At 38.9% G+C, this 72089-nt stretch overlaps 1 long non-coding RNA gene across 1 annotated transcript; it reads left to right on the top strand.

Moving 5' to 3' along the window:
- The first annotated feature begins 21706 nt into the window (after positions 1-21706).
- LOC116895495 lies at positions 21707-57606 on the top strand. Its single transcript, XR_004387281.1, has 3 exons — positions 21707-21798; positions 46630-46812; positions 57473-57606. It is a non-coding gene; the product is annotated as an uncharacterized LOC116895495 (long non-coding RNA).
- The last annotated feature ends 14483 nt before the right edge of the window (positions 57607-72089 follow it).

The raw sequence follows: 72089 nt of genomic DNA, 5'->3' as shown, positions 1-72089 counted from the left end.
ACTCGTTCTACATTCAAACTCGTTATTGTAAGGAGGAAGAAAGATGGGTTCCCCTATGTATCTTGTTGTATAGCTATCCCAACTTCTAAGTCGAGTAAAAGGTAGATGGTGAAGCACTTTCTAGATTCACAGGAGTCTATGCCAGTTTCAGATAAATAGAGAAGCTGGGTGTGCAAAGCATGCTCTCACACTGATTGTTAGACCATAAACACACATACCTGAGCAGATAAAGTTTATCTGAGGTGAATCGTGAGGTCAAGTAGTTTATGGCCATTTGAGAGGATCACTCTTTTCCCGAGTAGTAACCTATACAAAATATTGATAGAGTGATGACATTACACATATACTTAAGACACCTTCTAACCGTGTTGTTTTCTTGTTAGGCATTTGACAGATTTTCTTTTAGCAAGTGCACAGAAATACTCACTTGGTAAAGGACCCTCCTTCTTGGTATTCTAAAATGCTCAAACACAGAACCAACAGGTGACAAGACTGAATTATGTATAGTAATGAGTCTTAACTTCTTGAACACCCAAATTTTGTTATTACCTAAGAAAAATTTTCTAACTAAGTATGTTTTCTATGTCTTTTTTCCAGCCTTTGTATTTTCTAGACATCTTTAACTAAATATTTATGCATTCGTTGATACATGTTTTTCAGCATGGGTTCTAATGCATCAATTATAGTTCTAGGTAACACAAGGGAACATGAAGAAACCTCTGATGTCAGATGGTTTGCTCTACTGGGGAAATGTAGACAACAGACTAAGAGATTTATATGTTAAGAACATTTCTATGACAAGAACAGTTGAGGAATGTGATGGTTGATTTCACTGTCAACTTCATAAGATCTAGAGATGTACCTATGAGCATGCCAGTGGGAGGCTTCTGATTAGGTTCCCTGAAGTGGAAAAACCCACTCACTATGAGTGGCACCATTCCCTAGGCTAGAATATTGGATTGTATAAAAAGGAAAATTAAGGCTGAGAGCAAGTATTCATCATCCCGCTCCATTTGTTAATCATGGATGCAATGGGACTAGCTACCTATAGCTCCTGCTGTTATACCTTCCCCTGAAAGTGTTGGTCACAATAAAGCCTTTCTCCTCTAAGTTGCTTTTGTCAGTGTATTTTATTGCATCAACAGGAAAGGGAACCAAGATAGGATATTTCCATTAAATGATAAAATGACCATAGTTTTGGATAAAAGACTAAGGAAGACAGAACCCTACACCCTGGGGGAAGGGTTTTAAAGGAAGAATTTATAACTTATCTCTTCGGAGACAATTTTTTAAAAATTCGTATTATGTTTTACATCATTGTTTTGGTGTAATAAACATAATGACTACAAGATCTCATTTTGAAATACAAAATGTTAAAGTAAGTCAGATTCGTGCATATCTTACATTTAATCTGAATTGCTATAATTATTCTATGTAAATTTTTATAATGATTTTAATCCAGTGCAGAATGGGATAACCATCACTTCAACTAAGGTGGCAGGTTGACTCTTTCTACCTGTGAGTTTATTTTTAAATGTCTACAAAAGGTACAATCTATATATGGTATTCACTGTCTTTCTCCTTTTCCATTTTTCTTCTCTCTCTTTTTTTTAATGATAGGAAATATGAAGTACATTCTGTAACAATTTATTGTTTGGAAAGAACCAATAAAATGTCTTGGAATTAAATTGTATCCATGTAAATCAAATAATTTAATATGATAGAGTAATATCAATCAATCAATAAATCTGTCTGTCTGTCTGTGTGTATTTATATATGCATGTCTGACTATGGCCATGGAAAGATTATGATGTCTCTTCCTTCCTTCGTTCTTTCATTTCTTTGGCTTTTCAAGATAGGGTTTCTCTATGTAGCCTTGGTTGTCCTGGAACTCACTCTGTAAGGCAAGACAGCAGTGAAACCCAGAGATCTGCTTGTGTCTGCCTCCCATGTGCTGGGATTAAAGTCATGTGCCACCACTGCCTGTCAGTATGCACTATCTCAAAACATACTCAAATCTCACAGAAAATCCTTAAAAAATGCATGTCATTTGCAATAAGGCTTCAAACTCCCGGGAAAATCTGTCTGTCTGATTGCAGGGATGGTGCAATGCTAAGATAGTGCATGATAATTGATGATCATGTGGAAACTTCTATCCTCCAAGATCAGCAGAGCCTATGAATATAATGGGAGTATTGGTACCTTGATTATGTTGCTTTATATAGCAAGAATTAATGGGTGTAATTAAGAACTCTAACCTGCTCGCTTTAATAGAAACATACATTTTCCCAGGTGGGGCAAACCTTTATCCCATAAGCCACTTAAAAACATATCCAGGCTTTCCCAGAGTCAAGAGATGCCTTTAAGTAGCAAGATCTTATGAGCTCTATATGTACAAGAAAATTAATTCTGCCAACCTGGAAGTGGAGCTAGCAAATAAGTTCCCTCCCAACCTTGGTTTACATCTGACCACAATCTTTGAGAGGCTGAGGAGAGATTCCATTAAGATATGCTCTCACTCCAGAGTTAAAGAAAGTGTGATACAATAAGTGGGATATTCAAAGTCATTATATTTGTGGTAATTTGTTATATAGTTACAGGGATATTAATGCATGAATAGAAATGGAATTGTTATTGATAATCCTAATGACTTCAAAAAAATTGAACTACATATGGGGTCAAAATCCCATTTACTATTTATAATAAAGATGAGCTGTTGTTGGAATTTTAGTGAATTTTCTTCTAGGATATTTGTAAGCCTAATCACATTTTCTCAAACCAAGAATAGGCAAGCCAACTATGCTGTCCAATTATAGCATTTCCTTACCTCCATAAAGTAAGGGAGAATAGGACATGAACTTCCACAGATGTGGAACTGTGACATAAACAGCTGGACCCCATGGCTCATAGGCACATACCTTTGCTTTGAATGAATGTACTAATTCTGTCACTACCACCTATTTCCTATAGTATTTCAACTTAGGGTAGAAACAAATCTATTTCTTCAGTGATCAACACTGAATCCTAGTCACATTCATCTGTAGTTTTGCTTTTCTCTTGGAAAGCTCTAAAATATTCCTAATCTTCCAAATTAATGAATTGAGTGTCTTTCTCTCTGATTTAGGATGCCTTCTGTTTGCCAATGTGATCCTCACTGATACATAACAAAATACATAGCAATGGCCTTATTAGCATTATTTTAATTAACTAATTAGATAATTAGAGAATGGAAGTGGGAATTTCTGGTTTCGTTGGAGAATTTTTTTGTTGTGGAATTTCTTTTTCTGAAAACTGTCTTATGAAGATGTCTTGCATTGATTCACCATGCATTCTTTGCTGATCTTTATTTGTTGTGACTCTGAAGAGAGAAACACTCCAAAGAACTTCCGGTGGTATTCTGGCTACTTCTAGCTACATCTGCACGAATTTCCCATCATGCCAATTGGTGGGGCCTTGCAGCTTCTTCTGGATAGAGGGGCTATTACTGATTTGTCTTTAATGCTTTGCTAGTGGACTGGACTGTTGACAATGCAGATTGGAATCACCCGCAAAGAACTATTTCTAAACAGGTCCACAACCACTGCTTCCTATTAACCTTTCTTTCCCCCTAACTCTAGTGGGTGGTGGGCTAAAAGGCATGTTGAAACATTAAAAATACATAATTAAATTTTGAAATACCTACAGATAATAACTGTCATTGTTACATGACGCTTCTCTTGAGTAAAAGTCTGCACCTGAGAAATTTTTAACAGGGGAAGATTTAACCTGTGTTGATAGTTTGCATGATATCAGTTTAGATTTGTGGGATTTCGAACGTTGTTATTTATATATTTCATATGTGAAGGAGTGCTTCAAAAGGAAAATATTAGTTTGGTATATTGTAGGATATGTTTAAATCAAGTTAACAATCCCCAGCCTAGAGTTCCCGCTTCCTACTCAACCTTTTTTTGGGTGGATAAAGTAAGTTAAAGTAACTTACTCATGACTCAAGTACACTGTCTCATTCCCATAGCCAATTAGCATGATTAGTGCTCAAGACATATGAACTCTTGAGACCTTTCATGCCTTTCTATCCTCTGGGCTGTACAAATACCTATGACACATACTATGATATAGAAAATACCAAGACGTGAAGATACTTTACTGTTTGATAAATAGAGAAGCATGTGTCTTCTGAAATCCATTACACCACAACTTCTGGGTACCCAGTTTCTCTTCTACTCTTTACTATGTGCATGTCGGACACACAGATGTTATGCAACAACATCTTTAAACAGCAAGAATTTAAACAGGTTACCATCAAATCAAAAGTGTTTATGAACAGATTCAATATACATCAAAAATGTACCTTAGCCTAATTTTCAACCTTTGTAGGCTGTAAGAGGCCAATGTGTGTTAACAGTCTTACAGCCCTTTGTGCATTTATAGGCCATGATAAGGAGAGGTGGCTCATGGCAAAAGATATATGAAACAGAAGCCTTTGAAAGAATGTCCATCTCATGTTCTGAGTGCAGGTGAATGAAGGCAGGCAGAAGGTAAGGTGAGAGCCTGTGATTAGGCAGTGGAAAAGAAAGGAGGGCTAAGAATTTTAGAGACTAGGACAGAGAGACATACAGACAGACAGACACAGACAGACAGACAGACAGAAGAGGAGACGGAGAGGAGGAGACAAGACGGAACCTATAGGAGAGAAAGAAGAGTCAGAACCACACGGTTCTGGGAGCCATAAGTATTGGGGATCTCTTAGATGGATGATTAAACAATAGGATGTGTTCGCCCCATCAGGTGTGCAGCTTGTGTTTATATCAACTAAGTTTTGAGTTCATTGTGCTGGCATTTGTGGGTTGAGAATTTACTAATATAAATCTGACCGACAAATTGCAAGCCTCTAGAGTTTTGAATTTACCAGGTTACAGGGACTTGTGACAGCTAACCACAGCGGGTAGATGACTGGGAATGTGGGCTGGATCGCCAGCAAGAGAACCTCAAGATGGGGGTCTGAGATGGGGGTTGCTACATGGAGCTAGGCATGGAGGCAAGACTGCTGGGCCAGAGAGTAGCCGGCGTTAGTGTGGGATGGCGGTTTTTAAAAATATTTCCCACACAACAGTCTGACAGGGTTAAGCATAACCACAGCCCTTTCTTTTAAGCTCTGTCTCACTCCACAAAAGGCTTTTCTTCAGCCCTGTGGTTCATTTCACATCAGTATAATGAGAATCTTTGCTGTCTCAAGCTGGCTTAAATACAATACAGCAAAGAAAGATGAAGGCTAAGTGTCTGTGTGTATCATCATGTCAAACAATAAATTATATGTCTTGAATTAGAATCAAGAACTTTAACACAGACAGCATATTTTTGAGGCTAGAGTATAATTTATAAGAAAATATTAAAGCTTTAACAAAAACTACATGGGAAAATGAGAAATGAGTTTGTAATGATAGATTTTTATGTTTAAGTAATTTAGATAAAATAGTGTTAACTATCAATTTAGTTCAAATAGATCCTTAAGAGAATATTACAAATAATATTTTTAAGGTATCTGAATGATTATGGAGTGAACCACACTTAGCATCTCTTAAATCTTGAAAAATTGGTACAATATAGTTTCTGCCCTGAAAAAAGCAATATGACAAAATACAGCAACTGATACAACTTCAAAATATGTAGAGAATTAAATTACCAACCAGTAAATAACTTCGTTTTTTAGTGGAGTAAAGCTCACAAAAGAAGATATGTAAACAAGAAGTAGGCATTTGAAGAGATGTTATCCATCCCTTCATAATAAAAAGGCAAAGGGAAGAAGAAATCCTGCACACATGTGAGAGTGGCTGCCATCCAAACTACAGCCAACACCACATGCAGACAAGGATGTGGCGCCATGAGAACCGAGATTGTTTACCACTGGAAGTTCCCAAAGGTCAAGGCACTTTAGGGGACAGTTTGTTGGTGCTTTGGAACACTAAATGGGTCTCATTTCAGGCTTTAGCGGCCAACGTACATAGGTTGTTTATTCAAAGGAGTTTGAATAAACCCTTTACACATTATCAGGTGGGTGTTTATAGAGCTTTCCTTATAATGTCAAAACTCTGTAAGCAACCATGATGATGTCTTTTAGTGGGTGAAGGAATATATTAAGTCTGGTTATCCAACTACACACTGGGAGACTATAAAAGCAAAAAAAAGAAGAGATCGAAGCATCAAGTCCTAAGCAGATGTGGAGGAGACACAAGTGCTCGTTAACAAGTGAAAGAAGTCAATCAAGGGCCATACATCTTAGTACAACTGCATGACATTCTGAAAATTCCAAAATAGAGACAGTAAAAAGACCAGTGATTGGGAAGGGTGGATGGTAAGAATATGAGTGCACATAGCAGAGAGGTAAGTCTTCTAGGAAAATGGAAGTACTCTGTGTGAGATGCTAATTCCATTAAACGTCCGTTGGCCAAGGAACATTCTACACAAATGGGAACTACAAACTTTGGGTGTCTGTGGTATGTGGCTGATTGCAGCTTCACCAAATATGACTCTGGGGTCAAGTTGATGAGAGGGTAGGCTACCTGTGGGGGGATGCAGATAGGATATGAAAAACTTCTGCACCTTCCTCTTAAAACATCTCTGAAGCCTAAAACATCTCTGGGGGGGGGCATTGTGTACAACAATTCACATCTCACCATGTCACATAAAAAAGTCAAACATCAGTTAAGGGGTTGGAAGTTGGCTCCTTGCTTTAGAGCACTGTTTGCTCCTGTGGAACCAGCATTGAAGGAAGTTGTAAGCTGCCACGAGTGCTGAGAATCAAACCCGGGCCCCCTGGAAGAGCTAACAGTGCCTGAGCCTACCAATGTTGGTAGGCTCTCATCATGTTCATACTAAGGAGGGGAAAATGGAAAGAGGGCACGGACACATTGCTGCAGATCTCTTTTAGGTGTTCAGGGAGGTGAGCTGGCTTATCCCTAGTTAGAGCACAGAGAACACCATTTGAGGATTAGTCCAGCAATCATAACATCGATATCGCTTAGCATTTGGATCACCTGTAAAAAGCGACTTAACTTCGGAGACATATTCCTAGTGAATAAGACACAGGAAATTGAGCTTCCTTCTGAAAATAGCTTCAAAATTTATCTGTGGTCACTTTCCTGAGTTCCATTTCTGGACTGAAATTAGATTTCTTAATTTTCTTCCCTGTACGAGGGAGAAAATCATGTGTCAAGTTTTATGATGTCATTAGCAGCCCCTTTGAGTGCTGACAGGGCATCGGCATGAATTGTAGTGTCTGCAACAATGAGAACTAACCCTTAGACGTTACATATTCCTGTACACGCTGTTATCTGCAACTGCAGAGGGTGAACGAAGAATTGAGAAAAATAAGAAACTTGATAAATCAGCCTGTAGAACAACACATCTGCTAATTGAATCAAAGAGGCCTCAAATTTTCTGGACAAGGTAGAATGTTCCAATTTCTCACTTCATTTATAGGAGGGATCTCTATGAATTAGCCTGAAATATTAATTTTAATATCACAGTGCTTCTTAAAACCCACTGTAAATAACACCAAGTTCCTGAGGAGTCTTTGTTAATTTTCAAGTTGATATTGATTCAGTCAGTACCAATCCAGAGCTAGTAGTCAGCAGCCTTTCCTTAAAAACTTCCGTAATTCTGAAAACCACACCTGACCACCCACAGTATGATAAGTGCTGAAAAGAAAAGGAAGTCACATATAAAATGAACTTTAGAGGAATCAGTGTTCAGCAGGAGTTTAGTATCAAAAAATAACAGACTGAAAAATTGATCTTTAGAAACTCCAGGACAATGCAAATATTCATGCGACTTTACCCTCTGGTCATCTTGCAAGCTCCAGTGTGACATTTTCTATATGTGGAATCCTGGGAAACTAACAATATTTCAGATTTTAGAGAATTCTGAGTCTTTTGTTTTTACTTACTCGATCTTATATTAATTTTTCTCACAAACTATATAGCTATGTGTTACAATGCATATCTATCACAATAGAATAAATTTATCTTTAAGAATTGATTGGACTAAACCAATGTTTTCTTTCAAAGATGTTACTTGTTTTTTTCAACAGATCTTCTTAATGAGTTTCATCTAAGATTTCTACTGGGATTTCTGAAGTGTGGGTATTCCCTGCTTATAATCCGGAGGTCTGCCTGCGACCTGTGTGGTTTATACTCTGTTTATAAAGACCTACAGAATTCTCTTGGTACATGTCTGGATTTCTTTTTAAAACTCTCTGCAGCTTTCAAGTACCACAATCTTTCCTTGCAATCCAAACGCCCTGTTTAATGGAGAGGTTTTCTTATAAACAATTTGAGTATGGTTGTTCCAAATCTATGCCAGCTGCTTCAGCTTCCTCCCTCGCATCGTGGCAATTAACATCTGTAGCAGGGAGGGAGGAAAGGCCACCTTGCTCAGTGTCCCTTCCTCTCTCCTCAAGGGCTTCCAGACCTCCTGCCTGGCTTCACTTTAGCTTAATGAAAAGTACAATTTCAAGAAAAATCTTTGTCTTTAGCCTTCCGGTGGTTAAAGCTACTTTTTTAAAAATACAGAATAGACTTAGACATAAAAGTGTAGACGTGACTGAAGATTCGGGTTTCTGTATGGCGGGCCTAAGGCTTGGGTTGTTTGCATTGTATGGAAGAAGAAAAAACAATCAAATAGTACAATACCAAGGGCAGGAGGAAGACAATCCCGTGCTAAAGGAGGAAAACTCGCTCCACTCCCATTACTTAGAACCGTGCAGAACCATGTATCTCTTCACTACATGCACGGCAGGAGAGAGAATATTTTATTCCTAATACTAGTTTTCCCTAGCTAGTGGGGATATCAATTCCTGTAAATAAGTGTTTTTTTTAATTAAAGATGTGGACTGCAGAGATTCCACAGTTTGTGAAACATTTGCTACCCAAGCCCGGGGACCCGAGTTTGCTCCTCATAACTCATTTATCTCCCATAAAAAGCCAGGTGTGGTGGCACACATATGTGATCACAGCACTCCCATGGTGAGACTGGAAGCAGAGACAGGAGAATAAGCAGGGAGTACAAGGGCCAGCCACCCAGGAGAATGCTGCACAGCAGAAGCAAGAGACCCTCATTCAACAAGGAGCACAAGAGGAGAATTGGCCCCCAAAGCTGAACGTATTGTGACCTTCTTCACTTGCGCTTGGTGGCACTCATGTGTCTGAACCAACATTCGTGCTCTATAAGTGATCAGAAATTTAAAAATAAACATTATTTATTCCTTTAGTATTTGATTTATAGGCTTCTGATTCATCTACTCATATGTAACAATGTCACAGTATTGCGGCTGTCACTTATGGGGGTCAGGAGTTAAGATGCCTGCATTTCAGTGTTAAAATGGTACTTTCTGTTTTGTCTGTTCATTCTTGGTTTTAGCAATTAGTTAGAAAATTCTGATAAGGAAACTGAGCTTATTGGACAAACCAAAAACCAAAAGAATACTCATTTAAGGGGTCCAGAATTTGAAAGGCAGACAGACATTCTTGGTGTCAGATGTAGGTGCATTCTGACTGTAAGAAATTCAGAATAAACAGCAATGAAATTCATGCAAGATCCTCCTGAGAGAAATTGAACAGGACTCCCCTGTTTGGCAAACAAAATGTAGGAAACTCTTTTTAGCATAAAAATACCCTATAAAATATTTAGAGCATACTTGTCTTGAAGTTATTTGCTGTGTGTTTGAAATTCATCTACAACTGACTCTTCTCTCTTTCTCTGATAACTGTAATATTGATATTAAAAAATAGATCCAGGAGTAACTCTGAAATTACAAACACTATTACAGAAGAGTTATACTTGAAGTTTGTCCTCAGTCTGTAGAGGATGAATGTATTAGCCAGTGTTGAGTATCTTAGGTTATCAATTTAAAAAGTGGAAAATAATATTTAGAAACAGCATTTTAGTTGTTTCCTTGCTGGTCAGTCTATTTTCTGCCTTGAACCTGAGGGCAGGGAGAACATTATGAGGAAAGACCAGGACAGGTGTTTGCTCATCTCACTGGGTGGGGACAGAAAAGGTGCAGAAAGGGAATGGGTGACCCTTTCAAGGACATGCTCCCAGCAATCTAGCTTCCTGTTTAAAGGCCCCATCACTTACTATGTAGGAGGGGCAACACAGGCTCACTCATGACCAAGTCATGGCCTTTGTGAGATGCTGCACAATGGAGAAGTGTTTGAGGATAAGGATCTGAGGATTTCATTGGCCCAGTGAACAGCCAAGGGAATGAAGAGAATAGACTGAATGAATTTGTAAGAAAAATAGAGAAACACAATTTTATAAAGAGATTCCAGGCCACAGGATAGGTTTGCTATTGGTTTAAAATCAACTTGGTTGATGAGAAGTAGAGAATCATTATATGACTCTTCTCTTGGTGTGTTATATGTATGGTACGGGGGCATGGGTGTATACTTGAAACCCAAAGGATGCTGGGTACCATGGTCTATCATTCTGTCCCATATTTCTTTATGATAGGGCCTCTCACTGAGTCCTATTCTTGGCATCTAAGAGCAGTTTAGAGATAACAGAAACCTTCAGAGGCACCTACAGTATTTGCCTTCCACTCCTCGTCTACGAAACCTGCTCAGCTGCCCCATTATGAACATCCCCTACCAAAATTTCACTAATTATGACCATCACTCACAAGACTACAATTTCCTTTCTGCTTTAACCCAAACACTGCCAACCTGAAGTGAAGAAAACCATTCTCTTATAACTGTAATAACATGCCATCCCACCCCACTAAACAGGAAGAAGCTAGGCATATAGTCTCAGTTCACTATGTAAACACACGTTGACTTGGACAACAGGAGTCCTGCCTAGTGGTCCCCTTAGTAAGACTCTCTCACATCACAGTAATCCCCTTCCCCCTCAGATCAGAGACCTCTCCTTACCCAAAGCCACTGTCTGATACTCCATAAATGCAATCAGAACACATCAGGTTGTACAAAACTCTCTAGTCACTTGCTGCCATCACCCTTAGAATAGAACTGGAAGTGCCATTAAACCTAAGGATTCGGAATTATCTTCTCTCTCCCTGCCACCTCACTCCATCTTTTCAGCAGGTCAAGGCTTTGGTTTGTCTGTTTTTGTTTTCTTTAGTCCCTGTAACATTTTTCTTTAACTCATTTCTGACTTTACTTAAGTAGAGTCAGTTGTATCTCTGCTGAGGGGATCCTTCCCTAGCTCTACAACTAATGGCCACCCCACACCAAATATACTTTAATTTCACCTTCCTATCTCCCTTTATTTTTTCCTTGAAATACCCTAAAATATAAAAAACTGACAACTTATATTTTTGTTGCAAACCATTGCAGAATAAGATGATATGCCCTTAACAACAAAGTTTATCTCTCCTGATACCTGCTCCAACTCTACTGCACAGAAATAAATAGGTCTACTATGCTTGCTTACTGAATTAATACATAGACTGAATATCCCTGGGCATATGAGATAGGCCTCAGTCTCTTAAGAATATCGACCAGAAGACAATGAGCTATAAAAGAATACTCACAAGGAGGTAGGCAAAAGGGGTGTTAGGGCTTGCCTCTTTTCAGCCAAATTTCAGGGTTTGTGAGAACTTCTGTCTCAAGGAATAAAGAGACAAGTGACTGAATAGGATAAAGTATATCTTTCTCTGGCCTTGGGTACACAAACACACACACACACACACACACACACACACACACACACACACACACCTGCATAGACACATGTACTCACACATGTACTTGTACACACACCATACACTCAGACATTTACATTCACACAAAAGGAGGTAGAATAATAGTACATTCAAAACTATTCTTTCCTTATACTTTAAACTCTGTTTAATATGGAGGGCAGGACGAGACTGTGCTATGCTTATTTTCAATAGTAAAGTTCAGTTAGTTAAACGTTTAGTAAAAGTAAGATAAACAAGGGAAAGAGAAAATTTCACAAGGTTTTGAAGTAAAAAAAAAATCCAAACAAAATTAAAAAAATTTTTCTAAGCAGAAAATTAAATTGTAAATAATATAACAAAGCTAATTCAATTGGGTGAAAATTAAACTCCACTTTTTATCCATTTGCTTATAGTGGAACATCCTAAATTGAGAATTTCCTGATGGTTCAGGAAAGCTGTTTACAGAGGGCTGTACTCAAGGGTAGAGTGTGTGGATATTCATGAAGGTCCAGCTTCTTCTTGACCTGCAACTGGCCTATATTTTGCTGAGCCAAGTAAGAAATGAGACAAAAATAATCATTCTGCAATTATCACTATTAAATTATACAAAAAAGGAAAATCTCTCATAGGAAGCCATAATAATTTTTCCTTCAATGTAATTAACAAATTCAGTAAAGAGCCTGATTATTATTTTTAGCATGTGACCAAGGCACAGTCCAAAAGAGAGAGATCTAAGGTCACACCATCTGAGTGCTTCCTGTGCTGAGTGATATGTGCCACTGTCAAGGAACACGTCACACATGCAAACATTCTAGAAACCCCAGGAAAACAACTTTGCTCTTTCGAAAGGCTGGGCACAAATGTCAGAAAAAGCATCATGAGAGTATGTCTACATACAGCTTCCCCCTTAAATAGTTTTGGAGAAATGAATAAAAAAGGTAAACAAGAACTAGTTCATTTTCTCTCTTTCAAATTACCTCAAAAGAAATTTACAAAACAATTTGGAAGCTCATATGATTTTCCTTACAGATTGGAATCTTTATTGTATTTAATTCTATGTTATTTATTTTCTGTGTATGGTGATGGTGGTGGTTGTGTCTGTGTACGTGTACATGGAGCTGTGCATGTATGTATGCGTATGTGGCTGTGAAGGTCAGAGGTTGATGTTGGTTTTCTCCTTTCAATTCTATTATTTTTGAGAAGCAGTCTCCCATTGAAACCAGAGCTCATTGATTTAGATAGACTGTCTGACCCCTAAGTTTCAGGGATCTGCTGGCCTCAAACTCCTATTGTCTTAATGCTGTGTTTCCCAAGGCATGAGGCCTCTCCGGGCTTCTACATGGGACCTAGAGATGTACACCTCAGTTTGTGAAATAGGCACTCCACCAACTGACAGCATCCTCACCCCAGCTTCAAAGGGCCATCTCTTTCAGTTCTTCATCAGTTTCCCTAATGGTAATGTATGTCTCCTTCCAATTGACTCTCCATTCCTGTTATACTGTACATGAATGAGTGTGACCTTTGTTCCTTCCTTCCTACTCCATCCTTTTGGGTTTCTACTCTTCTTCCTTCTTGCCCTTATGTTCAAGTTTCTCCTTGGCTGGGCATTCATCCACTATTCTGTAAGTCCCCAATGAGAGCTCATAAATATTCACGGTTTGAATATTCCCTGTATGCTGTGGACTCAAATAACATTTCCAGTTATCAAAGCTCAGTGACGTTGCAGTTTCCAGATGCATCTTGTTCACTGCCAAAGCTGATGCCCAACAGCTGGAAGGACCTGCAGTGACTCCACAATTCCACCTTCCCTCCTAAGTCATGGTGTTTTGAATGTAAAGCGGGTTTCTCCAACTGCTTCTGTTTTAAATTCTGACTGAAGTCACTGTGGCTTGCCATCTTCCTGGAGTGCCCCAAACCACCTCGAAGCTGTTATTTCCTCTGAAAATCCCTACTTCACTGAATCCCTAGGTCCAGCTGGACTCTGGAGATGAATTCTTCACTTTATAGTGGGAAATCCAAAGGCCAAAAACTGCTTTTCTGTCTAACTGGTGGCCCCGAAAGGGAGTTCTCCCTAGTTTTTATCTTTGCCAGTACAAGATTTGAGAGTTCACTCTGTGCCTTTACTAAGTTCCATTTTTTTTTTTTTTTTTTTTTTTGGTGTGGAATACAAATTTCAGATACAAATACAAAACTGGGCCTTTTGCTTTAAACCTCAATATTGTTTATGGTTACTATTTTCCAAGCTTAGCATCCTAGATTTCAAGTATATTTTTTTGCAAGACTGCAATATTCACAATAGAAGTGTACATTGCAGACCTGGTTAGGTTTTTGTTAACTTGATACAATTGAGAGTCATCTTAGAGAAGGAACTTCATGATGACAGAAGATGCCTGCATCTGTCGGACTCCTCTTGTGGAAGAGTTTTCTTAATTAGCAGTTCATGTAAGAAGGCCCAGCCCACTGTGGGCAAACTGTCTCTGTGTAGGTAGGCCTGAAGGGTTACAAGAAAGGCAGTGAATTTGGGCCTGGAGAGCAAGCCAGCAAACAGCACTTCTCCATGGTATCTGCTTTAGTTCTTTCCTTGTCTTTCCTTCATGACAGAATACAGGATAGAAGATGAAATAAATCTTTTCCTCAATTGGATCTTACTTGACCATGATGTTTATCCCAGCGATGGTAAGCAAGCTAGGATATGAACTATAAAACTTTTACCTATGATAACTCGAAACAAACTAGATTAAAAGAAGGGAAGAAGATACATGATAGATGATAGATAAATGATATATAGCTATTTGGTGGATTAATAGATAGATAGATAGATAGATAGATAGACAGATAGACAGATGTCAAGAGAAGAAAAGTTTCACTTTAGTGAAATTATATACTTCATTCAATCATATGGAAAATCTAGAGTATGTTAAGATAAACCATATAATTTATAGTATCTAGAATTGAATTTTCAATTATTTTTCTATTTTTCTATTCATGAAAATACTTAAAATTAATAAAAGACTATTTTTCCAGTTTTTCTTTTCCCTTTTTCATTTAAATCAAAACAAACATCAAGTTTGTCCTGCATCCTTAGTGATTACTTTGAGTAACCCAGACACTCTTTCGGGACAGATCAGTATCTGACAGTCTCTCTACCTGCTGGCTCTGACCATAGACTTTTTAGGTCAATACTCAATCCTAAATATTCTAATTGTATGAAAAATTCTTAAAGTACAAAAGATACACAGAGATGCAACTTTTAATAACTTCTCTCTGGAATGTTCCCTGGATGGTCCTGTGTTAAATGATTGACCTTTAATGAGTCAGAGCCACAAGCATTGAAAAACAAGTAGAACACAGGGCCAATGACAATGTTCACAGCCATATGCATCATCCAGAGACAGAGGAGGCAGGTCACTGTGGAAATTACTCTAAAGTTTATACTTTCCCTCTGGCCTCTTTTTCTGTGCTTCCTTTCCACCATGAATGAATAATTCTGTTCTTTCATGCCTTCTGTACTAAGGTATTCTGTCTGACCATAAATCTACATCACCAAGGCTGGCAGAGCATTCATTACATTCTTCAAAACGCAGAGCTAAACTCAGTTTCTCTTCTGAATTGTGTCCTCATGTATATTTTCATAGTAACAGCAGTCTGATTAACTAACTCAGGCCTCTCCTCAATGAGTAACAATGTCTCCCTGTCTTACAATAATAATAGCATCAACCTCTTGGCAAGGCCAGTATTTGTTGTGATTTAGGTGTAGGATATTCTGACCCTTTATTTCAAAAATAAGCAAACAAAAATCCCATACATAGCATTTGTATGGGAGCTGGAATTAAAACTATGCATGTGTATATAAGATCCACAGAGACGTGGTATCCTTATGCATTCACAAACACAAAGTTCACATGAGTAAACTAATAGAGGGCCATTCCATGACAGTAAAATAGCAGGTCATGGCAGTCAATAAACCCAGTGGCTTGAGTAATTTTTGATTTGTTAGCCGCAAGAAGTGCGCTATAGTTTTTCCAAAACAATTCAGTTAATGTACAAACATAGAAATATATTTGAATAAAGAACTCACAATGCCCTGCCAAACAGGATGAGGAAAAGTCCAAGAAGCCTCAACCCTATACAAAGAACTCTAGGTAACAGAGGAAAGCTAGAATGGGACAGGTCACCTTCGGCAGGAAACATCACTCAACTGTTTGTTCCGTGCCAAATAGTAAGACCTTAAAATACCCAAGCAACATTACATGGGCTCATCATGTTAGACTCAGGAATATGTATATAAAGTACATATATGCATGCATGCAATAGCAATTTTAAAAAAGAGGCCACTAATTTCAAAGAGAAGGGAAAGGTGTATATGGGAGGGCTTGGAGGGAGAATAATAAAGTAAGAAATACTGTAATTAAATTAAAATTTCTAAAATAAGCAAACAAAAAATAAAAAACTCACAATGTTCAATGTCAATAAACATGAAACATAAAAATTTGATTTCACAGTAGTTCAGTCATAGTAGATACTCCAAAATTAAGCTGTCATGACAGGATCAACATGGAGACATGGTCACTCACTCTGGACAGCACCCTGCAATCTACAGTTCCTTAAGACTGCCTCTGAATTCCTAGCAACCTACAGAGCCAGTAGCTGGAGCCATGGTTAATCATGATTATCAAGTGATAAGGTTTAGAATTATCTTGGAAACAGACCACTGGGCATGGCTGTGTTGGGCTTTATAGATTAGGATGAGGGGGGAAGGGAGGATCTAGCTGAAATGTGAGCAGCACCAATCCGTGGAATGAGCTTCTGTTCTAAACAAAAAAGGAGAAAGAGAGTTGAGAACCCACCTTCATCATAGAATTCCGAGTAGTGACCATAATGTGACCAACACCACACTCTTTGGCCACAGTGCCTCCCTCATGCAACTGCGCTCTTGAAATAAACCTTTCGTTTCTTAGCCTGCTTTTGTCAAATATTAGCAGCAATCACAAAGGGAGGTGATGCATCGAGCAATGCATGAACTGCAAGTCCAATCCATGACACCCCTTGAAAAGGAGCCCCAAGTAGGTGTTCACAAACAACCTTCTCTTGGCCACAGTCTCTACAGAAACGGGCACTTCCATTACATCTTTCTTTAGACCACTTCTATGACGTGTGTGTGTGTGTGTGTGTGTGTGTGTGTGTGTGTGTGTGTGTGTGTGTGTGTGTGTGTGTGTGTGTGTGTGTCTCAGATCCATATATTAAACTATTTAGGAAAGAGGAACTGCTGGTGGTGGAATATGGCAGCGTTTGACCCAGTCTCCTCGACTGGGCCTTTCCTGACATGCTCTCCCACATTTTATTTCTGTTCTTCTATTAGACGACATGCTAGATTCTAGGACTACAACAGAAGCTTAACTTTTTATTTTTTTTTATTTTTTTTGGAAGCCACCCCCCACATCCCTGCTCTGTTCTTGTTTTGGGTAAAACAAAGAAACTCAGTTTCCAGCAGGATTTGGATGTTTGTGTTAGCCAGCCTTAGAAGAATCTGGGACATTTTTGCTTTCACCCGTGAAGGCTGGGGTTCAGAGACTGACAAAAAAGCTTTGTATTTTTCTTTATCTATCATAACCTATAAAGTTCCCAAGACTTTATGTAAGACAATTTGTAGCCCTTGGCATCTTAGCATTTTTACAGCAGAGAATGGCAGTGCTCTGTATGGCTGGTGGGACAATAGGTTTGGAAGCTCAGCAGGCATGCGGTTGTATAATAATGTCAAAGGACCAAACAGCCGTAGCTTCTAACCCTTTGTGTTTACAGTGATGATTTCAGGCAGTTGTGGTACTCGAGTTTTCAATCTCTCTTTTAAAAGTTCACTCTTGAAGTTTGATTCCTGGGGGAGAAAATACACTCCGTACATCTTGTAGAAAGGCGGCATTAGATTTTTTCACTTCCTTCTCCTTGTTTGGTTTAGCCGCTCCACACTCAGAACTGCCCGAGAAGGCCTTGGGAGCTTTGGCGAGGTTAACTATTGGGTTTCGTCTCTGCTGCACAGAAAGCATCTGAAAATAATCAAGATACAGAGCGAAGCTTGGAGTGGGGGCGGGAAGCCTTCAGGATTTGATTTAGAGGAACTTTTGCTGCGAGCCACATTTCTTTGTTTACATACATTCCTGTTCTGAAGGCCAACTTCCTGTCGTAAAGCTGCTTACAGAATTTGAGTACTCAGAAAACAGCATGGCTCAATCCATCAGAACTCTGGAAGGAGACTTGAATAACGATTACTCTCAAAGGGCATGTTATAAAACCCTGCACCTCACCCTCGATTCTCACCATTCCTATGCTTTCTGACAATCACACATTAGCCTCTGTGGCTTCCAGGGAATGGGAAACGAGAGCATCTTGCTCACAGAGAAAATGGCTAGTATAGGCTTTGCCTGGAATAACAAAGGGATAGAGTAGAAATGCAGAAAAGAAACAGAAGCTTTCTTGACGTGATAAAACCAAGAGAAGACCCTATGTGTGGCCAATCACACAGAGTGTATGTAGATCAACCCTTGGAGTGTAGTGACCAATCACACAGAGGGTAGATCAGCCTGGAGTACAGTGACCAATCACACAGAGGGTAGATCAGCCTGGAGTACACTGACCAATCACACAGAGTGTAGATCACCCTGAAGTGCAGTAACCAATCACACAGAGTGTAGATCAGTCCCATGGAGTGCAGTGACCAATAATCACACAGAGTGTAGATCAGTCCCATGGAGTGCAATGACCAATAATCACACAGAGTGTAGATCAGCCCTTAAAGTATAGTGAACAGTCAGAGTGTAGATCAGTCTGGAGTGCAGTGACTAATCAAACAGAGGGGAGATCACCCTGAAGTGCAGTGACCAATCACGCAGAGTATAGATCAGTCCCCTGGAGTGCAGTGACCAATCACACAGAGGATAGATCAGCCTAGAGTGCAGTGACCAATCACACAGAGTGTAGATCAACACCTGTAGTCTGCTGCCCTTCTGTCAATTATCTTCTACTGATTAGGAATTCCATATCACTTACTCCCTTTCAAAAGTATTGCTCAGTATTTTCAGTCTTACCCCATCTTGATAATTCCTCCACAAATATCAGAGTTTGTATTCTGAAGTCATACCTGTTTTTATCATAGACTCTAAAAATGCTGTTACAGCCTCCATATCTAGCCCTCTGCTCCTCACAATGTACCTCACAGCATTCAGTTTCAAGTCTCCAGATCTACCTAATTAAGCTTAAGTAAAGGTGAAACTATTACTCAGAGGTCGCTCTTTGCAAGGCATTGTTCGTAAGTCAAAAATAAGGGCGGTTTTCAGCATCCTTTTTTTTTTTTTTTATTAACTTGAGTATTTCTTATATACATTTCTCGAGTGTTATTCCTTTTCCCTGCTTCCGGCAAACATCCCTTCCCCCTCCCCCCCTTCCCTTATGGGTGTGTTCCCTCCCCATCCTCCCCCATTGCCATCCCCCAACAGTCTAGTTCACTGGGGTTCAGTCTTAGCAGGACCCAGGGCTTCCCTTCCACTGGTGTGCTCTTACTAGGATATTCATTGTTACCTATGAGGTCAGAGTCCAGGGTCAGTCCATGTATAGTCTTTAGGTAGTGGCTTAGTCCCTGGAAGCTCTGGTTGCTTGGCATTGTTGTAATATATGGGGTCTCTGTTCTCAAGCTCTTCCAGTTCTTTTCTCTGATTCCTTCAACGGGGTCCTATTCTCAATTCAGTGGTTTGCTGCTGCATTCACCTTTGTGTTTATTTCAGCATCCTCTTACTCTCTTTCTGCTGTCAGTGGGCACCTCCTACCATGCTTCTTGGAAGCCCTGATTTGGTGGGCATTACTGAGCCCGAGCCCGTGGAGTTATCTTCAGGGTCATGTCTTTCTCCACCTGAGATTATATGTTGATGCTTTGCAGTACACCATTTCTATTGCACCTCTTTCTGCATGCTCTCCCTGTTTGTTAGAGCCTTGGCTGCACAAGAAATATTGGTAAATCCCAAACCTACACCTCCATGTTTCTTGTTCATGTTCTGCATTAACTCAGGGACCAAGGCCTACCAATCCTATCAATAATTCATGTAATCCACTTGTCTTATGATTTATCACTGCTGCTAATCTCAAGAAAAATACACTAAGACTCCCTATATGCAAGTGTTGTCTCTGCTTTCTCTTGCCTGCACCATCAGGGGAGAGTTAGTTAGACCCCTCCACAGTTCACTTTCCTCCTCAGCAAACCGAGTCTGGAAAGAGTCACTTGTGTGAAATAGAGATGCCATTACTTTTACTACTGTTGTTCCATCAGCCGTCTTTTGACTCTTCATAAGTGGAATCACTGCCTGATAAGTTTCCTCCCCCATTTTGTCTTACTTATAATTCTGTAACACAGTCAAATAGCTCATCCTATCAAACTTCGCCATGACATCATTTTTGATGCACAGAATTCTGAGCATAATTCTGCTCCCCTTTACTTTTACAATATAACTTATGACTCAAGGCTCAACCATCCTTGCTAACTCCACAACACAAACAGCTAAAGACAGAAGTGCATTGTGGGAGGTGGAGGGGCACAACAGAGCCTCCCTCAGCTTTCAACCAGCAATTACAATTTCATATATCCAACTTCTCAGTGATACATTTTCCCTGAGACAAATATATGCTAAATGCTTATATCCTCATTCAAACTTGTCTATAAACTGCATTCAAGACACATACTCAAGTTTAAAATAGGGTTTAATAATTTTCATGGGGAGGGCAGTCAGGTCATATATTAAGCAGGAAACCAAACACATAACCGACATTACACAGCATCTGTTTAGCCGGCTCTCATCTACATTCTTTCTTTGTCTGACCTCCTTACATTGTGTCGCTGGTGTTTCATTTCACTCTGTCATGCTTCACTGTGCTGCGAGCAATAACCAGGGGGACGAAGTAAATTGATTGTGTTCAGTGGAGATAGAGGGGATGGTGGAGGCAATTAGGTGGGGACGTAAATCTTTCTACAGAGGCCAAACTGAGACCTTTTCTATAGTCATGCAACTTCGAGATGATGCTTCACTTGAAAATATTTGCCTAAGGCAAGGAAAAGATACCAGAATGCAAATTAATTAAAGAAATTAATTAAAGCATTTTTGGAGGGCCACAGAATAATCAGACCTACATGAAAAGGATTCTGAGAATTCTAGATAATATACAAAAGCATCATAGCCAGGAAAGATAATTGATGCATGTATAGGTAGAGGGTATGTAAATATGCATACACACATATGTATGTAAAATTTTAATCTGAAGTAATGTTTTTGAACTTCGGATTCAGAATGATGTTGTGTGTCTCTATCCTTATATCAGTGATCAAGAGAAACCAAGTGACTTCAAAGGAACAAAACCAATATTTAAAAATTAGACCAGTTCTCTGTGGCTTTGAAAATGAAAACACTGATTTCTTTCTTGTTAGTAAAGTTGACATAAAATGCTTAGGGAAACTGCATCACACAAATTAATATTTAACAATAATTCTATCATTTTCAGTCTAATTAACATAGTATGGTCTATGTTAGTTTTGTAACATACTGAAACAAAATTGCCAACCCTCCTCTTTAGTTTTAAGTTACGCATTTAATTTAAAATGTCACTTGAAGACGATTCTCAACAAATCATCTCTTCTAACGTGATGGTTCACTCTATGCTTTAATTTTCCTAGGGCTGATGTGGACTGATTATATTAAATCCTACATTATTACAATTTATGTTGTGTATAAATTATTTACTCTAAAGCTTCTCATATCACCAATATTTCTGCAGATATCCTTTGATAGACTTATCTTGTGCCTGCAATCACAGATAAATATAAAAGAGTCTTTTCACCCCAGTTCTGAAATCACAACCTGAGCGTTGCTGGCTTCTTTGTTTGCAAATGTTATTTGATCAGGAGGGCTGTGTCTCACAACTGAGGACATGAATTGGGGCTGAGGGCAGGTAACAGAAGCCCCAGGACCCAAGAAACTTGCCATGAGTGATAGTGCCACATCAGCACCTCCAAGGAGAGGCAGCAACTAGCAGCAGAACTGCTTCCCAGGCTTCTCTGAGGAATGCAGGTAAGTGGTCCCTCAGGTAAGCAGGACTCAGACAATAAAACTTTACAGACTGCAAGTTGCACCTTAATGGTGTTTAAATGTGAGCAGGAAGTTGATGCAGCTCTCTGTGGTGAGATGAAGTTTAGAGTATTAAGCAAACATGTGCTTTATTTCGGTGCCTTGGAAACTGCAGAGTAGATGCCAAGAGCGTGTTAATATTTGATCATCTTTAATATTTCAGAAGTCTTAATTTTAAACAATCAAGATGCACATGAAAAATACAATCTTCCTGAGGTTTCATTACATTTGTATTATAACTGGTCTTGCATCTGGTCAGATGGAAAGAAATAATTGTGTGTGTGTGTGTGTGTGTGTGTCTATCTATCTATCTATCTATCTATATATATATATATCTTCACATTGAAATGGTCCATCTTGCTATGACACAAACACAGTCCTTTCTCTCCTTTTGTGTATTTTCTACTACTTGTTACAATGTTTTTAACTTTTCTTCCACATGCAATTTTTAATTTAATTTTTGATAACTTCATATGTGCTATATGTTTTTATCATATTCATCTCCATTTTCTTGTCTCCCTCCATTTCCTGATGAACCCTCTGCTACCTGAGAGTTTAACTAGGAGTTCTTGCATTAGCGATGGTGGGCCCTTATTTGATAGAGGATAGACAATTGTGAGCAATGGCTACATCACTAAAGGAAATGTCCTTTCTGCCCCTTATATGTCTTTATTTCATTTAGAGAATAAGTTCTCTAAAGTCCATGCTCATGCCCGCTTCAGCTTATTATACATACAATCAGTTGAGTGTATCAATTTAATGTTCTTTTAACATCATTTTAAAGAGAAGAAGAAGGTCTCAGTAGATGTTTCAGTTAGTAGCACGCTTGTCACCTAAGCATGAGTACCAGAATCTGATTCCTATCATTCATGTAAAAAAAAGATAAAAGCAACATTCCCAATACAGGGTAGGAAGAGATAGGAAGATGCCTACAGTTTGCTGGCCAACAAGTTTACCTGAATTAGCAACCTTCAATTTCAGTGAGAAACCCTGTCTCAAAAATAAGACAGAGTGATAAGGGAGATATTCTGTCAACCTCTGGCATCCACATGCTTGCAAACACATACACATTTGTACACACACATCCACATGAAGTTAAAATACCAGTGACTAATCTGTTAGTATTCAAGACAACCACAAAACTCAAGTGCATGATTGCTTTGCAAAGTCAAAAAATTAGACCTAAGGTTACTCCATAGAAATTCTCGTATTGTTAGACTGGTGGAGTAATTGGGCTAAAATGTTTTCCCAGTACTCATGAGGATTGAGGACATGAACAGCTCTTGAAATACAAAAAACCATAGGAAACAAAGCAATGTGTTGCACATAAAATTGGACACTTAATTACAAAACTATTTGTACATGGAATTTAAAGTTTTAGTAGGTATTAGTAGCAATTATCCCAAATCTACCCTAATGTTGAACAATTAAGGAAAGAAACAAATGAATAAAACCAAGAGATGGCTTGTGATGTAGAGGTCTAGCTAAGACTGAATGCCTGGGATCCAATCTCAGAATCCACAGAAAGGTAGGAGGACAGAACAAACTCCACAACTGATTTCTACGTGCAACACACACACACACACACACACACACACACACAATCAATACAACTTTAGGAAAAATATATGGTTATGAAATACCATTAACTATGAGTTACATAGTTAACTATGTAATGAGTACAAAATACTAAAGAACTAAGACATCTTTCTCATATATTTGTGTCCTTTCCCTTGTCTGACAATTCCCATTTTGACACATATAAGGGCTTGTAAAATGATTATCTGGGGAAAGAGCTGGAATGCGCAGAGCACAGCTGGCATTACAGCCTGCCTTTGATTGTGTTAGCTCAAGGCTTTCCCAGTGGAGCTTAGCACCACAGCCTGGGTGCCTGCTTCCTTTCCCACGTAACATCCAACTCAGCTCATCTTTGCACGCAGCTCCTCTTTGAGACTGCCACTTGGAAATCCCAAAACTTTCCGGTTGTACAACTAATGTAAAGGCTAAAGCATACAGGATTCCTTGGTGTAAGCACACACTTGAAACCACTTCTTAATAGAGAAGAGCCCTGGTTCTCCTTTGCTTACACTGTCTCCTTTGCTTATTTCTCTTCGGACCACCCTAGATCTCAGTGCGGATAGCACTAAAATATTTACATGAGAATATAAATGAGAATTACAACTTATTTCTTTTATAAATCAATGACTGTTAGCATGACCTTTTCTGCTGTTCCTCTTTGCTTTTCTTATTTGATTGCAACTAATAATTTTTATGTTGAAGTGGAATGTTTTCCCCCTCATGCATATAGCACCCAATGTGAAAGTGTTTCCATAAAATAAGTTCTCTAATGCCACTCATGTGGGTTTTTTTTTGCTTGCACTCAGACTCCCAAGCAACACATCGTAGTTGTTAAAGAGTTGTCCTGTATGAGGTTGGAGAGATAGTGCTGTGGTTAGGAGTCCTTACTGCTCCTCGAAAGGGCTAGAGTTTGGTTTCCAGCACCCAAACCAGGAAGCTCCCCATCATCCTTAGATCTAGCTCCAGGACATCCAACATGTTCTTCTGACCACATGAGGAACTGCACACATATACACAAGCCTATACTTAGACAGTGGCATGCATGCAATCAAAATCAAAATCTTAAGAAACTATGTACCATGTATATTAGTTCAGCCCGTACGTGTGTTAGCCAAGAAAGCCTGATGATATGAGCCCAGAACCTGTGCTCAAGCAATCGTAATCGCAGGATCCTTATGGTATAGGTGAGGTGGACCTGTAACAATTCCTCAACCACAGTTCATAGTGCAGCAGCAGAAGAGACCCTGCTGCAACAATGTAGGATGCAAGAACTAATTCACCAAATCTGTTCTCTGATTTACACACATGCACAGTGGCATGCACATGTCCATATTCACACACACACACACACACACACACACACACACACACACACACTCACAAATTCACACACTAAGTATAGAAAGAAATAATAGTTATTATGTATGTTAAATAGTGAGCCTTCTGTAGGGCAGTCTGGCCTTTACTCAACATATAGATGAAGATGACCTTGAACATACAATCCACCTGACTCCATCTTGTAAGTGCTTCAGTAACATATATGTACCACCATGCCAAGTGCTGAGATAAAATAAATGTACACCATGTCCAGGTTTGTTAGTGCTGGAGATTGGCATGAGCACATTGTAAATGCTAGAGAAGAATTTCTAAACTAAGCGATGTCCCTAGCTTCAGTAAATAACCTTCATTTATAAGTTTACTTACTTTCTGAAAAAGTATAATGTTTTACACACATTAAATAATCATATATATGTCTATGGAGTGTGGAAAGGATATGGCAAAATATAAGTGCATTTTTAAAATTGTATATCCAATATTGGAATATATATGTTTTCCTTTTGTCTGTGGAAAGGTCACTGCTTTGGGGAAAGTAGCCCTTTAAATCACCATAGTTAGAAATGCTATAGAAATCAGGGAGATGGCAGTTTGTTTATATATAGCACTTTTGAGAACCAAGAAACAGATCCCTCATTGTCTTATGGATGCCAGAAGTTATTACATTGTTTTTGAAAATGGTCAATAAATAACATTAAACTCAGACCAGCGCAGGGCTGATGTAGGGCTGTTGAAATCCACTAGCTCTCTACTTTCACGGAAAACATTAGCAGGTCACAACCAAGCAGAATACTTAGCTACAGAATCTGATGCCTTAAGCTTAGACGTACTCTGACGTGTTTAAGGGTGTATTGAGTCAAATGTGAAGACAGGAGGGGGAACAAATAAAGTTTTTCACAGAAAATTTAATTTTACTTCTCACCTTTATTGATCTCTTCAAATTCGTTGTCTTAAAAGTAGATATGTATACATCAAAAGAAAAGAAAATCTGGTCTAGTTGCAAAAAATCATTAGTCTCCTACACGTTTTCTTTCTCTTCTTATGCTAAATGCATTCATAAACATAGAACACCTTATTTTATTTTATAACGGCAAGTGAAATATTTTTGGCCGTCATATTTTGTTTAAATGAAGAAAAAGAACATTTTAAAACTCCCGTTACAAACTAGGATGTTTCGTTCTTTCTTTATTGGTCCTAGGTACAAATAACAGCTGCTCAGTTGAGATGACCTTTGCAAGGAAAACTCAGTGATTTTATTTACAGTTTTCTCTCCTTAGGCTCATGGTGCTCAGCTGTCTCCAAATTCTGCTGGAGATGTACTTCTTTTTTCAGTTTTCAAACTAAAACTGGGTAAAGATTTAATTGGAGAAGTTTACCCTCTGTGGGTAAGCTTGTTCCAGAGAGTGGCATTATTTGGAAGTATGGCCTTGTTAGGGGAAGTGTGGCACTGTGGGCATGACCTTTAAAACCCTTCTCCTAAGGACATGAGAGTCAGTCTTTTCCTAGAGGCCTTCACATGTAGATGCAGAACTCTTAGCTCCTACTGCACCATGCCTGAATGCATGCTGCCATGCTCCCACCTTGATGATAATGGACTGAACCTCTCAACCTGTAAGCCAACCCCAGTTAAATGTTGTCCTTATAAGAGTTGCTATGGTCATGGTGTCTGTTCACAGCAGTAAAACTAAGACGCCCTCCAAAAAAATGATTTTTTTTCTCCAAGTCTCCTAAAAGTCAATTTGTTCTCCAAAGAGGAAAATATTCTCTTTCCTTCATATAGGAGAATATTTTATTTAAAAGGAGGACAAACTTAAAATATCATGAGCACCACAGCGAAAGGCAAGTTATTAGATATCAAATTCCACAAGTATTATTTCTTCGGTCTCACTCAATGAGCCATCTCCACGCGTGGTTATTACACAGTTGCTGAGTGTAATTAAACAAACAAACAAACAAAAAACAACAAAACAAAACAAAAACCATACTACCACATTCCCAGGAGCTCAGCTTGTTCTCCTCCTGGCTTAGCTCCGAGATCGGCCAAAACCAATCCCCAACTTGGGAAAGCCAAAAGCTGCTGTCCATACTCCACCGATTCCACCAGCTACTGCCCACGGAGGAAAACAGTTCAGACAGCTTTATTATTTTAGAACTTAGCAGAGGACACAATTGCCAGGCCATGAATCTCTTGCCCTAACATTATCAGCTAGCCTATACCAGCCATCCACCGGTACGAAGGCCGCAGATTCTTACATGGTTGTTGTGTCCTTTTTGCTCCAAAGCCTGCCAGGAAGAAAGTTCTCTTTTCTTCCTCCTCTATCTCTTCCTCCTAGGACCCGGAAGTCCCACCTTTACCCTTCACCCAGCAATTGGCTTCTGCCTTATTTATAGACCAAATCAAGAACCAATTAGGGATCCAGATTTTCGTATCAGCTCCTCCCCCTACACACAGTGACACTTGTTTCAAGATAAACATGGAATGGTGTCTGAGTGAGGCCGAATTGCTGTCTCCACTATTGCCCAGCTATGTAGACCCCATTTGTATTATGAATCTGTTTGAGCCTCAATTTCCTAGATTATAAATGGAGACAATTAATACCTACCTCATTGTGTTAGTTCAAGTAATGCCCAAATGATATATGCAAAGTCATTTAGAGAGTACCTGGCATGTCATTAGTGCTAGATAAATTGTAAAAAAGAAAAGTCGGCATTATACTACGCTCTTTGTAATTGCCTCGCCGTGTACCAATCAGCCTAAATCATATCACAGTTTTCTCAATACCAGCCACGGGGTACCAATCAACCTTAAATCATCTAATAGATTCCAGGGGTCAGAAGCCACACATGATGCTGTATCTTTCCTTACTGCCTCAGTTTTGAGCTACTTTCAATTTCTGTATCTCTCTGATCCCCTTTTCGAAATATTCCCTTTATTCCTATAACACCCCACGCTTGCATCAACATTATGGAATTTCTCCTTGGCCTTCTTATTTTCCAGAATTCTGTTCTGCAAAATCTATATTTGATGAAAGTCTGTTGGGTATATGTTCAGAAAATTTTAAATATCCAATTATTTATTTTAATATTTTTGTGATGTTTCCAGCAGGTTAAAGCTTCTTGCATTTGGGGGTGTGGGGTGAAGGTTGAACTGTTTGCTGTTAATCTTCGCACTAGGAAGGTAACAATTTTCTGTTCTGTTCAGCATCTCAGCATCATGCTTAAGTGCTTAGTACACAGTTTGGCATGTAGGAAAAGTTCAAATACTTTCCATACAATGAAATCAATGGTATGCATTCCTGCCTTGGTGAGTCATTCTGATATGGGTTCCCCAAAAAAGAAGTTGTGAATGTTCTTGTATCTGATGATACCAGAGGAAGTTTCCAGACATCACAGACACGGGAGGTTCTTCTTTAGTACTCTTAACCTTCCATTCTTCTAATCATCTTCAACTTTGTAACCCATGCCGTGGAGAAGAAAGGGAAAATGGTGATGTTGAAGCAAGATACACATTTTACATCAGCATAGACTCATGCCAAGCTGTGTTGTGAGATAACAAGTAATCATCCTATCTATCTGTGGCATACAGTGTTGGGCTGGACATAGAAATATCCATCTGAGCGAGCCTCGTGGACATTAATAATGATGTGTATGTGGTGTTCAAAGAGTTCAGAGACGTCAATAATCTAAGATGGGCTTGAATATTAAAAGTACCCTAAAATACCTAGGATCTAGGTCTGCATTTTCTGGTATCAGCCCCTAGTAAAATAAACCATGGCTGCTGGAAGCTACAGGGGAATATAGGATTAAGAGAGATATTGGGTAAGAACATCTTACAATGCCCCCCAAAAGGAAGGTCTAAATTAACAAAGCTCCTACAAAGATGGAAGGATGTCAGAAATACAAAGGCATCAAGGGAAAGAAATGCCCAAGCCCAAAGAATAAATGTAAAAACAAACTAAATTCTGAAATGTAATACAATATGAGTAATCACAAATTCGCACTAGTAGAAATAATTGAGTGCATAGAAATGAGAACAAAATGTAAAAGTTGCTTTGTAGAATTCCAAATGTTTGTAGACACGCTTTCCTTGCATAGCTGAGCCAGAAATCCTATTTAAATGTTGACCTCTCCTAGTGACTTCCTTCTAACACCTATGGTGTAGAAAAAGAGAGAGAGTATTCATGATGAGGATGTAAGACAGTGATATGCAGATGACCAGAAACCATGAGGCATTAAAATGCACTTCTTGATATCATCTAATAAACGAGAAGCTGTAAGTTTGTGGATTTGTCACTTCAAAGCTGTCTCAGCCAAAAGAAGCCCATAGAAATCAGGCGACGAAAAATATGCTGGTAACTTGATCATCTTGAAGCAGATAACCCTACAAGCAAACTCAGTGAATCTGAAGTATGAACATTAATAGTGTATCAATGTTGATTTGTTGGTTATAGGTGGAGCATACTAATACAAATGATTAATGAGAGAAACTGAGTTTAGCACATACAGAACTCTCCATGTTGCATTTTTGTGACATAAAATTATTATAAAATTAAAAGTCAATTGGAAGAAGAAGAAGGGGCAGGAGAAGGAAGAAGAGATGAGGAGAAAGAGAAAAAGGAAGAGGAAGTGGACAGGAGGAAGAAGAAGAGGAGGAGGGTGCAGGAGGAGGAAGCAGACGCCTCTTCCTCTTTCTCCCACGCTCTGGGTCCTTCAGGACAGCAGTCAGTGTTTGAGATATAAGCAACTGATAAGTATCTTCTAAGAAGGTAGATAACAATTCAGAAACATTTGCTCAATACCTGACAGAGTTGAATAAACAAAGTCATTTAGTGTTTTGGTTGTGGAATAAATGGTTTATATATAAATAACTGAATTGACAAGAAAAGTATTTTTTTTTTAGTTTGCTCTGTTTTACTAAGTCAGAAATTACTCTTTAAGTTTTATTAAGTGAGATTTGGAGAGAATCATAAACAAAACAGATTGGCTGCAAACAAGGAGAAGCACTAATCCTTGGGTATTCATTTCATTTGAACTAAAATTAAAACACCACTATAATAGCAATTTTATGTGAGATTTTTCCATAATAAATCAAAAGATTTTCTTAGGAGACATTATCTCATTCTTTCCAATATATTGTGCAGATTAATGGGGAAAACTAAACACATCTTTTCTCTATTAACATAGTTATTTGAAAAATCAGGCTGGAACCAACATTATTTAATTTAGTCATTTTGAAGCCTGACTAGCTGACTTCCTTTGGGATACATTACTATTTTTAGCTTAGGGCAGATATTTATATAAAATCCCCCAAGGAAAGCATCTATCTACTCTGGTTTCTGGTCCCAGAATCCTGGTTAAAAACCAAATACTGAACTAAAAACAAAAAGCATGAATTGATGTAATACATGGTTGTGTGAAAAACAATGACATTTGCCATAGTAAGTAAACCACCCAGAATGGTGTTACTGCTCTAATAAGACTTAACAAATGTTATACTATCTTATGTCACTGGTGATCATATTAACTAATTATATTTAAAAGTTGTGAAATATTTTTCCCTTATTTTACTTTTAGAGATAACCTAATGTCTTAAAATATAAAAACTATATGAAAGGGCTAGGAGACAAAGTCAATAGTAAGAGTACAAAAGCATAGACATATATATGAATATGTATTTTATATATGTAAATCATGTATATATACTCTCAATGAACATAAAACAAGAGTTTACATAAAATTATAGTATATAAAAATATGAATCCTCATATTGATTATTTAGTACTAAACCTGAAATTATTTCCTAAAGTCAATCAATAACATAGTATTGATCTCTGGTTGTATTATTGATGCTATTCGGTAGCAGAGTCAGTTTGCTATGATTATAGAAATACACACAACTGCAATTTGATTGTATTACTTTCCATTGACAGAATCCAAACCCATGGCATGCTACGTGAGTGCCCTACCGCCAATGCAAATCCCCTGCCCGCAAGGTTACCATTCTGAAAGCATTATTAAGCCATTAGAAGAACGGTGTTTAACCAGTTCATATGATTAAAATAGGCTCACTCTTCCAGTCTTACACCATTGACTAAAATTTGAAGAATTGAAGCAGTTGAATTGGACAGGAACAGTTGCAAGAACCAAGGGCCAGAGTTTAGATTGGCCCCATCCATGTAAAACATAAACGGTGGGTATGACTGCACATCTGTAATCCTAGCACTGGGATCAGAGACCAGAGAATCCCCGGAGCATTCTGAATAGCCAGTCTAGGCAATCTATGAGTGTCAACTTCAGTGAGAGACCCTGTTTTAAAAAATAATGTAGAGAGTGAAACAAGGAAACCATCTAAAGTTGACCTTTATAGAATTCCTCATGTCATTAATAACACACACACACACACACACACACACACACACACACACACACACACACACACACACACACACACACACACACCACACCCCACATCTTTGCATTGTAGCCCAAATTTTGATCATCCTGATTTTTTTTTCTAGTATGATATATTTGTCTGTTAGGATTACCAGGAGCTTGGCTTCAGAACACACCATATACATCAAAATGAGTGGACTCAAGTGCCTCATCTAAAACAGTCCAGTTATTTGTCTAGAATCCCCCACCCAGCCTCCTTTGCATCTTAAATTACTTATAGATTACTTGTACAATCCAGCACAATGTAAGTGATGTGAAAATAGTTTCATTGTTCAGAAGATAAAAGAGAAAGAGAATGTCTGCATTATGAAAAAATGAAAAAAATGTTAGCAGGATTGGGTAAAATGCAGAGAGACAGGAACTGTGAGTATTAGAGGCAGTGCCACTCACAGTTCCAACTGTGGCCAATGGGGTCTATGTATTATTGGAAGTCAATTGCTAATAAGTATTTGAAGTTGGAGAGATTGTCTGGAACTGCCATGGAACTAACGATATCCTATGTGTGTTTATAAGTGGAAAGTATTCATTAACAGTCATCATAAGGAAGTGATATTTCATGCTACAGATTTCCCTTTTTCACCTCCAGTTCTACTTTGGTTATATTACACTGAGATTTAAGATAAAACTACAAGAGGAAACTGGAAGTGTCGAGGCCAATGTGACCAAGAAGACGTAGGAAATAAGCGTGCAAAGGACTCACCTATTATTGCTGTGTTAAAAGACAAAGAAGACCATGGGGCAAAGGTCACAGTTCTCGAGGTTGAACTGAAGCCATGCAGCATAGTCTCATAGCAGCACAGAGCTGAATTTTTCATTAACTGCACAGACTAGGAAATGGAATCTTGCACAGAGCTTCCAAAAGTCCAGTCCTGTTTATTTTCACCTTCAGGATTAGACAGGGACAATCTCAATTTATCTGAAGTTGTGGTGCCTAAATTTACCAATCCACGCGTCCTACAGAACTTAGGAAACAGCGAGTCCACTTGTTTCAAGTTATTAAATTAGCAGTAATGTATTATAGCTGTCCCAGAAAGTGAATGCATCAGAATCCTACAACAGTACGGGGGAGATGGCTCAGTTTGTAAGGCGCTTGCTGAACAAGTGTGAACACCTGAGTTTGGATTCCCAGCACACAGGTTTTAAAAACCCTAACGTAGTAGTAACACAAGCCTGTGATTCCCAGAGCTAAAAAGGCAAACAGGAGGGTCTCTGGCCAAAAAGATGAACTCGGGGTTCCATGAGACTTGCTGTTTCAGAAAGTAATGTGAAGAAACGATTGAGGAAGACATCAACAACATCTGGCTCAATACAGATAAGCACATATATGTGGATACCCATACCATGTCATGTGGACAAGCATGAGCATGCACACATGCAAAGATCAAAGTACCTTTACACGTGAGTTATAAAGATAGAAAGCATGTATTCTCATCCAGACAGTTAAATTTAGCTGGAGTAAGTATAAAGGACTAAGAAACCTGGTTTCCCTGCTCAGAGTCATCTTGGAACAGCTGGGCATTAAATCTTCACTTTTAGACTTTAAACATCTTTCATAAAGATGTGGTAGGAAAGCCTGCCTATGAAAACCAGCACTTGTTCATTCTTAATATATTGTTCCAAGCTTCCTTTGGCTGCTACACATATGATCTGCCTCATATTAGTTTCTCCGTTTAGTATGGATTGCAGAGAAACAAGAAAGATAAGGGGGAGGGAGAGGAAGGACAGCAAGAGGCTTAGGAAGAAGAGAGGGAGAAGCCAAAAGAAACTGCAATATACAAACAAGAACTCGAGAGAGCACAGGGACAGTCTCTTCTGTTAGCTACTGGCTCCAGGTAAAAAAGATTATCTTCTTTCCATTTATAAATTAAGGAGCTCTAATGATCAGAAGTAGAATATACTGTGTTTGCACTTTACTATCTAAGAAGTGTTTCCTGAGAGCAAACAAAGAAGCCCAGCCACATAATAGCTGGCGTAGAATCATATCTGTGACCCACCTGTCTGACATCTGTTCCTTTTGACGGACTTGATCATGGGTTCCTATATAATGGAAATGTCACATACCAAGTTTGCTCAAATTCAAACCAGCCAAACTGCCTTTAATTATAGTCTTATATTTAATTGGAAGCATAATTACCCCATCTCCATTTCTTCTGAGAACTTCATTATCACAACTAGCTGTGGGCTTCAGGGCAATGGAAAAGATTCCCCCAAACCTAAAATCCTACGTTGGATCCAAGGACATTTTCTTGTATTAAAATGAGGCAATTTATTCTGACATTGGCTCTGAAGCAAGTTAATTCCTATTAATGGATTTTTTTTCCATTATGGGGAACCCCCCCACCTTTAAAAGCATCCCTAGTGTGGCTTTCTATTAGTACTGGCCCAAAGACAGGAATTTCTCAGAATAAGATACTTTTCCCCCCAATGGAGAAATGTTGAAATACAGCCATTGATTTTGAGATCAAGGTTGAAAAACAGTTCTTTTGTGGAGCTTAAAAATATCAATGCAACTTTCCTGCACCAGAGTCATTAATACACAATATTATTCTCAATGTCTATTCCAATGTTGTGCTTTTCCACTCCAGCCCACTCTATCTGCCTTTCATACTTGCATATTTTCACATGTGCCCCAAGAAACTCTTTTCCCCAACATGTACCCTACAGAAAATTGCATGAAGTAGTGTGTAAAGGAGAATATGGTATGTTAAACACATAAAAGGTTCAGTTGCATGTTATTAGAAGACCAGAACTCTAACGCATGCAAATGCTCATTTCTGCACAAAGATATTACTCATGCTGCTTTGTAAGATGGGACATAGACTATCGTGATTAACACTGTGAATTCTAGAATAAAGCCTGAAAATCTAATAGATTCTATATCAACCTTGTTTACCGTAAATGGAGAAATTATTGACATGAAAAATAGCCTAGTCTAAATGCAAGTGAATGACTCGGATAGAACTAAAATGTTCACAAAGGGAAATGGAGGGAGCATGCATTGTTCTCGGGTACAGTCTGAACTTCTGCTATGTGGTGTGTGCGTTTGTGTGCGCGTATGTGTGTGTGTGTGAGTGTTTGCGTACGTGTGTGAGGTGATATTTACACATGTGAGGAGACAGCAGTATGTACCAGAGTATGTTGTATGTTGTATATGTGCTTGTGTGCAGATCACAGAGGAGAGTATTGTCTATCGTGTTCCAGTTCTTCCTGCCTTATTCTCCTGAGACAATCTCACTGAAATCAAAGATTGCTGTTTTGGATAGACTGGCTACAATCAAGCCTTAGCAATCACCCTATCTCCTCTGCCTCCTGCCAGTCCCATCTAGTTAGTGTTCACTTACAGGCAGGCACAGGGTCCTGACTGACTTATTTCACATTTTTGTTGGAAACTGAACTCAGATTCTCATGCTTTGCAAGGAGTGTGCTTACCCATTGAGCTACCTGCCCAGTCCAGTGTGCTTTTCTGTATTGTTCATTTTAAAATTAATTCCAGAGATTTATAGACATGCATTTAAGGAATTTATTCCCCTACAAGATTTATATGAAATACTAAACTTTTTTTAAAATTGGATATTTTTTATTTATATTTCAAATGTTATCCCCTTTCCTGTTTTCCCATCCCATCCTCCCACCCCCTTCCCCCATGAGGGTGCTCTCGCCACAACCCATGCCCTCCCGCCTCCCTGCACTGGCATTCCCCTATACTCTGCCATCGAGTCTTCACAGGACCAAGGACCTCTCCTCCTATTGTTACCCAACAAGGATCATATTCTGCTACATATGTGGCTGGAGCCATGGGTCCCTCCATGTGCACTCTTTGGTTGGTGGTTTAGTCTCTGAGAGCTCTGGGGGAGAATGGTCTGGTTGTTCATCCTATGGGATTGCAACCCCTCTCAGTTACCTCAGTCCTCTCTCTAACTCCTCCCTTGGGGACCCTGTTTTCAGTTCAGTGGTTGGCTGCGAGCATCCACCTCTGTATTTGTCAGGCTCTGGCAGAGCCTCTCAGGAGACAGCTATTAGGCTCCTGTCAGCATGCACTTCTTGGCATTCCCAATAGTGACTTGGTTTGGTGACTGTATATGGGATGGATCCCCATACGTGGCAGTCTCTGGATGGCCTTTCCTTCAGTCTCTCCTCCATACTTTGTCTCCTTTATTTCCTCCTGTGAGCATTTTGTTCCCCCTTCTAAGAAGTACTGAATTATCCACACTTTTATCTTTCTTCTTTTTGAGCTTTATGTGGTCTATAAATTGAATCTTGGTTATTCCCAGGTTTTGGGCTACTATCCACTTATTAGTGAGTCCATACCGTGTGGGTTCTTTTGTGATTGGGTTACCTCACTTAGGATGAAATTTTCCATCCATTTGCCTAAGAATTTAATGAAGTCATTGTTTTTAAAAGCTGAATAGTATTCCATTGTATAGATGTACCACATTTTCTCTATCCATTCCTCTGTTGAAGGGCATCTGGGTTCTTTCCAGCTTCTGGCTATTATAAACAAGGCTGCTATGAACATAGTGGAGCATATGTCTTTGTTGTATGTTGAGCATCTTTTGGGTGTATGCCCAAGAGAGGTATAGCTGGGTCCTCAGATAGTACTATATTTAATTTTCTGAGAACCCTCCAGACTGATTTCCAGAGTGGTTGTACCAGCTTGCAATCCCACCAACAATGGGGGAGTGATCCTCTTTCTCCACATCCTCGTCACCATCTGCTGTCACCTGAGATTTTAATCTTAGCCATTCTGACTGGTGTGAGGTAGAATCTCAGGGTTCTTTTAATTTGCATTTCCCTGATGACTAAGTATGTTGAACATTTCTTTAGGTGCTTCTCGGTCATTTCATATTCCTCAGTTGAGAATGCTTTGTTTAGCTTTGTACCCTATTTTTAATAGGGTTATTTGATTCTCTGGACTCTAACTTCTTAAGTTTTTTGTATTTGTTAATATGGCTACCTTTCCTTTCCTAACATTAACATTTTACCTCATTATCTTCACCCATTAATGTTGTAAAAATCATACATTAAGAATATCCTAATGTTTCCTAAGATATATTCACAAAGGAATCTCTTAGACCCTTATACACAAAGAATGTGATCAAGCCTCATTTGGGTAAAGGTGCTTTAAAAGTGAATTCTCTATTTACCTTGTAAAATAATAAAATCTCATCAATATTCAGCAAATTATGTGAAGTTCTTGATTGTTAATTAATGATGTTTATTTCTATTTTTATAAACATAATTTAAATATGAATATTATTTAATGCCTTAATTATTCATATATTTGTAAACTTCTAAGACCACAGGACACAATCTTTTATTTCATTGGTGAATGCTTTCTCTGGCTCAGTCTTAATAGTATGATAGTGATGTAAAGAAAAGTAATGAGCCTCAAATGCTATAAAAATTGGACAGCTTTTTTTCTCCATCTTTATTAAATTGGGTATTTCTTATTTACATTTCAATTGTTATTCCCTCTCCTGGTTTCCAGGCCAACATCCCCCTAGCTCCTCCCCCTCCCTTTCTATATGGGTGTTCCCCTCCCCATCCTCCCCTCAATACCACCCTCCCCCCACCAATCCCGTTCACTGGGGGTTCAGTCTTGGCAGGACCAAGGGCTTCCCCTTCCACTAGTGCCCTTACTAGGCTATTCATTGCTACCTATGCAGTTGGAGTCCAGGATCAGTTCATGTATAGACTTTGGGTATTGGCTTAGTCTCTGGAAGCTCTGGTTGGTTGGTATTGTTGTTCATATGGGGTCTCAAGCCCCTTCAAGCTCTTTCAGTCCTTTCTCTGAATCCTTCAATGGGGATCCCGTTCTCAGTTCAGTGGTTTGCTGCTGGCATTCACCTATGTATTTGCTGTATTCTGGCTGTGTCTCTCAGGAGAGATCTACATCCGGTTCCTGTCAACCTGTACTTCTTTGCTTCATCTATCTTATCTAGTTTCGTGGCTGTATATGTATGGACCACATGTGGGGCAGGCTCTGAATGGGCGTTCCTTCTGCCTCTGTTCTAAACTTTGCCTCCCTATTCCATCCCAAGGGTATTCTTGTTCCCCCTTTAAAGAAGGAGTGAAGCATTCTCATTTTGGTAATCCTTCTTGAGTTTCATGTGTTCTGTACATCTAGGGTAATTCAAGCATTTGGGCTAATATTCACTTATCAATGAGTGCATACCATGTGTGTTTTTCTGTGATTGGGTTACCTCACTCAGGATGATATTTTCCAGTTCCATCCATTTGCCTAAGAATTTCATAAAGTCGCTGTTTTTGATAGCTGAGTAGTATTCCATTGTGTAGATGTACCACATTTTCTCTATCCATTCCTCTGTTGAAGGGCATCTGGGTTCTTTCCAGCTTCTGGATATTATAAATAAGGCTGCTATGAACTTAGTGGAGCATGTGTCTTTGTTATATGTTGGGACATCTTTTGGGTGTATGCCCAAGAGACGTATAGTTGGGTCCTCAGGTAGTTCAATGATTGGACAGCTTTTAACTATTTATTCCGACATCATCTGTTATGGAAGATAGTATATTTAGTGTTTTCTTTAGAACTGCATGCAACAGTACCCTCTGGCTCCCAATATAATATGATTATGGCCCAGAAACACAGAGAAAAGTTGAGGCTGTCTAAGGGGTTCTGTCCTCATCATCTTATGAAGGCAGACAACTGTGCTTAACATCCAAGAAGAGAAAAGGACTCAAAAGATATTTCCCCCATGTGACCAACACTGATAACCATGGTATTCTGAAGGTTTGGGGCATAAATTATTTAAGTCTCCATATGACTCAAAGGGCCCGTTAGACAGCTCATGAAAAGACACCGTTAGCAAAACTGATGAACAAAAACTCTATTTCCATGACCCACACAGTAGAAAGAGAGCGCTGACTCCTTTAAATAATCTTTTGACCTACACACACACACACACACACACATACACACACACACATACACACACACACAAACACGCGCACCCCAAGTGCAAGAAACAAATGAAATTTAAAATTATATAAAGAGGAAACGAAATCTTTTATAGCAAGATCATCAAGGAGCAGAGGGACTTCTGGCAAGCAGATACTGAGTGCACTGTTCCAATGCTTATTGATCATGGGGAGAGACTTCTAAGCATGAGCAGATTTGAAAACAGCAGAAACAAATGTGCAAGTCACTCCATCATCAATATTTGACTTCTGAATAGAAAAACCATTCATTAATGCATGACAGATATTTACCATTTTTCTAGAGAAGTGCTATTATTTATTTGAATTTTGATTTATAATTTGAAACCATCTTCCCAGAAGAATATTAAATATTGTTCTTGACATATTAGCTGAAGCATCTATTGCAGAAACATACAAATATGAAATATTACATGCTTTTCTGCAGATTTGAACTATATTTTTAACGGTGAATTTTAAATAGATCATTAGTGTTTTCAAGTCTGCTGCATGATGAAAGGTTCCCAGGATGATTGAAGGTTCTTTCAGGTCTCTGGTTTTGTAGTTCATAACACCATGCAGGAGGAATTCTGGTTAAGCTTTAGATTTAGGAAGGCTCAAAGTGGTGAGGTGGTTAATTTACAGTATGAAATCTATATTGGGCCAGATTGTCCATTATCTACGAAAGCTACACAAATATACAATTAAAAGGGGCAATATACAGAGAATAGTGGTAGCCTGTGGCTGGCAACATGGCTGACTCTTTCAAGTGAATCAGCACTGTGATGAATGAAAGATTTGGAGAGAGATGTTCCATCAGAATACCAAAATGAGGTAAAACTCAATGGTTGAAACTCTTTGAAACAATTCCTGGAACATGTGAGTGCCATTTCAACACACACTTTTCTTAAAGAAAGAAATGTTGTATTCATCTATATTGTTCGGGCTGAGGAGCATGCCGGCCAAGGTCTAATTGCAGAAGTCGAGATACTTTAAGAGCCAGCTTTCACAATGTGGTTGGGTCCCTGGGGTCAGACAGAGGTGTTTAGTTAGAAGTAAGCACCTTTACCTACAGAGTCATCTCATTTGCCTGACATTTTTCATGTGGAAAGTTATGAAATCTTCTAGTAAGGTTTAGCTAATGGGACTCTGATAAATATTCATTCATCTAGCTTAGCAAAAGAGCGAGTCTATTAATACGTTCTATTATGCTGGTGGAAAGTACATACACAGCTACAGCACAAAGCATACAGGTGGGAAGGCATTTGCCTTCCAGTAATTTATTTTCACTCCCTGGTCTACAAATTAATAGTAAACAAAATGTGTCTAGAAAGAATATCTGGTTAATGCTGTCCTCCTTTGACAGACCCTGAATAATAATAAATCATAATTAACAGGGATATTTTAAACAGTAACTACCTACCACCTTTTTGTGATATAATTAGTTGCATTTCATGTCTCAGACTACTCATTTAAATGGTTTTGTTTAGAAAAGCATATATTTATTAAAAACATTACCTACTCTAATTGTGGGACTTCTAACCTACACAAGCCTATACTGTTCTCATTCACATCCAATTCAACACTTAAATATAGCAGGCATTCTATTCTTAATGGTGATCATGCTTTTCCTTCAGTAAGAGTCACATCGCTTCGGTTATTAAATGATCAGAGCATCCCCTGGGTAGAAGATGATTAGGTTATTGTTTTGTCATTGAAAGAATTAAGAAAGATCACTAAATTGAACAGGCTGATGTATTGTGACTTAAAAACAAATGGTGTATTAGAAAGACCTATCTGTTAGTATTTGAGTTCCAATGTCTGTAAATGCCTCCTTTCTGTGATAGCTGTACCTTACTGTTGGCTATAGATAATACAAACGAGTCTTAAATTCATTGGTCTGAAATGTTAAGAATTCAAATTAACAGAGACAACTGAAGTATTAAAACCTTTGAACTTCAAGTAAAGAAAAGGAAAAAGTATAATTTTCAACCTCAGATCTCTATTACAAAGGTCAGTTCAGCGTGTAAGTTTGTTATCTCTCCTTCACTGCAGTGTATTTAAGAGACAACTTCTGATTTTGGTAAAGGTCACAGGAGTCACACATGTCAAACCTCATTAGTCTTACTTGGCTGATACAAAAGTTACCTGCATAACTGTATGCTTAACACAAGATTGCTTGATTTCCTTGTTAAACAGATCTCTTAAATTCTACAATTCTTGGAAAAATGTTTTGTTCCAAGCAATGGACTTTTGTGAAGCTCTCGTATTATGTGTTTCAAGCTGAACTGATTTCTGTTCTGCCAGCTTAGTCAGCCTATCTCATTGTAACTGCATTGTATATACAGTGGGGCATAACTAGAAGGCTGAGAGAGAAGCATATGCACAGACCGTAGCATTTCTCAAATTTTTATGAGGAACTTATTTTTCTCTCTTTTATGAAACCAAAAGTTTGTGAATGCGGTCACACTGTCCTAGGGTAATTGGGACCAGCTGTTACACTTTGTGGTTTCTGAAAGCCCATGTCTTGCCTTCTGGCTATACCGGCTCTGGGCAGGCCTTAATAAACAAAATTAAGGAATGTGCAAGCTTGAGCGACTGCCACATCCTTCTTCAGAGGGCTTTAATTCAGAGCAGACATCAGAGGCACTGCGTTTCCATTGCCGTTCGTCTATGATCCACACGCAGATAAAATAATGACTTTTTTTGTTCATTATTTAGTGGCTTTCAAATTTTAACCATCCTCCTTTCTCTGTCTAAATGTGCCATCTACTGACCTTACAAACAACAAGGTCAACAATTTGCAAATGTACACAACACTATTATAGTTTATGTTATTCCCTTAAAGTTTTTGCTCTTTTTTTTTTTTTTTCATGGTATAACATGTGAGAAAGCAGCACATATTACTTCAGACAAAACTTGCTACATCATGGAGACAAGATAGCATTCTAACATTTAAAGCTCTTTCAGGAGGACAAACTTGTGTCCATATTTGGTTAAGATAAGAAAACTTGTAAGAGGTCAGATAAGGACTCAGAAAATGGAAGTGACAAGTACTTTTAATCTCACTGAATACTCACAGTGGGAGTAATGTGTCCCATAATTAAATACCCTATATCTGTGAGAACTGGACCTTCCATAGGAAAGAGATCTTGCAGGTGTGAATAAACAAGGGCTGAAATGGGCTTTTCTGGGCTGTCTAAAGGGCTTAGTGCAATGTCAAGAGAGACAGAAGCATAAAGAGATGGGAAAGGCATCTCCTGCTTGGACTGAAGATAGAGGAAAAGGAAGACAGAAATGCATTTTCCCCTGAAGCCCTTACAGGGAAAACAGCCCCCTGTAACCCAATAATGTAATGGTAGGATTGTGCATCCCCTCTCATCTTCTCCTTCCTCCCCTCCTATCTCCCCTTTCCTCCTCTTTCCTCACCTTCCTCCCCTCTCTTCTCCTCCCCTCTTCCTTTATCCTCCCCCTTTCTTTCTTTCTTTCTTCCTTTCTTTCTTTCTTTCTTTCTTTCTTTCTTTCTTTCTTTCTTTCTTTCTCTTCCCTTCTTTTTCCTCCTCAAATCTGTGTTGTTATAAATTGCTGAATATTTTTAGCATTTTAAAGTTTCCAGAATCTCTTAGTGATAATATTACTATTTCCTTGTTTCAGATTTACATAGCACAGGGATCATCCAAGAAAGCATTTGTGTCCCTGAATACAGAGTTACTGCTATGAAAGTAAAGACCTTACATGATGCATAGACACCACCCAGAAGAGGTGAAAAATTCTCGCAGTCCTTATATTTGAAATAAATATGAACAGTATAATCTCATCCGTCTCTATCATCTATCTCTCATCTCTCATCTTTTTACTTGTTTCCCTAAAACCAATACTAAAATAAAATATACCATAAAAATAAATGTCTCTTAGATCCCGGTCCATGAGCTTAGAATAATATTTCTCACTGAAAGTAAATGGAATGTCCTGGGCTAATAGTCTACCCTGATCAGTACATGCCTAGTCTCAAGCCATTTGTTACACTAGATAGAAAAGAAGTGGTGGCGAAGGGTTGCCTGCATTACAGCAAAAAGTAACTCAGAAGACAAGTGCCAGAGAGGTGTGTTGAGTGATGGTGAGACACTGTGGACTGCCATGTTGTTACATGACAAAAGGTTTGAGGTTCACAATAGGTTAAGGCCGAGGTGGGTCTCTATATCTTCAGTGAGTTAACCACATTTGCATCGGTGACTACTAGGATCACTATGTATCATAGCTGGCTACTAATGCTTTCTGTAAGTTGGGCTGGACAGCATATACAATTTTCCTAAAAGAATCAATTCTCAGACCAGGAAGATAGCTCATTTGGTAATGGTTCTTTCTTCACAGCCTGATAACTTGAGTCATATCTCTAGGATCCTAGGAATGTCCTACTCACACTAGTATGCACTCTGTTCAAAAAGAGAGAAGGGCATAGGCTGGAAACCTTTGCATATGCAGTTGGCTGATCTGGTTTCATTTCTGTTGCTATTATAAAATACCCTAACAAAAAGCAGCTTAGTAGAATATGATGGTTTGAAAAAGAATGGCCTCCCATGAGGTAATATATTTGTATGTTTGATTTCCCTTTGGTAGACCAAGGATTATGAAGTGTGGCCTTGTTTAAGGAGGTGTGTCACTAATTGTAGGTTTTGAGATTTCCAAAGCTCCTGCTAGGCCTAGTCTTGCTTGCTCTCTGCCTTTATCTTGAGGATCATAAGTAAACTCTCAGCGACTTCTCCAGTGCTATGCCTGTCTGCTTGCCACTATGTTTCCTACCATGATGACCATGAACTAGCCCTCTGATACCATAAGCAAGCCCCAAATCAAGAACTCTTTTATTTCTGCAAGTTGCCTCAGTCACAGGGTCTCTTCACAGCAATACAAGAACAACTAAAACATAGAGAAATAGTTTATTTGACTTACAATACCTACGTACAGTCCATCATCACCAGGAAGTCAAGGCAAGAACTTGAAACAACTAGTCATATTATATTCAAAGACAGAAAGAAAATGGTAAGAGTATAAGTTTGCTTGTAGTCATCCTTCTCCACTTATATTTCAGACCCAAATCCAGGAATTGGTGCTACCAAGAGTGGACTAAGCCTTCTACATCAGTTAGTCTATAATCAATCCAATCGGCTCCCACTAACAGTTCCATAGGATAGTACAAGCTAGACACTTCCTCATTGACACGTTCTTCCCAAGTGATTTCAGTTTCTGCCATGTTGATAATTAAAACTAACAAAACAGTACAATAACAGAAACAACAAGGAAAGTCTCTGCCTCAAAAGAAATGTAAAAGGGGAAGCAAACCTATGTGAAAAAGCCCTTGACTTCCACACATGCTACGGTACCAATATACCTCCTAGCCCTCACAATAGATGCATAAATATTTTTTAAAATGACTCTTCAGATCTAGCACACATTTTTATGCCCCCCTCAAAGAGAGCCATTTCCCCAGGGAAAGGAGCCATATTGACTGGATCACATGGAGAACAAAGTCTTAACTTCTCCAATAGGTAAATTATCAAGAAATCAAAAGATTGAAGATGATATTCATCAAATAATAGATGGTGCTACAAACTGATAGACATAACATGAAGAAAGCTATTATCTTATTAGATACAGCAGGACTGAGGCATATGAAGTCATTGAGACTGCGATAGCATGTAAATGCCTACACAAGTTCAAACCAGACAAAATTCCAACCCTGAGAAGGGAAAGTGGACCTCCCCAAGCCAAGAAGCTATTGGCACTGACTGAGAAAGGAAGAATCAGTTTTCTCCAAGAGTGTCATTGGGTTTTCAACCATACTCTAAGATAGACCCCATGTTCAAGAGTAGTTGACCAACACAAAACAGATGCCACAGTGTGTGTGTGTGTGTGTGTGTGTGTGTGTGTGTGTGTGTGTGTGTGTGTGTGTGATTTATGTTTCTTTTGGTATTTTTTTCTTTTTTGATTTTCCTCTTTAAATTTTGTTTGTTTTTGTTGTTTTCCATTTTTGAGAGTGAAAGACAGCAAGGAAGAACTTAAAAAAGCTAGATGTGTAATTACAATTACCTGGGTGGAGTTAGAGGAGGGAAAATCTAGTCAGAATATATCATATAAAACTAAATAAGGAACATTTTAAAATATTAAGTTTATACTACTTAATCAATATTCCATGATAGATTTAAACTTTTCTTATTCTTTACAACAATCTCTTAAGAAGAGTTTATTTTAATTAATTTAAACGGAAAAAATTGAAGTATATGAAGCTTATGCATTTGATATAAGCAAAATTAAAACATGCTAGTTATGGCTCTAAGATGGTAAAGTATATGAATTGGAACAAAGCTTAAATTTTCTATATATAATACCACTAAATTGGGGAGGTACACAAAAATGTAAAGGAATTCCAGGAAGCACTGAGCATGGGATGAGGTCAGTAGCAGGTCCCTTTCTTATCAGAAAGGGATCTTTTTTCCAAATAAGGTAGATTCCTGATGATATCAGTTCACATCCATTTGAAAGGATGCTACTAATTATTGTAGAAAGGAAAATGAATCACTTTTAAGCCAGAGGGGAATGGCAAATCAAAGCAGGGCTATTTATATGTGAGATGAGCCCCAGATCTCCTGCTTGGGAAATGAAGATTGTTATGTCACATGTGAAAGCATCACAAAGAGAATGGAGATCCAAGGGTGAACAAATATGTTGCATTTATCCAGGACATGAAGGTTGCTTCTTATTCCCAAAGGAAAAATGCCCTAGATGCAATGGAAAATATGCCAATCTATTCCAATGCTGGGATGGTTTAAAACAAATATGGAATGGAAACAACAGTCAGATATGTGAGCTCCCATCTGTGAAAAGTCTTTAGAAATGAGTCACTTCTGGAGGCTGAATGGTCTCATTGGACAGTTCAGAAGGCCATCTAGGCTGCAGAGAAGTCAAGATCTGTAGTTGATTCTAATGCTTTGAATTAATCCAGCCTCCAAAATCTGTACGACCAACACTGAAGGTCCTTGTCTCAAATTGGTTTTTGATCAATCAATAAAGAGCCAATGGACGATGGCTGGGCAGGTAGACTGAGGAGGGACTTAGAGATTTACATGAGCAAGGAACCAGGAGAGAGGAAGAAGGCAGAGATCACCATGATGGGGAAGAAGAAAAACCAGACCTAAAGTGAATGTGAGAATCAGGGAGGGTTTGCTAGCAGTGGGACGGGTTAGAAATGCCCAGTCATTAAGCTAGTTATGGCATTTCAAAATTAACTGACATGTTAATGCGAGAGTGCATGCATGCACAGGACACACACACACACACACACACACACACACACACACACACAGGTTTTTTCATTCGTGAATTCAGAAAGCTCTGGCAGGTGGCTGGACTAATTAACACTGTAAAGATCCACTTAGGAGAGGAAACATAGCCCCAAAACATGAAAACAGTCCAAAAGCCTCAAGTGAAATAGCTGAAACAATTGTGGGCTCCTAATAGGGAATTCTTTTCAAAGTTAAAAAAATCATGGTTCATTTGCCAAAGGAAGAGAATCCTGGAAAAGGGAAACGATAGAGAAAAAAGCAAATTATATTGTAATATTAAAAAATAAAAATAATTTTAGAACATCGCCAGAAAAAATAAGCAGGCAAAAGACATTAGATGAGCAATATGCAAGAGAATACAGAGGGGTGAGGGTCTTCTTAACGAATACAGGACTTCAAGCATCTTAATCTCCCAGAGAACCAGGGAACCATTAAGAAACAGCAGAGTCAAGAAATGGGATGAGGTCAGTAGCAGGTCCCTTTCTTATCAGGAAGTAGTGGGAGAAATCACTAGCTTATGGCGAAGTTGCTGATGCCATGACGAGTGTGGTGACAGTTCCTAAGAGCCACTAAGGATCGCCAAATGCATCACAGAGAACAGCAGCAGACATGAGAAAAACCTGCTATTTAGAAGCTCAGGACTCTCCCAGGGATCCCCCTAATCACTCGGGGTGAGGACATTCCCTATTGTAGTTCTGGAGGAGTGCTGAGAGACTCTTTGCGGTCATTTACTTCTGAGTTGGCTAATGACATTGTCCTCAGTGCTTATCTACACAGAAAAGCAGATTGTGTGGGTCATTATTTTTGAAGACTGTTGGAAATTTATTCAGAAATCAGCTTCATAAGAGCTAAAAGATTGTATTTATGCCCTGCTTACATCAGGTAATTTGTAAGACTAAATAGAAAATTCATGCTTGGAGAAAGGGTCATAATACTTCTCTGTAGCTATTACCTAAGTAAAGTGAAACATATTAAAGAAACTTACCATACAGCAGGGCTTGAAAATAAACTCTCAGACTTGCTAACTACTTGGAGATGTGAATAGTTTTGCAGAGTGGCACTTGGGCTTAATGTCAACCTGTAACAATACAAGAACATGGATTTTAAACCAATTTATCTTCCTACTCCTCTACAGAATACTCCATCAGGGAACTGGAGGGAAATCAAGAGGCTAGACACCAGAGCCAAAATGCTGAGAGGATGTTTGCTCCAAGAACCTCTCCAACCTGCTACAAACTACTTAATCTTTTTATGCCTCAACTTTACCATCTGGAAGAAGAAAAACACAGAAGTTAATGCATGATTATTAAATATATAGGTAAAGTAAATTTTATGACCATATAGGAATTAGTTAAAAACAATAAATAAGACGTTCTCTATAATTATGCTAATATGAAGAAGTTTAATTTATCATATTTAATTGTATGCCAATTGCATATGCTCTGTAATACAGAGACTTCAAAGAAAGTCTAGATTTCATGGGAGATTAAATAAGTTTACCTATTTACATATCTTTACATATATATATATAAACAACTCTATTATAGTTATAGAGTTGGAGATTAATATCAATTTAAGGTCAGTTGTATAATACAACATGAGCACAAAAAAGGATGAGTCAGATTAACTGACAGTTTTGCGAATATGTATATGAATATGTTTATGAACAATTAATTGTTCATAAACAATTAATTTTTTTAATTAAAAAAATTAACTCCAGAGTTTATTTTACTATGGAAATAATAGATACATATATCACATATTAAGTACTTTTGTCTGCCTGTGTCCTAAATGTCCACATTAAGGCTATATTTTTAGTATTCACATGATTTTGTTTTCAACATATGCATATAAAATTACCCATTACAAAACTTCCATGACTAGTTGCTATCATTTCTGAGTCTATGACTATTTAAATAAAATCTGTAGAGATACTAACCAAGTGAACGTCATTATGTGCTGTTTATATAGGGAATTAAAATCACACATTTTTCTTACTGACTCTTTGTGTAACCTGAAAAATTCTCTAACAGTTTCCCAAACCTTTATTATATCTAAGATGATGCTTTTGATGCCCTGTCCACTCTGCCTGTTTCACACTGTATTTTCTGCAGATTACACTAGATGAGCATCACTAAAGCACAGATATGTAAATGAACTGAAAACATTTGGAGTTAACATTATAAACAGGTAATTAGTGAATACCATTATCTTATGGGTATTTACACCTTTGTTTGAAGATTCACAACTTTGGAGATCGAGATAATAAACTCTTGCTAATTCATATACATGAGAGTTCCTAGCATTCACTGGACGATAGACTGATCTGAGAATGATAATTATGTAAATGTGTGCATCTATTAAGGAAAAGGATATGCCGATATGTCAAGATTTAACATTGCTGCCAAACAGTAAAAGCTCCCAAGCCTTACAAATTAATATGCTGAAGCCTCATGTAATTTAAAACTAGTATAATTCTCTATAATTGATCTGATCATTGCTCTTTTATACTTAAGAGATATTCCTCAATAAATTTGCCTGGGGTTCTGAACAAGAACACCTAATGACTTCTCATAGAACAGTCTTTCCTCTCAATGTCTCGATGGCCTCTATTTATTTGAAATATAACATGCATTCTATCTGCTTCTCTACACCTCAGATCCATCGACCTGTCTCCTAAATGTGCACTTTAGTACTCTACTTTTCGTAGCTCTAGGGTAGTTTTGTTTTCAGTTAGCCACACGCCGACTTGTGTTCTTATTTGCAAATACACTCCTTCTCCTTCTGAAGCACATTATGTACTTTACAGACAGCTTGGGTGGACCATAGGGTTGTCAGAGACAGTGAAGCGAAATGCACTTGGAGAATCAAAATGAACACAACTCAGGTTCAGCAAATGCATTGTGTAGGTTTCATTTGATCTCTGTCTTCCATTCTGTCCAGAATAACTCAGGTTGTTGTTGCTTTGCCTGTGACAGGCAGTGTGGTGAGTGTTATCTATGCCATTGATAGTATATGACAGACTGGTGGCAGCAAAAGGAAACAGTATTTCTGACCTACGGTGAGATGCTCTTTATAGATACTTACATACAAGAAAAGTTATTAGTTCACAAAGAAAGAGAGCTGCCCTGCAGAAGACCAAGCATGGAGCTTTGACTCTAGTTGGAGTTTTTTAATACCGGCTGTACTGCTAAATTGCAGTGCAATTAAGAACAGAACTGTGCAAACATTCCTGAACCTCATTTATTATGCATGAGAAAACTTTGGTCCAAAGGATTTTGCTTTAAATAATAGATTTGGCCACAGTGACAAAAGTGTTTTTTAAGTTGTATAAAGTTAGGACTTTTACAATTATTTTTACATTAAAATACAGATATCTTACAGTGGGGATGACATTACCAACAGCAGGGAGATACCCAACAGCAGGGAGATAGAACCTGAAAAGACCACCAGTAGATATTCATGGCCCTCAGTGGAAGGTTCGGGACACCCACCCATCTAAAAATTTTTAACCCAGGATTGTCCATGTCTAAAGAAAATAAAGGAACAAAAATGGAACAGAGGCTGAAGGAAAGGCCACCCAGAGACCACCCCACCATTTGGTCCATTCCATCTCTAGACACCCAAACCTGGATCTTGGCTGATGCCAAGATGTACTTGCAGACAGGAGCCTGGTATGGCTGTCTCTGAGAGGCTCTGCCAGCATCTGACTAATACAGATGCAGATACTCACAGCCAACCATCGGACTGAGCCTGAGGCAACCCCTATGGAAGAGTTAGGGGAAGAGCTGAGAACAACAGTATCAATTAACCAGACCCCTCAGAGCTTCCAGAGACTGAATCACCAACCAAAGAGTATACATGTGTAGGTTGATGTCTTTATGCAGGTGAGGGCTGGCACAGGATGGGTCAAGGCCCATGATTGGATGGTAAAAAGTAAGGCGGGGACAAAGTTTTTTTTAAGGTGAGATAGAAGAGTAAAAAAGGTAGTTATAAATATCTCTTAAGGGATGAATTTCTATAGATCAATTTGGGTGGAAAGTTTATGTCTTTATCAATTGGTTATGAGTTTATTGTGTGAACATATTGTGGGTTGATAATTTTAACCTATAAATCTGATTGCTGAATTACTGCTTATTGAGTCTTGGTTTTAATGGGTAACTGGGAGTTTATGTTGGAAGTTACCAGGGGGCAATTCCTGGGAGTGTGGGCAGAGTCAGCTGATAGGCCAGTAACTGCTGGACCTCTTTTGTCCTGATTTTACCTGGTAGCTGGGGCCAGAGAGTTCTTGGATGGCTAGCTGGGAGAGGGAGGCTAGCAATGGAGGCCAATAGACTGTTGAGGCTAAAGGATAGCTAGAGGTAACAAGGTGTGGTGCCACACTAGAACCAACTACCGCTGAGATGAAGGTGCCCCATAGATGCCATGTGACCCTATGGTGCCTGCACTAGCACGGGACAGAAGTTCCATTTTATCTAATAATTACTGCAACATGCATGGGCAGTCCATGACTCCCACTACATACATAGCAGAGGACTGCCACATCTGGCATCAGCATGAGGGGAGGTGCTTGATCTTGTGGAGGCTCGGTGACCCAGAAAAGGTAATGCTAGAGGGGAGAGGTAGGAGTGCGTGGGTGGGTGACAGAGAACCCTCTTTGAGGCAAAGGGGAGGGAATGGGGAGTTTGTGGATGAGAGACCAGGAAGGGGGACAACATTTGAAATACAAACAAAATAATTAATTTTAAAAAGTGAAAAAGAAACAAGACATCATTTGCTATCTGAGGGACAGTTCCCAAGTCTTCCAGGGTTTCCAAATCTTTAAATATTTCTCTAATATGTAATAGCTCTAAAACAGACACTGGAGTCAATACCTGGAATCTTAGCATTCATGAGATGAAGGCTAAGATCTGTCTAACCTGGATTATATATAACTAGATCTTCAAAATAAAAGCAGAGAAACAAACAAAACCCACTTTAGACCACTAATAAATAATACACAATATAAATATAATCTAAATAGTTGTCATGAAATACTGTTTACTATAAAACAACAAAAAGTAGGTCTTGAGGGCTGGAGAGAGAGCTCAGTGGTTAAGACCTAGCTGCTCCCCTGGAGGATCTGGACTCCATTCCTACACCTAGATAGTAGCTGACAACTGCCTGTAACTCCAGTTTCCAGGGATCTGACCACCCTCACAAAGACAGACATGGAGGCAAAACACCAATGCACATAAAATAACATCCTAATTAAAAATGATCTTTACATATTTAGTAAATGAGAATTTGGCAATCTCTTCTTCTATCCCCTTAAAGAAGAAGTTTAATAAATTTTGCTTTTTATTTATTTTTATTTTGTGTGCCTTGCTAGGACCTATATTTATGCACCATGTGTGCACAGTGTTCACAGAAAGAGCACTGCATATCCTGGAACAGGAGCTATAGAGAGTTGTGGTGCTGGACACCAAACCCAGGTTCTCGGCAAGTGCAGCCAGAACTCTTTTTTTTTTTCTTTCTTTATTAACTTGAGTATTTCTTATTTACATTTCGATTGTCATTCCCTTTCCCGGTTTCTGGGCCAACATCCCCCTAACCCCTCCCCTTCCCCAACATCCCCCTAATCCCTCCTTCTATATGGGTGTTCCCCTCCCCATCCTCCCCCCATTACCACCCTCCCCCCAACAATCACGTTTACATGGGGTTTCCTCCTGGCAGGGCCAAGGGCTTCCCCTTCCACTGGACCCCTTCCCTGGCTAATCATTTCACCCTAGGAGGTTTGAGCCCAGGGTCAGTCCATGTATAGACTTTGGGAAGTGGCTTAGTCCCTGGAAGCTCTGGTTGGTTCAGCCAGAACTCTTAACCACTGAGGATGTCCTCCAGCTTCTCAGTAAATTTTTGTAGAAACAAGATAGTAAGGTATTTTTCATTGTCCACTTATGTGTACACACCTGCATGCTTGCATCTTATGAGCATACATATAATTAATATATATTAATATATGTAATATAGTATATTATATATACTATACACATATAAATGTATGTATATATACATACACACACAAACATATATATAAATGTGTGTGTCTGTGTGTGTGTGAATTGGCAATACAATCTAGGTCATTGACTTAAAATTCATTAAAGGCTTCATTCCCTGTAGCTTAATGAAGAATCACCCCAGGTATACACACATGATTTAACATAGATGCAGCTTATGATGAGTGAAAAAGGGCAAAATCATCCTGATTTATAATCACCACTTTCCCAAATATTTTACAGTAGAAATGTGAGAATCTGCATTGAGTGACTTCTAATTGGAGTTGAGAATAAGAAGAAACCAGTGACAGGTAGAACAAAGTGTCTGCTGAGTCCCTGTAGAAGGAAATGTCTCAGTGCACTCAGACCGAGAACTGTGGTTAGAACAGGGACCTGAGGCAGGGACTTGACAAGAGGAGAATGGGAAGACCCATCAGACAAGGCTCTGTGACCCATGCAGAGAAAGTTTGAGTTTTATTTGAAACAAAAATAATAAAGACACATAAACAGATAAACACAGAGGAAATAACCAATATGTGCTTCTACACAGATTAGCTTTTGTTGTTTTTGTTGCTACTCTTCTTGTTAAAAGGGTTGGATAAGAGGGCCATTGGAAAAGAGCAAAGCCCATAGTAGAAGCACGTGTTGCCTAGGCGACAGGTGACACTGTGTTGGACAAGTGCGGCAACATGGTAAGAGCATCTGCACACAACGCATTTTCTTTTAAAAAACCTGAAAATGGCAGCGCGGGACAATGAACGAAAGGTCATTTACAAGCCGTGACTTACTTTTCGTAGAGGAAAGAAGAGAGGTTTTGATTAACTTCTCTGCCACCAGCACAATATATTCATAGGACACGTCTCTCTGTAGCACCCAGCCCTAAAACTGCTCAGCAGGGAGCTTTCGATTTCTCTATAGAATGAATGTACGCTCTCCAGTTTGTCAAACGTTATTCCCACAGATATGTTTTGAGCTTGCTAGGTGCCAGGCACCCTGATGGAAGTGTTCCCCACACCACTCCCATCCAATCTCTGTAACTACAATGCCGGCTCCATGCTTTGAGCTAGGGAATAAAGAGAAGGAAATAACAAACTTCTCCAAGGTGATGTTATTCATTAGATTTGGAATCTACAGCTTGCTTTTCCTGACTCCCAATTTCATGCTATGTAGCTTCAGCCTCCCGGTCTTTCCCTTTCCTTATACCCTCTCATTTCACCAAGTTTTAATTTCCTTCTTTTCAGTCTGTCCTCCTGTGTCTTATCCCGCCTTCTTACTTATCACCCATTTTTCTAAAAACAACAGCAACAACAACAACAACAGCAAACAATACTGGTTTACTCTGATTTCAGTGCTTAACATGAGTAAAACAACAACAAAAAATTGTTCATAAAATCACTTCTCATGTTTTATAAGAAATGCCTTAGCTTGCTTTTACTGTTTGAAACTCTAAAGCAGTGCTTCTCCATCTGTCTAACGCCGTGTCCTTTTAATACAGTTCCTCCCTCGTGTGGTGGTGCCACCTAGACACAAAATTATCTCCATTGCTATTTCATAACTATAATTTTGCTACTGTTATGAATTGTATTGTAAGTACTTTTTTTTTTAACATAGGCGTTTGCCAAAGGGGTCAGGACCCACAGGTTGAGAACCACTGCTCTGAAGCAGAGTGGGGAGAGAGAAACTGGTAATTCAGCTAAGAATAATTTTCTGTTTGCATTTGTATCCCCAATTTCTGGGTCTCCAGAGAGACCTGCTGGCTCTGTCTAAGCATTGTGCTCAGGACTTGGATGGACTTGTTCCCTATCTGCTGGTAGTCTTTCAACTTACAGATCATTGGCAAATATCTTCATTCTGCTCTTCAAATAGTTCATAGTCTGGAGTAAAAGGAAGCCTTTTATGTGTTGTTGCTATAATTTTATCAGGGTATTTTTGTCATAAAGTCAGTATGAAAACAATTGAATAAGAGAGGCAATCTGCACAGAGACCAAGTGGATTTTCTTAGAGCAGCAGAGAATCCCCTGAAAGAGTAGTTAGGGGACAGTTCACTGAAAGGGAAGGATACCTAGCCAGTCTATGACACATGGTGATGCTGATATTTTGAGTGTGATCCTTTGACACTGGGGTGGTCCAGGTGAGAATGGTTAGTAACCTTCTTGGGCTATACGTATTTGATAAGGCGCCCATTTATGATGATCTATACCTTACGCTATTGACTCATTTTATGACGAGGCATGATTACCTCTGTCTGAGACACAAGGCTCCAGACACAGAAAACACTGCTCCAAGAGGCTGTCATATTCTCAGGCTGCTATATTCTCAGGCTGCTAACTACTGGTTTATAATATAGAAATGCCTGGCATCCCAAATTCCAAGGAAATGTATGTTGATGATCAGGGAAAAAAAGAAAAAAGAAAGTTTTGGAATTCGTATATAGTTCTCAATTTGAAAATGTAGATTCAGTTGACTTTTCGTTTAATACACATTTAAAATATAGTTTAAGACAAAATATCTTTTCTTATCTCCTGAGACAGTTTTCATTCGACCTTTTCTGGCATTAATAAAAGTTAACTAGAAAATTAGCAAATATTCAGGTATCTTATTTTCATGTTTTATGAAGGGACATTATAAAAATACAGGATATTTTGAAGAAAAGAAATAATAAAGTGAGTTAGTTTAAAAGAAATATGTTTACATCAACCAAAGAAGTTCTCTGGTTAGGAGGGACCGGAACAGCATTTCTGCAATTCAGCAACCTGGACCTGTTTCCTTGGCAGCAACTAAAGGTCAATGTAAGACAGGAGGAGCATGGCTTCCTCAGGGGTACATACATTATCCATGGATGTACTATTATTTCCTAGTGAGCCAAAGCCGGTTTTGAGTGCTGGAAAAAGCATAGATATTGCCACACTCTCTAAAGGAAAATAGCAATGTAGGATCAGCATAACTGCAGAGAGGGGACAATTAGGAAACAATTTAAGGAGGTGTGGCAGTCCAGCACACCCCACTCACACACTTTCAGAATAACTGCACCACATAAATGGCATAGTAGTATTTAATCATGTTAATATACAAAAGAATGTTTCTACAGCAAATTATAACAGATGACCATATGCCTCACACACCTCATATGTGCATGAGAGCCCTCCAGATGCTTGTCATCAATTCTGAGACAAAAGCATCCTTAACAGTAATACCATCTGATCCCCTTACCAGCACAAGGGCTCTAGCTGAAAGCGTTCAATCATGGTCTTCTCCCAATGGTTGTAGAAGGAGATCTAGGAATGCTGCCATGGAAACATGAAGACGAAATGCCAGCTCAATAAACAAGATAGAAGTCCAGAGTCATGAAAGCTAAGAAAACTAAGACATAATGCCTGAGGAGACTTGAACAAATGTCTATTTATCTCAGATAGAGCACTGAAGACTGATCCAAAGAAAGGCTTCCACCTTTGCAGTGAGCCAATGTGTTTATTGTAGTTACTCATAGGAACAAGGATGATACAATGACATCTGCATCATCAAAAGTACACACTGACATGGCTAGCACATCACAAAATCTCCATCACTGGCATTGACTAGGCTCCTTAGTGGGCTGCAGATATCTCCACTAAGATTTTCTCCTGCTCACCAGCAACTCTTACTTCTTAATGTATAAATGTTGGAGAGAGGCCTGTGAGTCTTGTAAGATTCATGTGTTTCCTGATCTTTGTGAGCTTCCTCACACTCTAATTCATAAGATAGTCACTGTATTTAAAGTTATAGAACACACACACATACACACACACACACACACACACACACACACGTTCAACAATGGCAACTGTAAATGCAAAGTGTAAGACTCTAGAGCTCAGTTTCACAAGGCTGGATGTCAGCTAGTTTTTTGAATATGCTGGAGTCCTGAAGAAGCAGCCTCCAATGCCAGTGAAGAAATGGATGTAGTAGCAAGGCGAAAACAAGCAGGTAACGAGAAAACCCTTCCTTTTCCTGTCATTATATAGACTCCCAGCAAAGGTAAAGCAATGGTAGGTCTTCCTGACTCAAGATTGGGATTAAAGTCATGTATCTTCCAGTCTTAAGATCTAGATCAAAGGGAAACTCAATGTCCATACTAATAGTGGACTCATCCACTTCACACCAGGCAGAAATTCAGGAGTGTACCCTCCACTCCTGAAATATAGTTCATTCCACATATAGTCAAGTGGTCAACCAAGAATAGCTGTCACATAGATATTACTGAAAAGGAACAGTGGGTGAGCTACCCATGAATGTTGAGATCCACAGTGACATGCATCAGTGGAAACTGAGTGATTGAAACCCTATTTAGGTTTATGGGTGAGGTTAGTCTACTGACTAATTCCAAGGAGAGAGTAGCAGTGAAGGAGCTAATGATGTCAACTTCTATGGAGCACATGCCTGGGAGAAGACCATATCACCAGAAATAAACCAGAAACCCACATTATTGTGTCATGGCAAACACAATAAGCCAGTGTTGTTTGCTGGGTATGCTGTTTATTTTCCAATACTTGTTTTTTGTTGTTATTCATCTTTTTCTTGTTTTATTTTGTTTTGTTTTGGTTGCTGTTTTTTTCCTGTGCTAGAAATCCAATCAGAGCTTTGTATATGCCAAGTTTGTTAAACACTGCCTAGTTCCCTATACCTCAACCTTATTTTGGCATTACTTTAAAAAGAGGTATTCTTTGAAAATCATAAGTATAATCTTGTTCCCAGTTCAAAGCCATAGGGTATATTTGTATCATAATGGTCAAGATGTCTACATTACTGTGTAAAAGCAGTAAGTTCAATTCCAGCCTAGCATAGGATACTTCATCCTTTCGATGGGGGCATGGTTCTCAGTACACTGAAATCCTCACTCTCTGGGATCTTTTTCTCTACTTCCTTTATTATCCTACCTGATCCACAGGGCTCTAAAGAAGCCCATGACTATAGAAATTGAACTGTATCCTCTGTCATAGAAGAAAGTGTGGTTCTTCAAACTTGAGGAGGAAAGGGATGAAAAAAAGAAATGGAATTTTCACTGAACCCTCCCTTTGCATATAACTTCAGAAAAGCTATACCTCAAGAAACAAGTTACCAGTAGTTAGGACTCACAAACAGACAATATAAAAATAAAATAAGGAAGTCAGCATCAGGAAGAAAAGCTCGTGTGAGAGCCAAGGTGAGGTTGGATATGTAGTCCTTCACAATTTTGATTCAGTTTGACTTTTACTTAAGGATTTAGAAGTTAATTTCAAACTAATTATTATTATCAGTTACATATAACTCAAGTTTTAGAAACCATATTATTGGGCCATTTGCTTCTTTGGAAATTTTTTTCTTTTCTGATCACCAATTTTGCCACATCCTCACTCATTTAAAGGCTAGTTTCTCTCCTAGGCTGATTTCCTCCATGATTGAGGGAAACATGCTAAAGGGCAAGTTCATTTTATCACTGAGAGTTCAACAGGGTGACATTCTTCTCTTATTTCTGAAAACCCAGAGCTGCCTTGCACCCAGCTTGACCCAACAGCTGAAGCTCTTCTGCTCTCACTCCCAAATCTGTTTGCGTTTGGCTGCTGTTCCTAGCTCTTTGGAGTGCTGGTAATTATATTTGTCTGGGAGGCTTAGGAGCTGTAAAAAATCTGGACCTCCTTGCATTTCAGAGCAAGGAGATAAGGCTTGGGCTCCAATTTGGAACTGCACAAACTCAAATGGTGCATGTGAGCCCAGAGTCAGCAACAGCAACCTGCCAGCTTGAATCCACTTCTGCAAAGCTACATACCATATGGTCAGCTACAAATTGAAACCCAAGCAGGCCAAGATGTTTCACAGAGCTCAATCAGACTTCTGTTAACATATGTGCTTGGCACCCAGAAGGTGAAATATTGGTAGTTGGAACTTCACAATCTCAATTGTAATCTAACTAGAATATTTCTCTCTTAGAAAGAACTTATCCTTGAGAAGAATATAGCTCACTGGTAGAATGCTTGCCCACTACACGTGAGGACCTGAAATTGACAGGAGAAGAAGATGAAGAGGAGGGGAGGAGGAGGAAAATGAGGAAGAAGAGGAGGAATAAAACGGTTTAACAATCTGAAAGATCAAATTCAAAGGATTATAAAATATCATTGTAATATGGTTTATTTTAAATGGAAGGAAAAGTAAAAAGTTGTGAAAGAGTTTTAATTAAATTTGTTTTAAGCAGTTGTAGGAAAAATCCATTTAAATAAGGGAATGGCTGCTGTTGAAACTGCTAAAGGCACAGTTTATTAGCTATATCTGGAAAACTAGTAATTATCTGACAATAATTTAGTAATAACCAATAGTAAACTTAGTCCTGACTTGGAGCATGGGGACACTGTAAAAAAATGGTCTTCACTAGACTGCCATAAACTCCCAGCTGTGGTGTGCTTTAAGACGATTATGAGTATTCAGATGTGTTTTCACATCCAAGGATACATGATTTGAAAGCTTGACTTCTTGCAGCCATGTTAAGAGATGAGGTGCTTAAGAATTAGTGCTTAGTGGCAGGTACTAAGGCCACAGAGACACTCTGTCCATGGGAAACATCAATATGATTTTCATGGGACTCTCATTATTTCTCATAAGAGAATAATTATGCAAAATAAGAATGGCCCTTCCCGCTCTTTGACCCCATGTCTGAAGATGTAATTGTTCTGTTCACCAGGATCTTCTATCACGATGTGCATGGTATGAGGCCCTTGTCAGAATCTAAATAGATGGGCATTCGTTGCCTCAGATTACCTAACCTCCATAGTTGCAAAAAACACATCTCTGTTGTATATGGAGTATTTCTAGTGTCATGCTGCAGCAGTTCAAATGAACTAAGATGGCGGGTAATCCATTGTTGAGAGTTGAGATTGTATTTGAAAACATTTAAAGGCATTGTTTTACATGGACTTAGTAACATAATCAATGGCAGCCCACAACAGTAATTTTGTGACCGGCATTATAGGTAATACACAATTTCTGGGTAGTTTTAGAGAAGAAGCTGTCTTGCTGGAGATAAAGTTATTCTTTTAAAAGTACTCCACACTTTAAAAAAAGTCAACTGAAAATATTTGATCTTAAAATAACAAGAAAAAGGAGCTTCATTTTATTGACTAAGCCCCGAAGACACTGCTTTTCTTATTATTTTCTAACTCCTGCTGGAAATCAAGCTTTTCTATACATCTTGAAGAGGTCGATTCCTCAAAATGCTGTTATATTTGCCTTTTCCAAAAGGGGGTGGTGGTGGGTCTTTCCCAATGACCGTAGCAATAAGACACAAACAACCACAAAGAGTGGTAAATTGCAGTTATACATGGAGCGAAGACCTTAGTTTGTCCTGGAAGTCACACCAGGGTTCCCAGGAAGAAAGGGCACAGGGATCCATGAGCAGGAAACAAGTGTTTTGAAAACTGGTTTGAGTCGCAGGATTGATCTTCAGCCTGGGAGCTTAGAAGAAAATTTGTTTAGTTTAGCATTTAATGAGATAAAAGTTGATGTTTTTGCAATGTGTCTGCCCTGGAAAATAGCAATTGGAAAGCGGGTACGAATGTATGAAAAGGAATGGATCCAGAAGGAGCTTCTCAGCTTGACCGGAGCTGGTAGAGGGCCAGGGCTTCTTTTTCTTTTACATTCTTGAATCACTACCAAAGATGAAAAACTGACACCCATAGCTTTGACCCGCCCCCTCTTCCAGAGGAAGAGCCAGCTTAAAACAGCAGGAATCACTCAACATTCTTCACTGAAAGCAGCAGAGCCTCAGAATCTGCCTGCACCACTGTTTGCAGCTTTCCCAGTCGACACTGTGCAAAGCAAGCGTCTGGTAATAGGACTTACCAAGGCGGCCTCCATCTACCGTGTGCACAAACTCAAATCTCTTCGGATAACAAACAGTCTTACTGGAATTTCAGCTTTTAAAGCATCTACAGAGAAGAGAGCAGTGTCTGTTTCCACCTCAATAAACACAAAACACCAATACCAAGAAAAACCATAAGTAACCCTGTTTGAAAAGCCAAATACCCATTACAAGAAGAGGATGGACGTGCAGTTAGAGTCTGAATACAGATCCCAATCTTGTCATTTTCTGTGACATAGTTGAAAAAAGTTATCCCACGAGACATAGGATTTCATTTTATGTTTTCAAAAGTAGAACTGAATGAATCTCTAATTAGAAGAGAAAATTGTCATGTCTTTAACCGGGAAAAATTATAGAGCAAAGAAGGTGTTTCTTAGGAAATGAGCTAAAGAAAGAAGGATAGGAGAATGGAATGTATGCGACTTCCGGAAGTATCTCATGAACACAGGGCTAACAGTGGGTGTGTGAAGTCAGGAGTGATCGGATGCAGTGTGTGGGAAGAGAATAAACAGTCTGGAAGCTATGGGAAATCAAGTGCTCTCGCCTTCACAGACACTCAAGTATCCCCGGAAGATAGATGGAAAAAATATATTAAGAAGCAGCTATTACCCAAGTAAAATAAAACAGCTGGGGGTAAGAGAGATCAATGCGCTGCTCCCAGTTGGTGAGAAGGCAAATCTCAGAGAAGTAAGAATAAAACCAGAGAACACAATGACTATAAAAAGAAATCTTTGTTAATTTGATTTTTATTAAAATTGAAGAAATGATGAAAAGAAATTTCCTAATAGAAATTATGAAGCATATATTTTGCCTACAGAATTTTTTAAAGTGATGTTTTGAAAGCTAACTAGAAAAATTATGGTCTGATATGGTATCATCTTCAGGATGAAACTCATTATTATCTATCCTATTATTAATATGCATGTCACATAACTAAGGAAATAAGATCGTATTTAGAAACTAGTAAGTATCTTTAGTTTAATGTGCTATACGATTGTTTGTTTTAATGAGACATACTATTGTTTTAATAGGCTTACTCGCTTGCATTTCCCTACCAATTCTCCTATCTCTACTGCATATGAAGAATGCAGTTTTAACAAAAGAAGTGTGAATTTGTAGGAAACCATTTAAATGTAAAATAAGATGCCAAGATGGTTACATTGAACCATGAGTGACAATTTTTAAGTCCATAAAATGATGCTATTCTCAGATGCATGATAAATATTTTGAAAGCAAAAGAAAAGATCATGAAAATCCATAAAGAAGAATTTAAATATTTGGCAATCCTTTTTTCAGTTATAGTCACCTGACATGGGATGATGGCTTCTATCTGCGCTAGCTCTGAACTAGTTAATAGCCAGACATTCGGCTGGCTCCTTCAAACTTCATCTTGTCAGCTAATGACAGACACAGCCTGGTGGTGGGCAACTATTTAAACAAGGATTTTGAGCATATATCATCTTCTTAACATTATGAAAAATGTAAATATGAATAAAGGAAAATAAAGCGTATACCCCCCAAACTCACTAGTATACAAACCAAGCTCAGAAATGTAAAAGCACACATGAAGTCATTGGCCAAAGTAACAGCATGTTGTTAAAGGGTCATTTATTCAAATGGACTGACATGCTGCTGTACAATAGACAAAAGAAAAGGAAGGAATATACCTCACAATGATCAGGGGCACTATCGATGGCTCTAAAAGAATATTAGATACATAAACGGTGTAGGATATAGTCATGAAATGCAAATCCTAATCATGGGAGACGAGGAGGAACCAATGGTGGCTACAGACCCATGAGTCAGAACAAAGCAAGATTAATGCTAACGTAGCGTAGAATGTACACTTCGAGCCTTGAATACCAGGCAGGGTTTGAATCTGATGTAATACAAGTCGGAGTCTGCAGTAGTTTCCACTGAAGAGTTAGTGTAAGCCGAGAGTGAGCGCAACAGAACATGCAGATGAAATGATAAGAAAGGCAGTTAAGACTGTGGCCATCTGAATGTGGATCTGATGGGTGGCACCAGTACAGAAAGTAAGATAATTTGCTATATTCTAAGTAATCCTGGTTACAAGACTCACCCAATGGGATAAGCCATTAACCAAGATTTGGAGAGATCCTTAGCAGCTAAGAACACTTCTGTCTCCAAAACGACCTAATTTGGGAACCAATATTCACAGGGAAGTACCTCAACCCTGTCACTCCAGTGTCAGAGGCTTAAGATATTCTGGCCTCTGTGAACACTTGAAATATATTGCCTGTGCGCTCTCTCTCTCTCTCTCTCTCCTCCCTCCCTCCTCTCCCTCCTCCTCCTCCTCCTCCCTCCCTCTCCTCTCTCTCACACACACACACACACACACACACACACACCATAGTTAAAAAGAAAAATCATTTTTTAAACAAGTGTAAGATTCAAATTTAATTTAAGGACAAAGGCTGCCTTAGGGAAGCAAGAGGTGGCTTGGACTTTGTACACTGTCCAAAGAATGTGCATCATCAAGGACAAACTCACGCTGCTCCACTAGTGTATAAAAAGTGTGTGTTTTTTGCTCTTCGGGGTCACCTCTGTCCTTATTACAGGGCCACCCCAGTGCACAGCACCATTAGACTTCTTGCTTGATTGCATTGCTCTCTGTCTTTGTGTTTTCATGAGTGGAACCTCCAGGATGTAGGGCTGATCGGGTCCTACACAAGAAGAAAAAATGAATCAATTGACTTTGTGACCTTACCTCAGAGGATGCTGATAAAACACTGTTCATGGAACAGTGAGGAAGTAAAAGCAGTGTGGGGCCACAGCAACACTCAAATTTCAGGGAATCTCTCTGCTCTCAGGACCCTTTTCTGTGTGTGCTTCATGTGCATGTTGGGTGTTTTACCTCTCTACACCCAGTGTACAAAGAATTACACTCTCCGATCTGAATAGCAATTCCTTTCTTTGTAAGCAGAAGTTTACTCTTTGCTGTGAAAATATGGGATATATTTTAAATGGTATTACATTAGATAATGATTTTAATTTTGTTAGTCTTTTATTAGAACACATATCAAAGACATTGTTACTTTGGGAACAGATTTTCTGGAATAATCATGTCATTGTTTTACTGTTTTTGCCTTTGTGTTTGTGTAGATGTCCCTTTCTGATTAAGACATGCAAAGTGACCATTACAAAGAACTTCTATGTATGTTCCCATTATAGGGATTATGTAATAAACAACACTCAAAGCATTCACCTTACATAGTCCTTTAAGTATGGGAAGGATCACTGGGAATCAGTTTACACTAAAACAGACCAGAATATTATTAGTTCAGTTAAATTCCATCAGTGTCAATTAACAGTTTGTCATGTAGCCTTAATAAAAAATGGATCGTCAATTGGAGACTTTTTCTCAATAGATAACTAGTTGACTAATTATATAACTAATAGATCACATATTTTCCTATGAAGTGGTAACATACACTTTATTTAAAAGCATTTTGCTGTCATATATCACGATCATACTGACATGTTAACCTAAGATTATACAACCTAAATACTAAAATTGAGTATCAAAACATGTCAAGATAAAATTTGATAAGCATACATTTTCAAAGAATACAGTAGCAGCAATGACAAGTAGAAGTGGGTTTATGTCAAATTTAGCAGGAAGTATACCATTCAATATGTACATCAGGGGAAATCAATAAATTCCACCATACCAGTAAGTCTTAACTGTCAACCAATGTAAATTGCACATAGTAAAATCATGTCATCTAATCTAAAATGATGATGAATACATTTATTAAAGAATAAAACAAAACTGTATTACTTGTGAAGTGACTTCATTAAAAAGAAAGCAAAACCCAAATACTTAGATTCAGCATGATGGCTCAGTGGGTAAAGGAGCTTGCTTCCAAGCCAGACTTCGATCTAGGTGGAAGAAGAGAGCTGGCTTTCTCAAATCATTCTGATGAGAGAGAGAGAGAGAGAGAGAGAGAGAGAGAGAGAGAGAGAGAGAGAGAGAAGAAGAAGAAGAAGAAGAAGAAGAAGAAGAAGAAGAAGAAGAAGAAGAAGAAGAAGAAGAAGAAGAAGAAGAGAAGAGACGAAGATTTTGAAAAGTTCCAGTGATTTTGATAAACCAAGCAACCATATTAGATTTTTGTCTATTGTCTCTTTTTAAGCTTCACCCAAGGTATAAACGTTGGAGGGTCAAGTATAAACTCAGTGGGCTATTCCAAATTACTTTATTATCTTATATAATTTTTAATTGTATACAATCCAGACAACACTGAACTATTCCATGTTACTTAGTACTGTGAAGTTATTCAGTGGTGTTTGCCTATCCAGTAGTGTGGCTTCATCAGTATTTCTCAAAAGAGTCTATATAGTTCTGGTCCTGTGGCTCACTCTCCCCCTTTTTTTAAATTTTATTTTTCTTGAATATTTTATGTATTTAGATTTCAAATGTTATCCCTTTTCCCACCTTTCCCTTACCCCTCCCCTTCTTCCTGCTTCTATGAGGATGCTTCCACTCCCACCTAAATGCCCTGACATTACCCTACATTGGGGAAACGAGCCTTCACAGAACCAAGGGCTTTTCCTCCTACTAATGCTGGACAATGCCATCCTCTGCTATATATGTGGCTAAAATCATGGGCCCCATCATATGTACTCATTGTCTGGTGGTTTAGTCTATGGGAGCTCTGGTGGGATCTGGTTGGTTGATATTGTTGTTCATCCTATGGTGTTGCAAACCCGTTCAGCTCCATCAGTGTTTTCTCTAACACCTCCATTGGAGTCCCCTTGTTCAGTCCAATGGTTAGCTGCAACCATCCTGATCTGTATCTGTATCTCCCATGCTCATGAATCAGTAGGATGCACATAGTGAGAGAAGGGAATGGGTGGAGGATCTGTGTGAGGTGGTACTGAAAGGAGAGGGGTGCTGATATTGCGATGTAAAGTGGATAAATACATAATGAAAAATTCACCTAAAATTCTATTTCTTACAGCCTGAAAATCCATTGTATCAAACTGTCTTGCCAACAAAAATTAGAGCCTTCAATCAAGAAAAATTCACTTTAAGACAATCTAACTGTTTGAGTCTGCTATCTGAGAACATAACTCTCTATTTAAAAGAAATCTCAGATTAATCTCCATTGAGTAGACCGGTGGCCTGCAGATTAATCTCTGCTGTGTAGAACAGTGGCCTTCAGACTATGGCCAGCATAAATTCCCTTTAAACACTTTTACAGCAGAGGCATGAGCCAAAGCCCCTCGGAGGCACTCCACGCCTTGTCTTATTTCCTGCCACCATGCTCTCGTTACTTCCTTCCTACACCTTTAAAACCCTGTGTCTTAGTTAGAGGGTCTTATTGTGAACACACACCATGATCAATGTAAGTTTTATAAAGGACATTTAACTGGGAATGGCTTACAGGTTCAGAGGTTCAGTCCATTACCATCAAGGCAGAAGCATGGCAGCCTGGCAGCATCCAGGCAGGCCTGGTGCAGGAGGAGCTGAGTTCTACATCTTTACCTGAAGGAAGCCTGGAACAGACTGAGCATCTCCAGCAGCCAGGAGGAGGATCTCCAAGCCCACGGTGACACACGTCCTCCAACAAGGCCACACCTTCTAATAATGCCATTCCCTGGGCCAAGCATATGCGAACCATCACACCATGTGTGCCCTCGTCTTCTAGGGACCAAGACTCAGCTCAGTAATGAGTCCACAGTTTTCAGACTTCCAGGAAAACCGTTTTCTTTATTTGTATATTGTATGAGCTATATTATATCATCAACAAACTACTGATGCTTTCCTTTGCACAGCTGGAAAATGCTGAATGCGTTGTCACTGGCCTCACCTAGTCACATGCCCCTCCCCAGTGCCCCATTACTTCTCTGTGTCCTATTGTCTTCTGCTTGCCAACAGCTTAGTCCTTCCTTCTACATTTGCCTTGAAATCTGTGAATTGTTTTTTGATATTTGAATGCCCACTTACTTCTCCACTCTGGTAACTGAAGTTTATTCTATCAGCCAAGCCCTGTCTGATTTAACTGAGAATCTCAATGATCAGAGAAATATTCAGGCCTTTTTATTACTCTATTTTATTTTCAGGAGATTCTGAAACGTTTACTTATCCTGGCAAATATTTGTGGTTATAAAACCAATCTCCTGACCCCATCAATTTTATGACAACAATGCATTTATATCAAGAGAAAAAGAAGTCTCAAATATACTTTTTCACAGCTGCTTTGATATGGGCAAGGCCATCATTAGACTATTATAACAGTGTGTTTTCTATGCAACCTAAAATCTTTCTCAATGTTATGAAATAAGCAAACAGAGAAATGGGAGGTGAAGCCAGACCACAGCACACCCCAGTGCATCTGAGCAGATTCTCATGTGTATTGTGAAACAAATGCCTAAAAAATGCATGAAACTTTGTTACCCATCAACATAGAACATAATCTGACATTTTGAGGAAATCTACTTTTTTAATGAAACAAAAGAATAAAAGATAATTATGAGCTACCTTTACTTCTGAGAAGTATAAGTGCTGAACTATTAATATGTATTATGAATCTGGAGTTATAGGCCCCTGAGTGACCATAGCCAGCTGTCAGGTAAATACATCGGAGCTTGCGGTGTTTTATACAATGCTGTGCTGTGCACCATAAAACAAAATAATGTTACTTACTAGTGGCTTGCAGAGTTTTCAGTTTGAAAGTTTAAAGTTTACACCACCGTGGTCTGAATTTATTTGTTTTCATAACAAATCCACCGCTCCTTATTTGTGTGCAAACCTAATTCTTTGATTAAACTTTTGAACAGGGAAAGGCCAGATAAACAAAAAAGGCCATAGGTTCTTATTGATTTTTACTAATAATTTTATTGCTCCCTGGTATTACTCTAAAAACAAAATTTACATTCCTAGCTCTGCATCTGTAATGTGTCAACAACTCTGCTAGTTATTTTAAGAAAGAAAAAGAAAACATGAATAAATCAAAACCATTGCTGCCTTTCACATTAATGCCATGGGAGGTATCAATCAAGTAGCTCAATGGGATGCTACGTGCAAAACCTCCTACTTTTACACAGTTCCCCAGGGTAATTGTAAGGAGTTGGTAAGGTCCGTATGAAACAATTATAACAGGCAGGATGGCTCAAGCCTTTAATACCTGAACCTGAGTGACAGAGACATAGACTCCTGTGAGCTCTAGGCCTGATTGGGCTCCACAGTGAGACCAGGGCAACTGAAAGAAGGTGGGAGGAGAAGAAGGGGGTAAAGAGAAGGGGGAGGAGGGATGGAGAGGGAAAGATAAAGAGGGGTTTCCAATGATTTTTTTAATTCATATGTATTTGTGTATTTGCATAGACACACATGTATAGATGCCCATGGAGACCAGAAGAAGCCCATGGAGACAAGAGCTCAAATTGCAGGCAGTTGCAATGTGCCTGGGATTGGTACTAAGATGTGAATAGCATAGTTTGGAAGAAGAGGAAGAATTCTTATCTTCAGAGTCATCATTCCAGCCCTACAACAAGCTCACAAGCTCTTAAAGAGGTCAGAATGCTTTCCTATCGTAAATGAGTTAAATTTTACTAAACACAGTCTCCCTTACAGGGCTGGATTGATTATTGGGAAGATTGGTAGGGGCCAAGCAAGGTGACATCCATGTCTCAAGTGAGCAAGTGAAGTAAATGCTTCCTCTCTCTCTCTCTCTCTCTCTCTCTCTCTCTCTCTTCTCTCTCTCTCTCTCTCTCTCTTTCCATCACCCGTCCATCAGGTCCAGTTATTCAGGGTCCCAAGAGGCGCCACCTGAGGGTCAAGGGGAAAAAAGAAGGAGACCAAGCAAGGTTCTCTTGTCAAGGTCTCGTTTATTGAGAGGAATGTACAGCGTTTAAAGCTCTGAAGCAGGAATTGAAGCAGGAACTGAAGCTTAGGGAGGGGGGGGGGGGGGTACTGGGAAGTGCCCAAGGACATAAGGTGAATCATTAAACTGCAAGATTTTCTCCTTAGACACTGAGGCAACTGTCTACCTGGGACAAGTTCTTTGAAAAGATCAAGCCCTTCTCAGGAATCTGCTCAGGGCAGGGCTCTACCTTTGCTTAGTTCAGATGTCCGGTCCCCAACACACACACACACACACACACACACACACACACACACACACACACACACACACACACACACACACACCACGTGATGCCACTGAATGTGCGATGACCTACAATAAGCTCTACCAGAATCTTGTAGCACACTCCTGAATACTAGGATCTAAGAAAACTTCATCTCAAGTGTTTTACTGAAGGAATACGAAAGAAATTAAGACAATGTAAAAAACGGATATACCTTAAAGCAAGATCCAGAATAAACATAAGGGAGGGCAGTGTACCTACCTTGGGGCCAGAATGCACTAACAGAGAAAGATGGTTGGTTTAGGTTACAACTATTAGTCAAGCTTCAACACGGGCCTTTTATGTTGATAAGGGATATTTTAGCACATCACAGTCACACTTATAATTAGTGCCTAACTTCACAACAGCTGTGTAAGCAGCCAAAGCTCTCATATATGTGCATATAAAGGTAAGCAACTCACATACTGAGTTGTTATTTCAGCTCTAAAGAGAAGAGGAGCTAACACTGCACGGTACCCTGTGCTTCCGAATTCCGAGGAACAGCAGGCCAGCATGCCTGTCAGATCTACATACCTTCAGCACTGTCAGCCGCTTCCCGTTCACCGTTTCTCATATGCCTCTATAAATCCATATGTGCCTTTATCTTTCCACCTGTATGTATACTGATATCTGTCTAGACAGACCAATGAATAGATACATGCTGAAATGGAATTCAAGTTCTGATAAAAATTACTGACAGGTATGAGCCAATTCACTTTCAACATGACAATTATATATCTGTGAAGCTCTCTGCATGAGCCAGCATCCTGCAAAAGTAACAGAATTCCTGACACTATCAACCTTAGAAAAGTTTCATTTTGGTTGACTGTCTTACAGATTCGGGTTCGGGATCACTTGGCTACACCAGCATCTGTTGGTCCTGTGATGGGATGGAAGGTTGTACTGGGAAGTGTGTAGCAGCAAGAGCTTTGCTAAAATAGGCAGGAAGCAAAGAAAAAAGTAAAGACTCCTATCTGTTCCCCACAGACTCCTCTCTAGGGCACGCACCATAAGTGGTCTGGAGTTTTCCAATATCCCTTATATCTTAAAGCCTTTCACATTATACTGCTGTGGTAGGGTTCAAGTCTTTAATTCATGTAACTTTGGGGAAGATTGTGGATACAAGTTATAACATTCCTTCTACAAGGCTAAGTGTTAGATGCAGATGTTCAAAGGTTAAAAGAGAAAGGTACCTTTAACAAGAACCATAGCTGTATGCATTGCTTTATTTAAAATATGGACAAGTCCAGTAAACATCAGCTCTGTCCAGATTGGGCATTTTATATCTCTTAATTAAGACTTGGAAATGTTTAAATATCAATCAGTGAAAGAGAGATATACTCTAATCTGCCTAAAAGAAAAATCATTTGGGAATGGGGGAAGACAAAAGTGCTACCCCTGCTGCATGTGCTGTTAGGAAAAGAGGAGGGATAGAAAAGAACAAATTTAAAAGAAATCATTAAGAATTTACAACTTACTATAAGCATGTTAGATGGAAAAAAAGTCTAAGGTCTAAAACTTAGAAGAAATTATACAGGACACACTGAAGAAATAGAAGAAAATTATTAACCAGTAATATCTGAGACACTTTAGTGAAATTATGTCAGAAGGTGATGGCTTGGAAGAGTCCATCTAAGAAGACATGATGGTGTGTACGCTATCACACTACAGCACCTCAATGTGCTTTTAGACACAAAGGGAACTAGTAAGTATCTTTTCTAAAATGAAAAGCTAAACATGGATAACAGGAACTAAGTAACAAGTTAAGAAAACAAGATCTGGGCTGTACAGATGTCTCAGTTGTTAAAGGCTAGGTTCATAAGCAAAAGGATAAGAAAATGGCATCAAAGTGAGGTGTGTAGAAAGTTCATTTTTTAAATAATGATATTAGCTTATTATCTTGTTGCTCAATGATGACAAGGACATTGTCTTGGCGTCTGACTATTAATGGCATTAATTTTCATTATATTTCAGTTTTTGGTTTCTAACATTCTAAAAGTGTGCAATATTTGATAATTAGGGAGGAAATGGTTGGTTATAATGGGAAATGATCAAAAATACAGCTGAAGAAGACTGAGAGTAAAGAGAAATTTTTGAACCTGTTTACAGACACTAAAGGAAGGACAGAGGAATTCCAAGAAATGCAATCATTAATATAGTAAGACATACAGCATAAGATATTTAGGTCAATATATATATATTATATATTATATATAATCACAGACACATATATAACTAGTCTCAATCTGCTTGTAAATGAAGATGATCTGTGCATGGAGTGATATTTTAGTGCCTCTGTCTAGACTGAGGAAATGCAGCTATCAATACAAGTTGCACAGCAGGAAGCTTTTGAGAGTTCCAGATTCAAAGCCCACTGTGGCTTAGGGGACTTCTTCCAATAATGACTGGCAACACTAGAGCAGTAGTGTTGAGAACTGTGACAATTTTTAATATCTAGTGGGGAGCACCAGAGATGAGATAAAATGTTTGGCTTATTGAAAAAGCAATAATCTGATGGCAGCTCTGAAGACCAGTTGAGCACCACAACTTGATGACTGCCAACCCTGTGCTTCCATAGGTCTGGTTCCAGGTTAGCACACTGGGAGCCCAAGATTCAGCCTATGGATTTAAGACCATTTTCAGCTGGAGCTGAGGTGAGGTCTTCTGTTTCTGTGTCAGAAGGTCTGAATGTTACACCTGTGGAAAGAGTCCTATTGTGGGGAAACTGAAATGGCCAAGGAAAAAGCATTTTTCCAAGTCCAGAGTCATTAGAGTGACTAGTATCCATGCCTTGTGGGTTATGGAGAGCAATCTCAGGTCATCAGGCAGGGCTGTAAGCGTCTTCACCCTCTGAGTGATCATACAGGTCCCCAAAACATTCTTTTAGCTTCCCACTTTGATGTACAAAATTTGTACATTTACCACTGAAAAATAAATGTTTATCTTCAGTTGTCTGCTGCCCACAATTAGAAGTAGCTTGGAATTTAAGCCACCAACTGAGACTAAGCACAGCAGCTGGAGGTTTCTGAAAGCAAGGTTTTGGGAAACAAGGAATCCACGGGGCAAGGATTGCAGGGACTCCCATCTCCAGGAACACTGAAATCCAATGAAGAACCTTGTGTTCTGTGGCTGTTTTCTCTAAGCTATCATTAAATGTGGAAAGTGTTGAAAAGGAGAGTTTGGAAAGAAGCACAAGGCTCTGACAGGAAAGAGGATGGGGTAAGCAGGGCTGTGTATTTCTCCTTCCTGGGCAGACAACACCTGGGACAGGAAAGGACCTTGTGAACACCACCAGTTCTCAGGTGAGACACCCAAGTCGCTTATGGCTTTGGTATAAACTACTTCAAAAAAGAGTGTTTGGAAGTTAACTTTTTACCTATAAATATAGGAAGATCATCGGCCACCAGGAGCCTTCTTCACTAGCACGGCACTAAGACAGGAATGATTTTTTTTAAACTTTTATCTCACAACTTAGCTCTTACTGCTCTATTTCACATGAGTCCCACTTGTCCATTAGTCCTTCCTAGAAGTCATACTTAATTTATCACCACCATGTTTATGTGGCTGCTAGGTATTCAAAACACTATGGCTACATTATCAAAAAAACATGTCAAAATGCTTTAAATAATTCATCAAACTTTTGTCAAACCAATACTTAGGGCTGACACATATTTGATAGATTTCTAAGTGTTTTTTTGTGTATAAGCATTCAACAAATATGGACTAAACTTTTTTTTTACAGCTGTAAGTATTGTATCTTTGAACAGGTCTGAAGAATAATAACTTAATTTCAGTTACCTGTAAAAATTTTTTTTCAGAAAATGTAGTATGCTAAAAGTGAGATAGTAATTCAGTTATTCTAGTAAAGTTTTAATGTCTTTTGATTATTTTTAGAATTACAGTGAGATTCACACAAAGTTGAATTCATCTCTTGGGAGGCAAAATTCTTTTATTTTTCTCCATCTTTATTATATTGGGTATTTCTTATTTACATTTCAATTGTTATTCCCTTTCCCGGTTTCCAGGCCAACATTCCCCTAATCCCTCCCCCTCCCCATCTATATGGGTGTTCTCCTCCCCATCCTCCCCCATTACTGCCCTCCCCCCAACAATCCCGTTCACTGGGGGTTCAGTCTTGGCAGGACCAAGGGCTTCCCCTTCCACTGGTGCTCTTACTAGGCTATTCATTGCTACCTATGAGGTTGGAGCCATGTATAGTCTGTAGGTAGTGGCTTAGTCCCTGGAAGCTCTGGTTGGTTGGCATTGTTGTTCATGTGGGGTCTCAAGCCCTTCAAGCTCTTCCAGTTCTTTCTCTGATTCCTTCAATGGGGGTCCTGTTCTCAGTTCAGTGGTTTGCTTCTGGCATTCACCTATGTATTTGCTGTATTCTGGCTGTGTCTCTCAGGAGAGGGGAGGCAAAGTTCTTAATTCTAGCACTATAATCTTATAGAAATAAAGTATAGTGTGTGTTTGTTTGCAAGAATGCTTGTCAATAGCTATAATTTTCCAAAGAAAACTTGTCTTTAAATGAATAAAAAATAC

Source organism: Rattus rattus, chromosome 3 (assembly GCF_011064425.1).
Source record: "Rattus rattus isolate New Zealand chromosome 3, Rrattus_CSIRO_v1, whole genome shotgun sequence".
NCBI lineage: Eukaryota > Metazoa > Chordata > Mammalia > Rodentia > Muridae > Rattus > Rattus rattus.
The sequence above is the reverse complement of the archived record's forward strand: the minus strand, read 5'-3'. Positions and strand labels throughout refer to the sequence as shown.